Source organism: Macaca mulatta, chromosome 17 (assembly GCF_049350105.2).
Source record: "Macaca mulatta isolate MMU2019108-1 chromosome 17, T2T-MMU8v2.0, whole genome shotgun sequence".
Classification (NCBI taxonomy): domain Eukaryota; kingdom Metazoa; phylum Chordata; class Mammalia; order Primates; family Cercopithecidae; genus Macaca; species Macaca mulatta.
In genome coordinates, this window is record NC_133422.1 from 74,945,691 (window position 1) to 75,017,779 (window position 72,089).

Below are 72,089 nucleotides of genomic sequence, written 5' to 3' on the forward strand. Positions count from 1 at the left end.
CCCGGAGCCGCAGGATGCAGCCTCCCCCTGGCTGTCCATTAATCACGAGGGGCTGTTACCGAGTGTACAGAGTGGGAGTTCTGCCTACGAGTGGCCTCTAACTGTCTCCAGCTCAATGAAATGAACCTGTGTGAAAACTTGTTTTATGAGAGATTGGTTTATTTGTAACTAAACTACTTCCTCTGTTATTTGATAAGCTCAAATATTTGCTACTGATAGTCTGAGAGTGTCACATTTATTATCCTGTTTCAGCCATTGCCTAACTCCTTTGGAACTGACTCCGTTAACTCTTTGAGGGACAGCAGTAGGTTTTAGAGGACCAGTTTCTGTTTTCTTTCAGCAGAGCCAGTGCTGTCTTTCAGGCATTGAGTCAGCATTATTTTAGAACGGCTATGACATGTGAATCAAAAAGAAGCCTTTCTCTTCCAAAACAGAAAGCAGACAACCACAGAAACAGGAGGCTCTGATAAACTCCCTGGAGGTTCTGAAGCCACCATGAAAAAGAAGGAAAGGTATTCGGACTTACTAATATAAACCTAAAATGGTTTTCCATGTGCTAGTATTTCTGAAATCACACATTTTCAATATGTTCAGGATGACTTTCTATAGTTCATTAGACCCTCAAATATCATCTGTGTAGGGCGTGATCTCTCTAAATCCGGCAGCGTTTTGCATCTTGACACTTGGCCTTTTGGAGTCTGAGCTCATTTGCATTTGGCAGGACGTGATTTCCTGCTTTGACAGAACGGAGGTAAGGTGGTGGTGAAAGCCTTTACAGTGCTCCCTCGAAGGGCTCAAAGGACTTTCTGGATATATAAAATTATGTTTCCAAGAATTAAATGGACCAGAATGAGGCAGATTTGGTTTGAAACCAGGCTCTGTTACATGCAACACATTCGAAAAACTTACACTGGGGCATCTCTCTTGACAGACTCACACTGGGACTGTTTTTCAGTTTTCTCACTCTCCAGTCGGCTACACAGAGCTCTCAGTGAATGTAGAAGAGGCTAAGGAAATAACCACTTATGTGTGGCAAAATGTTCCAGCCTTGCAGAGATTTTCCCAAAATCATTAGACCCACCAAAATGCTTTCCATTGGCCAGGTCCACACCTTCTTCATCAGATTTTCCATACTCCTCCAGCCTCCAAGTACTGTCCATTTGTATTTCCTAAGAGAGCCAGTCATTTATAGCTGAAAATGCAACCAAGTTTACTCTCATAAACCAGAGATCTCCTTGACTGTTAACCAGAAAAGAAAAATAGTGCTTGTCCTAATTCATTTCAAGACGATCAGAATACGAAGATCCACACATACCTACTTCCCCCAAAAAAGGAGGTGAATATGGGGTAGCTACATTCTAAGGGCATACAGAGATGAAAATATAGAGAGGAGGAGAGTCAGGCAAATCTGCTGTTCCATCATGCTGAGTGGGGAAGGGGTTAAGGGTTAATTGCATGTATCCCACCTCTGGTCTCTTTTAGACCCTGTTCTCAGCAGGTGGCTTTCCTGCCTCACTGCCCCAATTGCTTATCAGTGGAACAAAGACTGGCCCTGAGTAATGGCCTGAATTGTCATCTGCAGTAGATTTAGATTCAGAAATAGTCAACTAATGGTTTGAATAGATTTTGCTTTTTAGTTCTCTCATTGCTTTCTTCATTTTGGTTTTTCATTTTTTAAAATTATGGAAAAAAATACGTAACATGATCTACACTCTTAACAAATTTTTAAGTGTGCAGTACATTATTGTTAACTCTAAGCACAATGTTATACAGTAAACTTCTAGAACATTTTCATCCCGCATGACTGACGCTTTATACCCATTGAACAGCAACTCCTTATTTACTCTCCCCGCATTTTCTCGCAACCGTCATGATACCTTTTTCTTTAACGACTTTTACTACTTTAGATACTTCATGTAAGTGGAATCATGCAGTATTTGTCCTGTGACTGGCTAATTTCACATCAAGTAATGTCCTCAAGTTTCATCCATGTTGTAGCATATGACAAGGTTTCCCTGTTTTTATGGCTGAATATATTTCATTGTATATATATAGCCAGTTTTCTTTATCCATTCATTCACTGATGGACATTTAGATTATTTCCAATTCTTGAGTATTGTGAATAGTTGCAATGAACATAGGATTGCAAGTATCATATATTTGATAAGGAGTTATATTTAAATTATATAAGGAACTCCTACAACTAGTAGCCATCAAACACATAGCTAAATTAAAAAGTGGGCAAGGCCAGCTGCGGTGGCTCACGCCTGTAATCCTAGCAGTTTGGGAGGCCAAGGAGGGTGGATCCCCTGAGGATAGGAGTTCGAGACCAGCCTGGACAACATGGTGAAACCCCGTCTCTACTAAAAATACAAAAATTAGCCAGGCATGGTGGCAGGCACCTGTAATCTCATCTACTCCAGAGTCTGAGGCAGGAGAATCGCTTGAACCCAGGGGGTGGTGGTTGCAGTGAGCCGAGATCACGCTACTGTATTCCAGCCTGGGTGACAGAGTGAGTCTCCGTCTCAAAAAAAGAAAAAAGTGAGCAAAGGACTTGAATAGACATGCCTTTAAAGAAGACATACAAATGGCCAATAAGTATATGTAAAGATGCTCAATGTCAGTCATTATCAGGGAAATGCAAATCAGAAACCACAAGGAGATATCACCCCACACCTATTAAGATTGCCATTATGAAGGAAGGAAGGAAGGAAGGAAGGAAGGGAGGGAGGGAGGGAGGGAGGGAGGGAGGGAGGGAGAGAGAGAGAGAGAAAGAAAAAAAGAAAGAAAGAAAGAAAGAAAGAAAGAAAGAAAGAAAGAAAGAAAGAAAGAAAGAAAGAAAGAAAGAAAGAAAGAAAGAAAGAAAGAAAAGAAAAGAAAAGAAAAGAAAAGAAAAGAAAAGAAAAGAAAAGAAAAGAAAAGAAAAGAAAAGAAAAGAAAAGAAAAGAAAAGAAAAGAAAAGAAAAGAAAGAGAAAGAGAAAGAAAGAAAGAATTGATGAGGATGCAGGGAAATTGGAACTCACGGGCGCTGTTGGTGTGATTGTAAAATGATGCGGCCACTATGAAGAATAGTGTGGAGGGTCTTCAAAAAATTAAAAATAGAACTACTATATGATCCAGGAAACCCACTTCTGGGTATTTATTCTAAAAACTTGAAATGAGGATCTTGAAGAGAGCTGTACTCCCATGTTCTTTGTAGCATCTTGGGGTTGTTTGTTTAGGAATTCAGTCCATGAAGACCTTACATAGTGTAAAAGTGAAGTGAAGTGATGATGGGATGAAAAAGGAATGGAATTTGATTGAGAGACCTAGGCTTAGTTGAAACTACAACCTTTATGGAAAGTCACGTCCTTCTATTGTAAGAATGAAATGAGATAACTTGGATGAGAGTTTTATAACCTGTAGCGCATTATAAAAATTTCATTATCACTAGAATGAGCAAAACATTAATTCCTTCCCTTTTGCAAAATTAAAAAACAAAACACTCCAGAATTTGAGTTTTCGTATTTTATCAGTTCTGGATTAACTGAGTAGTAACCAATTTTTCATGTTTTTTTTTTAAACCATTTAGACACAAAGGTATTTTATTTTTTTTTAAAGTGTACAACAAAGTATTCATATGTGTTTATGTGCATAATGTATTAATAGATTCTTAGATGAGTCTTTAAAAAATTCTGTGGCATCCTTATGTAATAAATTTATTTTCAAGGTGATTTTAAAAATATGTTTCTGTATTAAAAACCTATTTGATAATCACTATTACTTAACCTCAGCCAGTGAGTCCCAAGTTTCAGGATGGAAAACTAATCAAGGTTGAAATCGCTATAAAATGGAACAGAAAGTTCTGCTAATCAGGTTTCCTGGCATTACCTTTCCACTGTTACCACCTGTGCTGGGGAGAGAACAGGAGAGAGGGGAGCGCAGTAAGTTAGTCTCCCAAGATGGTGCCATTTAGTTCCGACTGTAATTTCTGCAGCTCTCTCATGTCATCCATTTGATCACATTGCTTCTGTAGCTCACCATACCAAGTCAGTTCAGTAGCACAACAACGCTCATGGAATGTCAGGAGCCCTTGGGGGTGTAAACTATGTACAGCTGAAGTTAATTTTCTGCACAAGCTCATATTACTTGTTTGCTTGGTATTTCCTTCCAAGGGCTTCTAGCCATCCCTTGATTCCTTTTACTCACAGTGTCTGATATATATTAGATACTCATAGAGGTTGTTTAGTTGTTGTTAGTTACTCTTATATTTAACCTTATATTCATTTCTTTAAGATAAACCTGGCATGTCTCAATTCTGCTGCTCCCCACCTATGTGTTCTTTCTGGTCCATGATTATGGAGACTCAGGTTAATTGTTAAAATTTGGCAATAAACTTGACCTAGATTTGAATACTGGCTTTTCAATCTATAGCTCTGTGACCCTGAATAAGTTACTTAATCTTACTGAGCTTTGGGTTCTTCATCTATAAAATGGGAATGATACTAACTACTGCAAATGTTTTGTGAAATTTTATGTAATGAGATGTAAGTCTCTATTTTTTCCTTCTTTCTAAAATACATATATTTTAATTAAAAAAAACAGATATTACAAGGAAAGACACAAGATTCTGATTAACTTTAAGATGAAATGGGAGATTTGAAAGAAGTTTTATGCATGCTTCGGACATTCCTGAGCTACATCTTCAGAGTGCTACAGATTCATTTTTATTTTCTGCTGCTATTTCAAGGGAAATATGGGGAAGCACTATATATTTAGTTGGGATTTTTACCAACTGCAAGTGACAGAAACCTCAACTGAAACTTGAATTAAGTAGAAATGTGACTCGATGGTTTGTATTGCCAAAATGTCCAAAGGTAGAATTCAGGCATAGCTGACTCCAGAGTTTAAATGACAGCATACAGTAAGATCTTAATAAATCCTATTATTTTTGCTTAACAATTTTTTCATTTGCTATTTCTCCAATATAGACCAACTTATTCTCTCTCTCTCTCTCTCTCTCTCTCTCCCCCCCCCACCCCAGACTCTGTTTTCACTAAGAAAGTCCTCTAAGTATACTTAGTCCTCTAAGTGTACATGTAATCTTAGCAACTCTGATTCCCAGATGTCATCTTTCTCAAGTTTGGTTTGAATCCAAACTTTCCCCTACATGGTCCTGCTTGTTCCATTCTCACCATACTAGCACTAATTTAAAAGCACACGAAATTGTTGGAGAGAACATTTATTAACCGTATTGTCACTGGACTATTTATCTGCATACCAGGTATAAGTCAAAGGTTTAATCAAGAAATTTAGAAGGAGCCGAGATTCTTGCTTTTCTCTCTTTTCTGTTTTATCCTTATCCTGAGGTGATGAGTAGAGGATAGACTTGAGTGGAAAAGAAAACAAAAGTTAGAATTTTAGGCCAGGCGTGGTGGCTTACACCTGTAATCCCAGCACTTTGGGAGGCAAAGGCAGGCGGATGACCTGAGGTCAGGAGTTCAAGACCAGCCTGACCAACATAGAGAAACCCTATCTCAACAAAAATATAAAAATTAGCCAGGCATGATGATGCATGCCTGTAATCCTGTCTACTCAAGAGACTGAGGTGGGAGAATCACTTGAACCTGGGAAGCGGAGGTTACCGTGAGCCAAGATCGCGCCATTGTACTCCAGCCTGAACGACAGTGAGACTCTGTCTCAAAAAAAGTTAAAATTTTAAGAATGATCACTATCTTAAAACATTATCCCATCTGATCCAAAATATTTCATCTAAAGAAATTTGCATATATTTACTAACATCACCTCTGCATTTCTCTGACTTTAGAATGAGTTTCCCAAGGTCACAGATAGTGTCTTATTTATTTTTATATTTATTCCTAAGAGTCAGCACACTAGCTGGTATTTAATGGAAGATCACGGAATGTCAACACATTTTATTTTACCCCAAATCATAAATAATATTTTTGATTAAGTTTAGTTACAAATTTCCAAAGGTAATTTTCTTTTTTTTTTTTTTTTGTTGAGATGGAGTCTCGCTCTGTCGCCCAGGCTGGAGTGCAGTGGCCAGATCTCAGCTCACTGCAAGCTCCGCCTCCCGGGTTCACGCCATTCTCCTCCCTCAGCCTCCTGAGTAGCTGGGACTACAGGTGCCCGCCACCATGCCCGGCTATTATTTTGTATTTTTTTAGTAGAGACAGGGTTTCACCATGTTAGCCAGGATGGTCTTGATCTCCTGACCTCGTGATCCGCCCATCTCAGCCTCCCAAAGTGCTGGGATTACAGGCTTGAGCCACCGCGCCTGGCCTCCAAAGGTAATTTTCTAAAATGACCTCTTGTAATTGTGTAAAATGTATAACTTAAAATTTGGAATATAAAAATACAGAAACTTTTTTTGTAAAGAACATAGTAGTAAATATTTTGGCCTTATAGGCCATGCAGTCTGTTCTACTACCCAACTCTCTGGTTGTAGTGTGTAAACAGCCATAAGCAATATATAAGTGAATAAATGTTGCTGCATTTTAGCAGAACTTTATTTACAAAAGCAGGCTAGATTTGGCTAAGGTTCATAGTTTGCTGACCACAGTTCTATTTTTTTTTTTTTTTTTTTTTTTGAGACGGAGTCTCGCTCTGTAGCCCGGGCTGGAGTGCAGTGGCCGGATCTCAGCTCACTGCAAGCTCCGCCTCCCAGGTTTACGCCATTCTCCTGCCTCAGCCTCCCGAGTAGCTGGGACTACAGGCGCCCGCCACCTCGCCCGGCTAGTTTTTTGTATTTTTTAGTAGAGACGGGGTTTCACGGTGTTCGCCAGGATGGTCTCGATCTCCTGACCTCGTGATCCGCCCGTCTCGGCCTCCCAAAGTGCTAGGATTACAGGCTTGAGCCACCGCGCCCGGCCGACCACAGTTCTTAAACATAGCAAAAGATTTACAAGGTAAACTCACATTTTCTAGATGACCAATCACCCAGGTTTCCTGGACAAGGAAATGTTAGTTTAAGAAGCAGGGCAATCCTAGGCAAACTGGATTAGTTGGTTACTTTACTTTTTCCTAGATTCTAATATCATTTGTTCATTCAATAATTCATTTAACACTGAGGGTCTATCAACATTCAACCAACACGAAGTTTCAAATTAAAACAAAAGCACTTATATGTTCTGCCATTATCAGACGATTATATGACATGTTATTTTGGAGTCAATTGTAAAAGGCATTTTTTAACTTTATTATTATTTTTAAATTTAGACATACCTTAAAATGAACATACTATAGTAAACATCAGCATAAAACGAGATAATGGAATATTATTCAAAGAAAAAGATACAATATAGCAATATAAACTTTTTTGAATTTATGTCCTATAGAAGTTCTTAATCTAGGGCCAGGTACGGTGGCTCACGCCTATAATCCCAGCACTTTGGGAGGCCGAGGCAGGCAGATCACGAGGTCAGGAGATCAAGACCATCCTGGTTAACAGGGTGAAACCCTGTCTCTACTAAAAATACAAAAATGAGCCGGGCGTGGTGGCAGGCGCCTCTAGTCCCAGCTACTCAGGAGGCTGAGGCAGGAGAATGGCATGAACCCAGGAGGCGGAGCTTGCGGTGAGCCAAGATGGTGCCACTGCACTCCAGCATAGGCAACAGAGCGAGACTCCGTCTCAAAAAAAAAAAAAAAAAAAAAAAAGTTCTTAATCTATTTCACCAACACAGTTTGTTCAGGAAATAAATGATTTCTTCCTATAATAAAAATCCCAAATTAAACTTCTTTAAAAGCCGGTTCCCAGGAAAATCCCAGTGACTTCATGATGCATCATTTGTATTGAAAATTAGAAGGTGAGAAAATTGAGAGGAAAAAAAATTCTCACTAATAAGGATTTTAAAAAATGATTCATTTCTTAAACTTTTTCAGAGAAGCAAATTATAGCCAAATTATAGGTCTGACAAATCACAATTAAGACATAAGAAGAATTATGGGTTATTGAGAGGTAAGGAAGGCCATGTTTCAACTTAAATATCAATTTCATTTATCACCACTAAGATTAGCTCTTTCCTGCTACAAATTCTTTTAGTTTTTTAAATCACTATTTAATGAAAAGGGAAATGGAATATTAGAGCCTGCATATATAAATCAAATGAGATTAAACATGGGAAGAAATTCATATAAAACATTAAGGAATGATCGTACAAAAACATGGGTAATATTTTTACCTGGAACTTAGAAGGCAGGCTTCAAGTCCAACAATGAGGGAATCATATGCATACATTTCACTTTGCAATTTGAGAACTTCCAGAGAGTTTCTGAAACTGTCATTGCCTGAATGATATTTATTTTACAATAGTTTTAACATTTGGAGTAGAATACAACACCAATTTTCAACTTCAGCATTATATAGTGAAAATACAATTTAAAAGGTCTGGTTTGTAGAGTATTTTGACAATGAAATGAATGACCTTAAAAATAAATGTTTAGCTGATGATTAAGACCATATTTTGTCTTACTACTTTCAATTTTGTTGCATATTTTATGAAAATGTCAAAGGAGAGCCATACTTTTTCTCAAATAATTCAGGTATAACCACAAAAGAACCTTTAAACTGAAGAGCATTTTTATTTTATTTTGTTGCATGTATTGAACAGATACTGTGTATGAAACTGGAAACTTTAGGTGTGTACTAAATCAGGGCAAGGAGGGTTTGGATTTTTGCTTTAGAATTTTAATTGCATTCATTTGCAATTCGGTAGAGGAAGTAAACAGCATACTAGTAACATCCATCAATGAGAATAGGGTAAAAAGTGATTTCAATAGAGTCTGGATGCGTGAGCCTAATCAAATGAGGCCTGCAGTGTTAATACTCACTCCCATTCTCTCAGTCATAACAGTTCATTCATGAAAATCTTTCTGATCATTTTATTAGCCATTCTTGTCAGAAGTCTAGTAACTTTAATTTAAGAGTCTTTGACCGTGGAAAAAAATGGAAGAATAAAAATGCAAAGGGGGCACTTAGGTCTGAACGTAGACCATGGAGTTAAGCACATCCCCCTTCTCCTGCTGGAGAACATCCAAAAGCAACAAGGAGAAAGGGAAACAAAAATGCAAACTTCATTTCCAGCAGAAGCAGAAGACAGCTAAACCCCCCTCCCAGAGCCCAAAATAGGTGTAAGGGCTGCCAAAAGCAGTGGAGACTGAGCAGGGGAGAGCAGGAGTCATGTGGGAGGAAGCCCAGAGAACATGCCACAGAGTGAATTCCGTAGCAGCAGGCAGAGGGCCAGCTTCTGAGATAGGAGAGAGAGAGCAAAATTCGGCTCTGCGAAGCGAGGGGCCCAGTCTGTTGTTAGATCTAGATCTTCCTTTGCAAGGCAGGATTGGGGCACTTGTGTTGGTCACAGAAGCAACCCTGGACCTGAGTTGATTTTGAGACAAAGAAGAAGGAAATCTAAATACGGAATCACACACAAGGCAGCATATATACAAGGAAGCACATGGTTCAAGATAGTCTCTGCACTGTCTTGCATCTACCTACACCCAGTTGGCTGGAGAGAAGCAGTAGCTACATAAACCAATGTGCAGAAATCGTGCTAACCTGTAACACAACTCTGGTTCCTCCTTCACATCTGAAACTTCCACAGTAGTTGGTCCAGAAAAACATGCCTTTTTCAATGATGAGTTCAAAAGGAAAAATAAGAATGGGATCTATAAAGAGATACTACCAGGGAAAAAAAAGAGGAAATAATAAATGAACAACAACCAATACCCTGGAGGCCGCATAGCATAATCATTGATACAATAGAGTCTGGAAGCAGACTACCCAGTTACAATTCTCTATAGAAAGTTAGTTAACACCTCTGTGTCTCAGTTTCCTCAGTTTGTAAAATAGAGTTCAAGGGAATATCTACTGCTTGGGGTTGTTAGGATGACTAAATGAAATCATATTTGTAAACTGCTTAGAATAATGCCAAGTGCAGAGTAAGTGCTATATAAATGTTAATTTTAAAAAATGTAAATTGTGACTAAACATTTATCTTTATTGTGAAAAAATATTTGTCTTTATTTTTAAAAATATTTTAGTGGTGAGGTATTAAATGGTGTATGAACAAGATGACAAGCAGAAATACAAAAATTAATGCAAATAATTGAAGAAATGAAAAGCTAGCATTGCTCAGGAAAATGGTGGGGGAAAAAATGTCAAAAATAAAGGCAACACTAAAGCCGGGTACAGTGGCCCATGCCTGTAATGCCAGCACTTTGGGACGCCAGGGTGGGTGGATCACCTGAGGTCAGGAGTTTGACACCAGCCTGGCCAACATGGTGAAACCCCCATCTCTACTAAAAATAGAAAAATTATCCAGGCATGGTGGCACATGCCTGTAGTCCCACTATTCAGGAGGCTGAGGCACAAGAATCATTTGAACCCAGGAGGCGGAGGTTGTGGTGAGCCAAAATTGTGCCACTGCCATTTCAGCCTGGGTGACAGAGCAAGACAGTCTCAAATAAAAGGCAACACTAGACAGATCATAAGGGACAGTGGACACTGTCAAGAATAAAGTAGGTAAACAAAGCATGTAAATGATTAAAGTCACAAAATAAAATTGAAATAAGAGAAAATTTCCAAAAGAATTGTAAATAAAAAGACAATTTTTCAAAAAAATCAAAAAATTCAAAAGAACTACAACCTAGACTTTAGAGTTCTTTACTCAAAGCATAAAATTAAAATAAGGCAACAGAAGAAACGTTTCAAAGTGTAATTAAAGTATAAATTCCTGAAATATGATTTCAAATCATTTGAACCTATTATTTGAAGACAAGCATAATATATCAGGGAAAAATTACTCACTGTTGTCAACAGCGAGATATATCCTCATTAATAACAAATGTTGAAGATAAAGCCTTTCATGGATAGCAAGCCAAAAGATTGGGATACTTATGAGGGGGAAAAATAAGACTAAATATACTTCTTTACAATATTCTTCTATACAATATCATTCAGTATTGTAAGAGCAGCCCCAGAAAAATATTTTGCAAATAAAAAGTACAACCCAAAGATTTTATGCCCAACTAACTTGCTATTTGAATATAAAAGTAACAAACTATATTTCTCATCTAATAACTCAGGCAATATGTAGAATTGAAAGACTAGAGAACCAAAGGGGAACTTTGGAAAAAGACTGATGGTAGTAGTGAGAACTTTATGTCCCCACACAGTGAAGACCAAAGCAAATGTAGACATTAAGGTGACGGAACAAAGGTAAATTGTGGGTGTATGTGTGTGTGGGTGTGGGTGTGGGTGTATGTAGTTTGACTAATAAAAATATGGAAGGTGGCCAAGCACAGTGGCTCATGCTTGTAATATCAGCACTTTGGGAGGCCAAGGCTGGCAGGTCACCTGAGGTCAGGAGTTTGAGACCAATCTGGCCAACATGGTGAAACCCTGTTTCAAGAATCACGTGAATCCGGGATGTGGAGGTTGCAGTGAGCCAAGACTGCACCACCACTGCACTTCAGCCTGGGTGACGGAGCAAGACTTTGTCTAAAAAAAATATATATACACAAACACACACACACACACACGCACACACACACACACATATATATGTCTATATATACATGTGGAAGAAAAAGAGAAAAACAGCAGAAAGTAGAGAATGCTGATTTCTCATCTATATTGATCAGGAATCAAAGAATATTATTTAGATTTAACAAGCCAAGTGATAACATTGTAACGATATTTAATGAACAACGGAAAACACTAAGAAAATGTATGTACTTTATTAAAATTGTATGGTGGAGAAAAAAAGGAAGAGAAGGAAAATAACAAAGTATATTATTTTCATCATTATCCATAGTAGGAAAGTAATAAATACTGCCCATGGAAATTAAGGCCTAAGGGTATAATACAGAGTAATAATTACAAAGGTAACTACTACAAAATAATTATATAAAATTTAAGAAAAAATTATCTTCCCCCTAGAAACCAGAGAAAAGAAAAAACTCTCAAGTTTAGAGATTTTTAAAAGCAAATAAAATAGAAAATATGGCATAAAATTATGCCAAACTGAATCTAAGCCCATTTTTATTGCATTAACCTGACTTATTAAAAATTGTTTAAAAGGCTTTCATGTTGGAACACAAAGCAAAACTCAGGAGATACACCAAAAATAGAAAGGTTTTCAGAAATTTTGAAAGCAAACAAAATATAAATGCGAGTGAAGGAAGGAAATCACTGAGGAATGCCTACAGCACAATCTCCTTCATGAGAAATTCAAGGTAAGTAACACAGTGTTTTGGGAACCTTCACTGGGGACTATAAAGTCTTTGATCAAAAAGGCAGGCTAGTGGCACCTCTGAGGGAAGATGAGGGAATGGACTCTGAAGGAGCTGAGAGAACTCAAAAGGGTTGGTTTGTTCTGACTTTAGTGTAAAAAGATGTCCTCATTCTGGAAGACATTTTTTTTTCTGTAGAAAAGTCTCTTTCCTAAATACAGACTAAGACTACGGTATACCTGAAACTCATTAGTGCTTATTTTGGCAGGGAGTGTGTGTGTGTGTGTGTGTGTGTGTGTGTGTGTGTGTGTGTGTGTGTGTGTGTGTGTGTGTGTGTGTTTTCTTATTAAGCTATTGCCCACAAAAGACTAGGTGTTAAGACCTAAAAGAGTACAAAGTAGGTACGGAGATGGTATCTTCAATTCATGTTTAGGTAGTAGATGCTGAGATTTGTACCTACTGAAAACCAACCTGAACTGGACAATTCATGTCCCTTGTACAACATTATTCAAAACTGAATAAGACAGATTTTAAAAATCATACTCTTAAAATTTTCTCAGATATATATTATGAACTGAAGTTCAGGTGACATTCCTGAGGATAAATTTAGTGCTATATTTAGGATACTGGGCCCTTGGGTAGCTAGCTGGAGCACCAATTTCTAAGGTGGGCTAAACCATCAATAAAACAAATAGAAAAAGATTTCATCGTGTTATACAATTCCTTTCAGGACCAATGAAGGAGATTTTCTTGTTCCTGACAAAACAGATGTCAACCTTGAGTGAAAAAATATTTTAAGTTTCTTGCCTATAATGTCAAATATGTAAGAATATTATTTTATATTTAAACTATATATTAATTTCCTTCTGAACTTAACAAGATACTTAGTCTTTTTATTAATAAAATAAGTCCCCATTAAATAAATGTGGAATACTAAAAATATCAGTTTGAAGCCTAGCCAAAATTTTCACTTGCTGGGAGTCTAGCCAGAATTTTAGCTTGTTGGGAGTACTGTATGGCTACATGGGATTCTGGTAGAGGTGAAGGTTTCCTCCTAAAGAAATTAGCATGCCCTCTGTCAGTCATCCTGGGAAGAGTGAATTCCTGACAGGGAGGGTAACCTCTAATAACAGGTGTTAGCTGAGAGTGAGAGAAAACTACTTCCCCTCTTCTACCAACTGGTAATGAGTTGGCTTCTCTGGTACAGAGCCAGACACAAGTGTCAATCTTGGGGAGTGCTGACTCCTTCCACATAACAGTGGACTGAGAAGAATGCCCAAAAGAGGACCTATCTCTGTGGGGTCTGAGGACTGTGGATTCTAGCAGCAACTGTAGCTAGCATACAGTGTTTTCTGTTTATCTAAGGCCTTTAGTGATTGTGTGAATATTACAACGTCTCAGCTCTTGCTACAGTGAATTACAGAAGGAATCTCTGCCTAAGCTTGGGTACTGTGGTCTAGGGTAGAAGAGAGAAACAGGAGGGAAACTGGGTCTCCAGATGTCAACAAATTACCTTCCAAAGAGGAGCAGAGGTCCCGACCTATGTGAAAAGGAATACAGCAACAATTTAAACCCAAGCAATAAGACGGCAAAGCCCCTTCTCTGAATCTCTGTTCTCTACTGCTTCTGAAATTGGCAAAGGTTGGATTCCCAAGTAAAATGGAATGTCAGATCCACTAAAGAGATCTGATCAGTAGAGCCAAGTGTGACATTACAGGCATGTGAGAAGAAAAACCAAGTCTCAGAGAAATTAAATAACTGGCCCAAACTTGCAAGAATTTGAAGCCAGGCCTGTTGGACTTCAAAGCCCATGCTCTTAATGATTTCAACAAATAATATCTTCACCCATCTCACTCACAGGTGTGTTGTAAAAATCAGAGAAGGGCAATTTAAAATGCACTTAAATAACTATACAATGTGATATAAATATGTGCTATTATATTTAAAGCTACAACCTGCTGGGCTTCACCATAGACAGAAAGAGAAGATATCTAAATCAGAGTAGGTACAAATTGGTCAGAATGCAATTGAAGTTTTCCTCTTCCTGCCTTCTGAGGACAGAGACAATTTCAGTGCCAAATCATTCCCCAAAGATCAGCAAATTCGTTTAAGGTCCTATGTCTTCCCTGCTCCCCTGCCCCAAACCTCCTTGCCTCTCAAAATCATATTCACATGATGAAACCGACTTCAAATCTCATTTCCCCTGGAAAACTTTTCTTTTATCTTGATTTTTTAAACTTATTTTTTTAATTGACAAATAAAAAATTACATACAGTTATGGTGTAAAACAATGTTTTGGTAAATGGATGCATTATGAATGACCAAATCAAGCTATTTAACATATGTATTGCCTTACAAACTTATTTTTTTTTCATTTTATTTTATTTTATTTTATTTTGAGATGGAGTATCACTCTATTGCCCAGGCTGGAGTGCAGTGGCACGATCTTGGCTCACTGCAAGCTCTGCCTCCCTGGTTCACACCACTCTCCTGCCTCAGCCTCCCAAGTAGCTGGCACTACAGGCACCCATCACCATGCCAGGCTAATTTGTTGTATTTTTAGGAGAGACGGGGTTTCACCATGTTAGCCAGGATGGTCTCGATCTCCTGACCTCGTGGTCTGCCCTCCTTGACCTCCCAAAGTGCTGGGATTACAGGCGTGAGCCACCGTACCCAGCCCCTACAAACTTATTTTTTGTGTGTAGTGAGAATGCTGAAAATCTGCTCTCTTAGCAATTTTCAATTATACCATGTATTGTAATTGACTACAGCCACCATGGTATATGTATTAGTCTGTTTTCACACTCTATAAAGAAATATCCGAGACTGGGTAATTTATAAAGAAAAGAGGTTTAATTGACTCACAGTTCCACATAGCTGGAGAGGCCTCAAGAAACTTACAATCATGGCAGAAGGTGAAGAGGAAGCAAGGACCTTCTTCAAATGGTGGCATGAAGGAGCAGGGAAAACTGCCTTATGAAACCATTGGATCTTGTGAGAACTCACTCACTATTACTAGAACAGCATGGGGGAAACCGCCCTCATAATCCAGTCACCTCCTGCCCTTGACACAGGGGGATTATAAGTCCCTCCCTTGACACATGGGGATTACAGTTTGAGATGATGAGATTTGGGTGGGGACAGAGAGCCAAACCATATCAACATATATTCGATCTCTTGAAATTATTCCACCTAACTGAATTTTGTGTCTGTTCACCAACATCCCTCTTCCTCCCAACCCCCAGCCTCTGGTAACTGCCTTCTACTCTCTGTTTCTATAAGTTTGACTTTTGTATATTACAAATATAGCTATAAATGAGATGATGCAGAATTTATCTTTCTGTGACTCCAGAGATTAAACAACTGCCGGGCGCAGTGGCTCAAACCTGTAATCCCAGCACTTTGGGAGGCCGAGACGGGCGGATCACGAGGTCAGGAGATCGAGACTATCCTGGTTAACACGGTGAAACCCCGTCTCCACTAAAATACAAAAAAACTAGCCGGGCGAGGTGGCGGGCGCCTGTAGTCCCAGCTACTCGGGAGACTGAGGCAGGAGAATGTCGTGAACCCGGGAGGCGGAGCTTGCAGTGAGCTGAGATCCCGCCACTGCACTCCAGCCTGGGCGACAGAGCGAGACTCCGTCTCAAAAAAAAAAAAAAAAACAACTGTGCTACCACTCTACTGATTCCTACCTCTAACCTCATGTATTGTGATGTCCCTTTTCTTTTTCCCTCCACTAAACTATACACTCTTTTGAGGACAGAGACCAGGTCTTCTTCTTCATTAAACAGCCAGGCCAGAACGATGCTTCAAAAACCGATTAGACATTTAATAATGGTTGAACAGGCACATGGCTTTGTCTAAACTATCTGAGCATATGTGCAGGCATGCCTGGTTTTATTGCACTTCACAGATATTTTCTTATAAATGAGGATTGGTGGCAGTCCTGGATTGAGCAACTGTCTTCATGCCGTTTTTCCACATGCACGTGCTCACCTTGTGTCTCTGCCTCACATTTTCATAAGTCGCACAATATTTCCAATGTTGTCATTATTTTTATATCTGTTATGGTACTCTGTGATCAGTGATGTTTGGTGTTACTGTTGTAAGTATTTTGGGGTGTCATGACTCACACCCATAGAAGATGGCAAGCTTAATCGATAAATGTGTGCGTGCTGACTATTCCACCAAGCAGGCATTTCCTCATCTCTCTCCCTCTGCCTGGACCTCCCTAATCCCTAAAACAACAACAATATTAAAATCAGGCCAATTAATAACCCCTCAATGACCTCTAAGTGTTCAAGTGAAAAGAAGAGTTGCACATTTCTCAGTTTAAATCAAAAGTTAGAAACGATTAAGCTTAGTGAGGAAAGCATGTCAAAAGCTGAGCGACATTGAAAGTTAGTGCTCTTGCACCAAACAGCCAAGTTGTGAAGGCAAAGGAAAGGTTCTTGAAGGAAATTAAAAGTGCTACTCCTGTGAACACATTAATGATAAGAGAGTGAAATAGACTTATTGCTGACAGAGGTGGAGCATCTCAAATCCAAACATTCAAAATGTGAAATGTTCTAAAATCTGAAAAATGTTGAGTGCCAACATTATGCTCAAAGCAATGCTCACTGGAGCATTTGAGATCTCAGATTTTTAAATTTGGGATGTTCAACAGGTAAGTATGGTGCAAATATTCCAAAATCTGGAAAACTCTGAAATCCAAAATGCTTCTGATCCCATGGATTCCAAATAAGGGATACTCAACTTGTATGGAGAAAATTATAGTGGTCTGGATAGATGAAAGGAACCATGACATCCCTTAAGTCAAAGCCTACTCCCGAGCAAGGCCCTAACTCTCTTCAACTGAAAGTTGACAAAGAAGCTGCAGCAAGTTACCCAACAGATCCAGCTAAGATCATTGATGAAGGGGGCTACACTAAACAACAGATTTTCAATGACGATGAAGCAGCCTTATATTGGTAAAGATACCATCTAGGACTTTGTAGCTAGAGAGGAGAAGACAATGGCTGACTTCAAAGCTTCAAAAGTCAGGCCAATTTTCTTGTTAGGGGCTAATACAGCTAGTGACTTTAAGTTGAAGCCAATGCTCATTTAATATTCTGAAAATCTTAGGACCCTTAAGAACTATGCTGCCTCTACTCTGTGCTTTATAAATGGAACAACAAAACCTGAATGATAGCACATCGATTTACATATAAAACAAAACATTCATTCTATGATATAATTGAAATCCATTTGGAGTTCCTATCTGAAAACATTCTACTAAGCACTACAAGAGACACAGAGAGAAGTAAACACATAGGCAAGCACAGGCTCTACTGAGGTTAGAATTAAAATGACTGTTGTATAAGAAATGAAAATGTTTACTTAAGTCACCATAAGGCCATTAAAACAAAATAATATTTTAAAGGAAGGGATTTGAAAAAAAAAAATCCAAAACTAAACCAAATGCTATGGAGAATAAAAGGAAGAGTGGATTATAAATAATTGAGGGAATGTTGCAAGGCTCCATAGAGGAGGTGGTTTGGGATGGCCTTAAAGGATAGTTAGAATTTTTTTTTCTTGTTTTTTTTGTTTTGTTTTGTTTTGGGTTTTTTTTTTGTTTTTTTTTTTTTTATTGTCCATAGGTTTCTATTCTCACCATCTTTCTTTTTGTTACAGGCAACAGGAATTTTAGAGAACTTTTCTAATCACAAGTTCTCCAGAGTCCACCTACAATGCCATGTATTCACTAGACCTGATCCTGATTCTATTAAAGTTAGCATACTGCCTAGAAAGAAAGTGCTCATCAGTTTGACGCAATTTTCTCAGATTGGGCAGCTACAATTAGAGTAAATACAATTGTATCCTAGAGACCAAGGCCAGCTCCCTATGACTTTCCCTTGGTGTTGCCACAACTGCCAAATAGGAATGACTACAAATCTTGCTCCTTCCCACAAAATGACTCTTATGAACTATAATGATAAAATATTGACAAAACATTTTTGAATTTGTGGTTAAGATATTCCTGGAATATCTCAATGAATGCAGAGTTTTGGGTTTAAAGATCAAAGAATGAGGTCTAATAAATGATGTATTTCAGTTTAAGGCTTAAATTATATCTTTCAGCCTCCACGATTCCTGGAATTATTCTTTATATTCAGTTTTCTGCTAACAACTATTTGTGTGGTAGTTTTTTGAGAAACCATATTACTGGATTCTTAAATATCTTGTAAACCATTCTCTGCCTGCTAGTAAAGTTCTTCAGTGGTGATTGGATTAGATATGTCTGAATATTTAATGTCAGCAATACCCTTCATCGGTGGTAGTGAAATGCAAGGCAGGAGAAAAAATCCCTCTCACTGACTGTACAACTAAGTCTTCTGACTGGTACCAACTGCCCCACTGAAACAGAAACTCAACAGATGCTTGGTAATCTCCATCTTTCTATAATATCAACAAATATATCTTAAAACTTAGATAATTCTTATATGGTTTCTTTCACCCAAATAGCCATCAGAGAACTAGAGGCATATCTTGGAGATATTTAAAGTTCCTTTCCAGTCCACTGGAAGAAAGCAAATATCACAATAAAACATCAGACAAATTTTTATCTAATTCTAACCTCAGTAGAGCCTATGCTTGCCTATGTGTTTGCTTCTCTCTGTGTCTCTTGTAGTGCTTAGTAGAATGTTTTCATATAGGAACTCCAAATGTACTTCAACTATATCATAGAATGAGTGTTAAAGGATTTGGTCTGTCAATCAAAGAACAATTCCCAATTACGTTAATTCATAGTAATTAACTCCTTCTAAGGAGCTGAAAATTTAAAATAGTCTATAAATAATGTTATTAATTTATTTACTTATCCAGCAGATTTTCTTGAACATTTATATAAGCCGGAGAGTGGGAATACAGCAGAGTATAAAAAATAAAAGGTGGCTTTGTTTTGTTTCATTTCGTTTGTTTCCTTGGGTAATTAGAAATCCTAACATAGTCAGTCCAGGGCTCTTCTATGGAGTAAAGCCTTGTCTAATTCAAACTTATAAATCAATGCTGTAGCTCAATGTGTACCATTCATTAGATTGATGATTTGGAATGTCCAAGGTAGAAACAAAATCTGATAGTAGTTTAGCCATTGTGAGGTGTAGATTTTCAATAGGGAAGGCATAACTTAGCAGTGACATCATAAATGGTTCCTAGGCAGAAAAAAAGAAACGAAATGACTTTCACCAGTCTAGTCTATGTTTTTTTATTATGAAAATGGTAGATTTCTTGGAAGGTCCTCCCAAGAATATTCCAGTATATCTCATTGCCAGAAATGGATCCTATGGGAACCTGATGTGGCAAAAAGGGTCTGAGGAGATAATAAATTTTCATTGAGTATGTGATTATTCCGAACAAAATTTATTTTTGTTTTGTTTTGTTTTAAGAAAGAAAGGGAGTGGGTAGGGTACAGGTTAAGGTGCTATAATTGAAAGCCTCAAAGTGCAATGGTATAAAAGTCTAGAGGTAAGTGGATACTCTAAGGCTAGTGGCATGTCTGTCTTCTTTAACTTATGGCCCCTACTTGTAGACCTAAGATGGCATTTCAGTCTAATTCTAAGCATCTGGAAAGAGAGAAGAAATCAGGAAAGTACACAAACAGTTATTTTAAGGACAAATCTCACAAATGACACCCATTAATTTTATTTACAAAGTATTTTCCAGAACTTAGTCATATGGCCATTTCTAGCTGCAAGGGAAGCTGGGAAATATAGTATTTAGCTGGGCATCCATGTGTCCAGCTAAATCACCATTAATTTGGAAGAAAGAGAAACATGAAGATGGGGGTGGGAGGACCAGAAGTTTTACCAAAGACATCTCTTTTCCTTTCATGCACTCAGGGATCCTGCAGTCAGCAACCCCTAGACAAAATCATTCAACAATCCAAAACACGATTGTGTTGGCACCTAGCTTCTGGTTCTCTGTCTTATACAAATAAATAGTCAATGAGGAAAGAATAGGCTCATTTGCTCCTTATAGCTAATCATTAAATACTTACCTAGCCCCAAATTCCCAGCTAAAACCCAAAGAACCAAGATCTAAAGAGGAGAACATTGCAGAAAGATGAGCACAAACAGTACATGAAGGTATGAAAGGTCAAATGAACTCAGAGGAGGATAAAATTGGTTTGAGGTATCCTATGGGGAAAAGACTTAAAGAAAGGTTAGAAACAGCTGTGGGCTGGGTGCAGTGGCTCACACCTGTAATCCCAGCACTTTGGGAGGCCGATGTGGGTGGATCACCTTCGGTCAGGAGTTCAAGACCAGCCTGACCAACATGGTGAAACCCCATCTCTATTAAAAATACAAAAATCAGGCCGGGCACAGTGGCTAATGCCTGTAATCCCAGCACTTTGGGAGGCCAAGGCGGGCAGATCACGAGGTCAGGAGATTGAGACCATCCTGGCGAACATGGCGAAACCTGTCTCTACTAAAAATACAAAAAATTAGCTGGGCGTGGTGGCAGGCGCCTGTAGTCCCAGCTACTCAGGAGGCTGAGGCAGGAGAATGGCATGAACCTGGGAAGTGGAGCTTGCAGTGAGCTGAGATTGTGCCACTGCACTCCAGCCTGGACTCCAGCAAGACTTTGTCGTAAAAAAAAAAAAAAAAAAAAAAAATTAGCCAGGAGTGGTGGTACATGCCTATAATCCCAACTACTTGGGAGGCTGAAGCAGGAGAATTGCTTGAACCCAGGAAGTGGAGGTTGCAGTGAGCCAAGATTGCACCACTGCACTCCAGACTGGGCAACAAGAGTGAAACTCTGTCTCAAACAAAACAAAACAAAAACAAAACAAAACAAACTATGGAGTTGGAATTTATTTCTTTAAGCTATACAAAGCTATAAAAATTTTATAAATATGAGACAGCATTATCTGAACATGTGTTTTTGGAAGATTTCCCTGCCAGTAGTGCAAATACTTGCTGCTGAGTGGAACTGAGGTTGAGCAGGGACTCATAGCATTACAATGATCCATGTGGGAGTTGATGAGGGACTGCAGTTGGGAGGAAGAAGGCAAAAGTGGGAGATGCATACCAGGGACAGAACTTAGCAACTCACTCTATCTGAGGAAACAGAAGATGAAGCTAATCAGACTGGCTAATCTGTGTGACTTGGGGTCTGGTACTGATACTGAGTAGAAGGTAGAAACACAGAAAAAACAGGTGTATGGCGAAAATGGTGAGTTCAGTCTTTAAGTTTGAGATCTCGTGAGGTGTGTGTGCAATAACTACAATATGTAACTAATAAAAATGAGCATTTTATGCTCTTTCACAGTTTGTAGCAACTGTGGGTATTTTCACATGGTTCTGGGCAAGTCTCCCAACTCAACATTTGCCTGCAGTCATTGTAAGCCCTTGAGAGTCATTCAGGAAATTCCGTGTGCTTATGACTCTACTTTAAAGTGCACACCCAGGAAAAGATATGTCATAATTCACTTTGTAAAGTCAGGGCTCTACTATGCTGACAATAGGCCTGAAGAAGCCTGCAGCCCTCCAAGGACTTGCTCTAGGATACACCATACGTAGGCATAGATTCCGTGAGGAATACAAACAAACCTAAGGGCAAATTTGGAACTTGTACCCAACAGTACAGGATATAGTGACATCCAGCTGAAAGAGAAAAAGGAAGGAAGGAAGGGAGGGAGGGAGGGAGGGAGGGAGGGAGGGACAAAGGAAGGAAGGAAGGAAGGAAGGAAGGAAGGAAGGAAGGAAGGAAGGAAGGAAGGAAGGAAGGAAGGTCGGTCAAGAACACACCAAAAACTCAGCAAGCTAGTTGTGTCTCTAGGAACCCAGTGGATAGTTTTATAATAATACTGCATCAAATTTCATTAAGCTCAAGATCTAAAAATCATCAACAATTTCATCATAATATGGAATTTGAGGCTGGGTCCAGTGGCTCATGCCTGTAATCCCAGTACTTTGGGAGGCCGAGGCGGGTGGATCACCTGAGGTCAGGAGTCAGAGACCAACCTGGCCAACATGGTGAAACTCCGTCTCTACTAAAAATATGAAAATTAGCCAGGCATGATTGTGGGCGCCTGTAATCCCAACTACTTGGGAGGCTGAGGCAGGAGAATCGCTTGAACCCTGGAGGCAGAGGTTGCAGTGAGTTGAGATCATACCACTGTACTCCAGCCTAGGCGATAGAGCGAGACTCCACCAAAAAAAAAAAAAAAAAAAAAGATGGAATTTGAGACTCAGCCCCTAAAAGTCAGGAACACTGAACCTATACATAAATGTGTACCATAATAGAAGACCAACATCAAAGAGGATTTATCCTAAATCAACCTTTCTCTTCCTTCATATGTCTTCACATACTGTATCTGACTTAAGTCATGTTCCTTTTGACATTCCCTTGTCTATTCTTCTGTTTTTCCTATCCCTTTCCAACTTAGGCATTTCTGTTTTCCCTTACGGGTGGAGTGGCATTCTAGCTTATCCTGGGTCTTTCTCTGTCTGGTTGGCTGCATTTGGAAGAAGCTTGCTGAACTTGACCTCTGGTTATGCTCTGAAACTGTTCTCTTAAAAAGCTACCATGGAGTGGTCCTGCCAGCCCTGGCAATTTGTCTCCCCACTTGTGCATCAGTGCCAGCCAAGTTGGAAGATAGGATGGATGTCTGCACACTTAAATTTTTAATTGTTGACATCTCTCAGCTTGGAAGTAATTTTGTCAATAATGTATTACAGTTATATAGCTAGATTTTTCTACAGTAAGTCTATGGGATATACTGAGTTTATTTTATTCAACAAATTGTATAATAAACACGGATCCAGAAATGGTGTTGAGCGATGAAATTATATTGATGACAAGACACAGTGATTGCCCTCAAAGAGATCATAACCCAGTATGACAATATTTAAGAATTGCAATACATCGTGTTAAGTTTCATAATAGGAGTTTGCAGTTTTTGTCACCTTCTCACCTTTCTCACTTGCCTCAGATAACAGACAAAACATAGTCTCCAGTAGATTCACTATATTTGTTATAATTGATTAGAAAACTTGATAATGACAGAAGTCCAAACATGCTACTTTTCATGAGCTTTGTTTTTCTAATTAAACATGCGTCATACTATATCAGTGACTAAACCAGCAATTTTTAATATTTGTTCAGAGGCTGGGTGCGGTGGCACATGCCTGTAGGCCCGGCACTTTGGGAAGCTGAGGTGGGCAGATTGCATGAACCCAGGAATTAGAGTCCAGCATGGGCAACATGGCAAGACCCCAACTCTACAAAAATACAAAAATTAGCTGGGTGCGGTGGCTTGGGCCTGTATCCCAGTTACTTGGAAGGCTAACATAGCGGGGTACTCTGAGCCAGGGAGGTCGAGGCTGCAGTGAGCTTGTGCCACTGCACTCCAACCTGGGTGACAGAGTGAGACCTTGTCTAAATAAAATAAAATAAAATAAAGTTTGTTCAGGAACCTCAGTAGGTGCGGGGAAGGGAGTCTTCCAATGTATTTGAGAGGATCTTCAGATCAATACCATTTTCATGATCAGACTTTTTTTTTGACATTTTCTCTCTCCTCCTTAGTGCCATGTTTATTCAACAAATTTTATAATAAATACAGATCCAGGAATGGTATTGGACAATGATATAAACCTGATAATATGTAGCAGTTTTCCAGAGACCATGTGAAGTGTGATATTGTTTAAAAAAAAAAATGCAGAATAGTTTTGAGACATTACCTATTAGCTAGACAGTAAAGGGATTTTTCAAAAATGTTAATAAGCTTGTTTTCACATAAAGGAAGGAGAGAGAATAAAATTATATTTCTTGACAATCTGGAAAAACTTCCAGGAGGGGGTGAGGACCAGATTCTTTGACCTTTGGTATGTCACTAACTAGATATTATAGTTCATATATATCTACTTCCCTGGAATCAACAGTGCAACATAAGAAGTCTCTAAAATGTAAGTAGGAAGCAAATGGAGATTCCTTTAAGTTCAATAGTCAAAGGGCAAATAAGAGGTCAATGCTGACCCCCCAGGCAGAGCCCCAGTGAGATGCTTTTTGATCTGAACAATAACTCTATTGTAATTAACACAATTGCTGCATATATTCTTTTCGCAATTTATGGGCACAAGTCACATGAAGTTAAAGGGACTTCAGTGCATGTGTCAAGGGAATACCATAGTAGCCTGAATTATTAACATATATATTTATCAAAGCCTTCTTACAAAGGGCTCTCTATATTTTTTAAATTTGTATAACTTTGCAATTTTATATTTCAAATAAAAAGTTTTATTTGCACCTATCTATAATAAGAAACATTGCAAATTCTTTTGAAATGAGGTTGTATATTGACAACATTCAGAGTATGCTGAATTTATGCATTAACTCCATAATTGTTCCCAAGAAATCAATAAACAGATATTGCTCTTACATGAAACAGAAATTTCTCATGAAAGCCAGAATGATTTTAACATTCGAATAATGAAAGTTTCTATTTAAATGCCATATTGCAGTTCAAATAGCTCTTTAAGTCTGTAGAAAAACTATGAATATTCATAGCAGCTATATTCACAATAGCCAAAAATAGAAAATGATCCAAATGTCCATCAACAGGTGAATGGGTGAAATATACATCCATATAATGGAACACTACTCAGCAATTTAAAAAGTATCGCCGTTACAACAAATAAACAAATTTCAAAGTCATCATGCTGCATAAAAGGAGCCAGACACAAATAGTACATATGGTATGATTTCATTTATATAAGACTCTAGAAAATGTAAACTAATCTATACTGATAGAAAGAAGATTGGTGATTTCACGGGGGTAAGGGGAGGAGGAGCAGAAGGAAGGATGAACTGCAACGGAGTACAAGGAATCTTTTGGAGTGATGAAAATATCCTATAAATTATGGCAACAGTTTCACAGGTGCAAACCTTGTCAGAACTCATCAAATTATGCTCTTTAAATGGATTCAGTTTATTGGGCATAACTTTGTATCAGGCCATTCTTTCATTGCTATAAAGAAATACCTGGGACAGTAATTTACAAAGAAAAGAAGTGTAATTGGCTCACCCTTCTGCAGGCTTTACAAGAAGCATGGTTGCTGGCACCTGCTTGGCTTCTAGCAGGCTTTCAATCATGGTGGAAGGCAAAAGGGGGAGCAGGCACATAACTCAGAGAAAGCAAGAGAGAGAGAAAGAGAATGGTGGGGGGAAGTGCCACACACGTTTAAATGACCAGAACTCATGAGAACTCACTCTTACGAAGACAGAAGCAGGTCATGAGGGATCTGCCCAGATGACCGAAACACCTCCCAGAGGCCCCACTTCCACCCAGCACTTGGGATTACAATTCAACATGAGATTTGGGTGGGGATAAATATCCAAACTATATCAACTTATGCTTCAATAACGTTGATTTTTTTAATGCACTTTAACACAAATAAACTCATTTGATCATCTAAACAATCCTGTGACATAGGAAAGAAAAACCATAATCTTATTTTGTGAGTAGAGAAACTGGGTCTTGAGAGATGCAATGGCTTGGCCACGGCTAATAACTTTCAGAGTTTCAGAAGATAGTTGTAAGAGATTGTGACTTTTAAATGTTTTCATGTGAATTTTTTCTTTTGGTTATTTTTGTCAAGTGTAATATTCTATAGAAACCCACTGTATAAAACAGGAAAAGCTGGGTTGCTCTAATTGGAGCAGAGATGGCTATGAGTGGGGCTGGAAGTGCTGCCCCTTCCAGGAAAGGCAGGGCAGGGATGGTGCCACAGGGTCCTACACGATTTGAACTCCCTGAGGTGATGGAACAAACATGGATTCTGCTCACAGACTTCTACTCTGTCGCTTTCTAGCTGAAAGTCTATGTTTGCAAATCAGGTAAGTGTATTCACAGGATTAGTCACAGAATTTTTCAGTGCTTATGGTATTTTCTTTTTTCTTTCTTTCTTTTTCCTTTTTCCTTTTCTTTTTTTGAGACAGAATCTCACTCTTGCCCGCCTGGAGTGCAGTGGTGTGATCTTGGCTCACTGCAACCTCTGCCGCCCAGGTTCAAGCGATTCTCCTGCCTCAGTCTCCCAAGTAGCTGGAATTACAGGCGCCTGCTACCATGCCTGGCTAATTTTTGTATTTTCAATAGAGACAGGGTTTCACCATGTTGGCCAGACTGGTCTTGAACTCCTGACCTCATGATTCAGTCACCTCGGCCTCCCAAAGTGCTGGGATTACAGGAGTGACCCAAAGTGCCTGGCCACTTATGCCATTTCCTTAGTTCCTGTTTTATATAGTTTATGTCTTTTATTTTGTCATTCTGTTTTAATTTACTGCTTAACATAATATAATAGTATCTGAGCATTGGATATTTTGAATACTCCCAAGAATGCTGGAGATAAAGAAAATCCCACTCAACAATGTTCCATGAAACTAATTACCTGGGAGAATTCATGAAAGTTGGGCCAGTGGTGTTACATCAGCAACAGTAGGAAAATCACTAAGCAAAATCCTGAACCATATCTTTGACTCCTATGCCTCCCATGTCTAGTCAGTTACTGCAACAAATTCACCCAACTGATTTTCACTTGAGTAGTTCAAATTGTCTTTATCTCCATGGTCATTGCCATCATTTAGACCAACCAATGTCCTTCTTCTCTATGACAGCCAAGGTCCAGCTTCAATCCACATACAGTTTACTCCCTACAGTACAGCGAAAATAATCATTCCAAAAATGCAATCAATTCCTGCTGGTCCTCATTGTAAAATCTTCTCAGGGCTCTCAATTCCCTTCAGGAAAATCTCCAAGCATTTTCTTAGAGTTTGCAAGGTCCTAGTGAATGAGACTTTACTTATCTCTCAGCAACATCCTTTTTGTTTTTTTTTTAGACAGAGTCTCACTCTGTCACCCAGGCTGGAGTGCAGTGGTACCATCTTGGTTCACTGCAACCCTCTGCCTTTTGGGTCCAAGTGATTCTCCTGCCTCAGCCTCCCGACTAGCTGGGACTACAGGTGTCCACCACTACGCATGGCTAATTTTTGTATTTTTAGTAGAGACAGGGTTTCACCATGTTGGCCAGGCTGGTCTCAAACTCCTGACCTTGTGATCCACCCACCTTGGCCTCCCAAAGTGCTGGGATTACAGGTGTGAGCCATCGTGCCCAGCCTCAGCAACATCTTTTATCACATGCAACCTTACACTTTATCCTTCTGGCAAAACGAAACCTTTTTGTTTCCTCAAACATGTGACTTATTGGCTTCCCAACGTGCTACTACTTCCTCCCCAAAACATGCCACCTACCTCCTCTTCATCTGGCCTATCTCCTCTTCATCACCAATTCATGCTTCACCTTAGCTCTCACTTCTTTTGGAGGCCTTCCTTCCTGCCCTTTATCTCAGCCCCAAGCTCCTCCTAAGACTGAATTCTTTTTTGCAGCATAGTATTTATAGCCATATTGTAATTAGCCATTTGTTAATTATAATACTCTTTGTGCCCATGTTATCTCCCTCAGAATTATAAACTCCTCGACAGAAACACATCTTGCTTTTTCATCATTTTCTCCCCAACATCTAGCATAGAACCTGACACAGAGTAAGCACCCAATAACTATTTCTCGAGTGAATTGACTGAATAAGCCATACAAATGGCCAGAGTGGATGACCCTAGACTGCTTGATGGTGCCAGATTTAGCTAACATACGTGCTGTAGATGGGCCACATTGCTTTCTTCCAAAATGAAGGTAACTGAAAATAAGTGTGGGTTCATGATTCAACATCTCTTCTGGCTGAATATTACATGGAATCAGTGAATCTAGTTCAAACCCCAAAGTTTTAATCCTTGTAAGAATATACAGAAACAGTGTCATTTTCCAAGATATTCTTTCCCTGACAAGAAGGATTTTCTGGCACTTTAATCCATAAAGCACCTCTGTGATTAAGTTTCAGATTCACTGTTGGTGAAAAAGGCCCTATCCAAGGAGACTAATGCACCAAGGTTAAAAACGAAAAATACTGGTTAAGTTTTAAGCATGTTAGGGTAATTGGGCTCAACATGCGTAAATTGCTTTCATATGAAAGGCTCTGAGCAATTGTTAAATTATAAACATTGAAAATACATTTTCTGCATCCAATCTAAAAAGAAAAGGTTTCCATTTGTACAGCAAATTAGATTCAGGTATTTCTATAGGTCAGCATTTTCTTTTCTTTTCTTTTCTTTTCTTTTTTTTTTTTTAAGCAGGGGAAGCTCTTCTGGTACTTGCTGTGTCTGATTCAAAGATGGAAAGGATTTGGTGACTGCGGAAGCCTTTGCCTTGCACTTGTCCCACAGCAATTACGTTGGAAGGGGTCCTAGACTTGTGGGGTGTGGGATGTGGGATAAATTTGGAGAAAGACCACAGTATGTAAACAAAACCTGCCGGTTTTCCAAAATACCTAACCACAAGACTTCACATTTTGGCAGCTTAGAAAGAGTCAAATATGCTTTATTCTGAGAACAAATTTTATTCTCAGCAGGGAGAAATATGAATCCCAGTTCAAGCAAGAAACTACCAATAACCAAAATTAAAGGAATTTAGAAATATAGCCTATGTAGAAAAACTTACCAAGCCCACATAGTGAGACAATATTAATCAAGAAACTGACAACATCAGTAGAATCCTTGAAGTGTGTGTAGATGTTAAAAATCCTTTAGGCTAAAATCTATGGAAGAAGAGCTATTTCTGGACAGATTATTAGCATTAAGCTGATTACTTTATGTTAATGAAATCTTCTAACTTGCAACATAAATCGAATGACAATGTTTGAGTCTTTAATAATATGAGTTTTAAGTTTGTAATATTCTTAAAAGATTATATGTCATTGTTATGTGGCTTGGCCCATCAGACACTTTAAAACAATTAGAAAGTCAAAAATAGATCATCTATTTGAAAACATGATTATATTTTCCTAGAATTTCAATATTGTTGCTGGTTAGGGAAAACAACTGGTTCAAATCCCAAATAGCTCTAAAGTTGTAGGATATCCATGCCCATAGGTCTTACTGACAACCCACGTTTCAAGATGGCCAGGGAAAATGTTCATCTCTGCCTTTTGAAAGGAAATGGGCTGCAGGCTCTTCTTCCTGAACTGGAGCTGTCTCCCAGAGTTATCTTACCAAGTCTGGAGATCCAAGGAAAGGTAAAAGTTCAGTTGATTTAGGCATACTGATGGCATTGCTTTGATTCATTTTCAGTCAGAGCAAAGGGGAAGTATGGACTAAGTGGTGTATGGTACCTTTGCTAAAATTTGAGGTTCAGAAGGGGTCCTTTAAAAATCCCATGAAACAATCAGAGGGTAGGAGCATCTCCAGTTACTATCTCAGGAGGGACTTAGGAACTATAGGTTAGGAACTCTATAAATAGTATAGATTTCTTAAAATCCTATAATGATTAGAGATAAAATGCTTTTTTAAAATAGTACATTCATTCGCTGATTCTCCCACTATTCAAGAAATATTTGCTGAATACTTACTATCAGCCCTTGCCTGGTATTAACTCATCTGGCACTGAGGATACAACAGTGAACAAGAATGAGACATTCTCTACCCTCGTGGAACTAGTCACTGGTTTTTTGTTTGTTTGTTTTCTGTTTTGAGACAGAGTCTCACTGTGTCACCCAAGCTGGAGTGCAGTGGCACAATCTCAGCTCACTGCAGCCTCCGCCTCTCAGGTTCAAGGCTCCCACATAGCTGGGATTACAGGCATGCACCACCATGTCCAGCTATTTTTGTATTTTTAGTAGAGATGGGGTTTCTCCATGTTGCCTACACTGCTCTCAAACTCCTGGCCTCCAGCCATCTGCTCACTTTGGCCTCCCAAAGGGCTAGGATTACAGGCGTGAGTCACCGTGCCCAGTCTAGTCACTGTTATTGATGGCAGATGTGTTATATACATGCATGAGTGTATGTAGATAAAGATTTAGAGATAAAGAGACACAAACTCAGAATTTAAATACCCTCCCCTTATTGGCAGAAAACCTCAAAGTGTTGATGAGGAAGAGAGCCATGCTTCCCACCTTCCCACTATGGAAATTAAGGGGAAATAGTCATTCTTTTCCCATCTCCCAGCACCCAAGACCAGACATGCTCTACTCCAGGAATTTGAGCTTTGAGAGTGCATGACAATAGCTCAGAAGCAATAGAAACTCTTCAAGAATTTTGGTACTAAAAGGGTTCTGAATTCAGCAGTCTCAATGGGGAGGTTCTGAACAGACACGAACCCGGGTGTGGTCTGGCTTATCTCGCAGCTGCCTAGACTTGGGCTTTCTGCCAATTTCCCTTCCTTGATTTCTCAGCAATTTCATCCATCTCTCTCCTATACCTTTTAATGATCCAGTTTAACAAAGTTGCTGTTTGCCGCCAATAATAGTGACTAGTAGAAGGAGACATTAAACAAACAGTGATGGCAATATTAATTAATTCTAATAGTCATAAGTGCTATGAAGGAAAGGTGTTTTTGTTTGGTTTTGGTTTGGTGTTGGTAGCAAGCAAGAAGATATCTGAGAAGCCTGAGACCCATGCCACAGAGTGACTGGAGGAAAAGTTCCCCCAAAGGAGGAAGGGAATGCTGGAAGTTACTGAAGGAGAGCAAAGCATGTAGAATCCCTGGATCCAAGGCAAAGGAAGAAAGAACAGCACTAGAATTCAATTTGAGTCTGCAAAAATGGACCACAGGAAGACCTAGATAGGGTTTGGCATCCCTATCATGGTAACCTTTGCTACTCATGAACAGCAATTCACAAGAACCTCAGGAAATATTTGTATTGCTCCCTTAACTTCTACACCAAATGCTGATAGCTTATGACTCCTCCATTCACATGATCATAGCCCAGTGCAGGTCCCATCGCTTCTCCTCTGGAATCCCATCCCAGGTCCTGGCCTTCCACCTTTCAAATCTCTCCTTCTTTTTGCTAACCAAGAGATCACTCTAAAATACCTAGTATGTTCATGTATGTGATCATGTCAATTCTCTTTCTTAAGTCCTTCAGGGCCACTCAATCACCTAAAGAAGTTCATGCTCCCTAAAAGACATAAAAGCACTCCCTAATGTGGTCCTGACTGCCTCCCCAGTCTTGCTTCTACCTCTCACCACCTGCAACTTTGCATTCTAGCAACATTGCACTGCTTGAAATTCTTCAACAAGACCAGGTGGTTCCATGCCTCTGTGCCTTTGCTCACGTACTAGATCCTCTGGACCTGAAACACCCTTTCTCCTACCCCTCTCCCTTCTCCCAACTAATTCATCTTTAACAGGTGAGCTCAGATTTCATCTTTTCATTCAAGAACTTTCTTGGAGCCCCTGGGTTGAATAAAGAGCTCCTTTAATAACATGTATATACTTCTATCATAACACCACATTTTATTGACAGAATCTTTTTATGTCTTGGACTTACCCATTAAACTATTAGTTCCTGAGGTGGGTGGGAGAAGGTTGTGCCTAATTTATTTTGATATTTCCAGCACCTAGCAAAGTTCCAGCTGAAAATTAGGCTCTTATAAAACATGCTAAACTAAATTATGTGTATAATGTTCTCATTAACCTCAGCTACCAAATTATAACTTCTGGCTTCACTGAGGGACTTGGCTTACATAATATGGATTCTTAGTGTTTCTTCAAGAATTGTCTCTTTCCCCCTTATTCTTTGACAATTTTAATGATCAATAGGATCTTCCTAGAAAAGTTAGGAGACAGAATTGATGGAGAAAATAGCAAGACAAGAAAAAGAAATATGAGGGAGTGATGCTGCTGTAAAAAAAGATGAGTCACAGATGGAGACATTTGCAAAATGCAGAAGGAAAGAGTAGGAAATGAGGAGGCTTAATTATGGTGCATGATTCAACCACAGATTAGACTGCTGTATCTTCCTTCCAGTTTTCTTCACTTCTATTTAAGCTATATAAATCTGGCTTCCTGATGTAATCTATTTCTAGTAATGTATATTTGGCCCTGACGTGTAATTCCTGTCATGGGCCACATCAACCTGTGAAAGACAAAAACCAGATTCCTGACAAGGTTTGGCATGGGAGCCCCTGCCTGAATTCCCTGGGCCACCAGCAAGTAAGCATCACAAAGGCCCTGGAAGAGGAGTAGGTCCCCAGCCAGCCACAAATGCTCAAGACTCAACTCCTTTCTGCACAAACTCTGCCAATAGTCCTCTATCTTTAACAGAGGAAGAAGGATTGAAAAGCCAATAGCAGAGGGTTTTGATACTAGATGTCCCAGAGTTAACCCCATTTGATCACTTCCCACTTTGCTTGACCTTGAGTATGTTGTTTTACTTCTCCAAGCCCAGTTTCCCCATCTCAGAAATAGGGAAGTAACAATGCTTTTTTTTAGTGACAAGTGAACATTGATGTATTTGTGCTGCTCTTAGCACTGTGCCAGGAACCTAATGAGTGCATTCAATAAATGATACACACTCATTAGTTCTTTCCAGCTGAAATAAATTCATTTTGGCCCATGATGACCCACTAGGTCTTGTAACATGAGGCCTGACCCCAATACCCTCCTTTTGTGTACCTTGTACTGTGTCTTTCAAGTAACCAAGGATGCAGCAAGCTCCTCTGCCCTGCCCTGCTCATCTTCCCAGAGATCATGACTCTCTCACTGTCTGGCCCACAGTATCACTGCCCCTCTGGAGCACTGGAATGATACTGCTAACACCTAGGAATATCCTTCTCCAAAGTATGCTAGACTTACTGCACTTGCACTTTCAACCTTTGAGAGTTTGTATGCAGCTATGTGTGCTGCTACATGGCTATGTGTAGAAGCAAGTACTTAACCAGTGAGTAAGCCTGACTGACTGTTCAATCTCTACATCTTAATTAGTATTTGTGAACTTACAGATTCTGGAATGTCTCAAAATGTTTCCTTTGCAAATGACAAGGGTACCATGTATGTAGAGCCCAGCCTTCCAAAAAAGCTCCATATGTCAACTATAAACAAATGTATCTTAACTGAATGAAGCTTGGAGGTTCCTGCATGAGGTTTCCACAAATGGGTTGTAGAAGGTCTTGGATTCTACAAGGTCTTGGTTTCTCTTAGGAGACCTTGGTCTCCTAAGGTCTAGTCATGACCCCTTTATGCTTCCTGCTGTTGGCAGATGTCATAGAAACCTAGCAAACAGTCAAATAGCACACTACCAAGACTGCCAGAGTAGGATTTATTTTTAAAATCCAACATTTCTGGGCACATTGCAAATGTCATCTCCTCTGTGACTGTGAAGTCCCCTCGGACTTTTCCCTTTTCTTTTTTTCTTTTCCTTCCTTCCTTCCTTCCTTCCTTCCTTCCTTCCTTCCTTCCTTCCTTCCTTCCTTCCTTCCTTCCTTCCTTCCTCTCTCTCTCTCTCTCTCTTTCTTTCTTTCTTTCTTTCTTTCTTTCTTTCTTTTTGAAACAGAGCTTTGCTCTTGTCACCCAGTCTGGAGTACGATGGCATGATCTCAGCTCTCTGCAACCTCCACCTCCCAGGTTCAAGCAATTCTCCTGCCTCAGCCTCCTAAGTGGCTGGGATCACAGGTGCCCACCACCACGCCAGGCTAATTTTTTTGCATTTTTAGTAGACACAGGGTTTCACCAGGTTGGCCAGGCTGGTCTCGAACTCCTGACCTCAGATGATCCGCCCACCTCAGCCTCCCAAAGTGCTGGGATTACAGGCGTAAGCCACTGCGCCCAGCCAAACTTTTCTCAAATGGTGTTTGCTATTTCATCTCTGTGCTTCCAGAGCACTCCACACACAACCCATTCCAGCATTATGGCATTTTAGCTCTGAGTCTTTTAGTCAGGGTCATCCCAATAAAGACCACAGTGAGTGGATTATTAACAACAGAAATTTGTTTCTCACAGTTCTGGAAGCTGGAAGTCTGAGATCAAGGTGCCAGCATGGTTGGGCTCTGGTGAGGGCCCTCTTTCAGATCTCAGCCTGCCATCTTCTCATTTATCCTCATGCTGGGGAAAGAGAACAAGAGAGGTCTCTGGGGTTCCTTTTACTAGAGCTCTAATCCCCTTCCTGAAGGCTCCACCTTCATGACTAATTACTTCCCAAAGGCCCCATCGCCTAATCACATCACATTGGGAGTTAGGATTTCAGCATACGAATTTGGGGGGAACACAAACGTTTAGTCTATAGCAGTCTCCTTCACCAGCCTTAGTTACTTGATAACAGAGACTCTATTTTAATCTTCATATCCCTAGTGCTTATCTTCTACAGTTTTTGGCATGTGGTTATTTCTTAATAATTTTTTGTCCCATAAGAATGAGCCAGGGAAGGGAGTACTCGCACTGTGCTAGCAATTCTCCAAGTCATACTTCTATGGAGTTGGGTAATACCTGCTAATTCCATAGAACAGAAAGTGGATAGATTACACAGCCCTAATTTTAGCTGCAGAGAGTTTTCCTAGACTCCTCTGCTATCATATAAGGGGATTCCCCCTAACCTTTCCTAGTGCCCCCTAGATTGACATCTCCTAATGTCTTCGTTTCTCTGGCAAAGTTAGTCCACAAGTCATGCTCTCATTATACTTCCTGCTGTGGGTAGACGTCATAAAAACCTAGCAAATGGCCAGGTAACACACTGCCAAGACTGTCAGAATAAGATTTATATTTTTTAAAAATTCTCAAAGATAGGAGCAAAAGCAGGTGTGCCATCCTCTCGTGGCCTGTCACATCCGAGGGCAGCACACAAAGACTCCCAAAAGTCTAGTCTCCAGAGGAAGAGCCTCAGACCTTTAAACTGAGTGACTGGGAAATATCAACCCCACCTCTGGCACAACCAGGGGCTGAGATCTCATAGCCACATGATGGACGAAACCTTCGATCCAACCCCGGTCCATCAACCAAGCACTTACCATTAGGGAAGCAAGTATTCTGGGGTCCAAACTGTATGGCTGCAGATATACAATATGGCAGGTCAGTGGCATGGTTTGTACTGCAGCATTCATGGCTGAAATAGCACCAGCCCCTCCTCTGGCATAATCAGGGAGCTTGAGATCACAGCTTACATGCTGTGGTAGGCAGGTGACCTTTTTGGCCACTTCAAGGTTCATGACCTGAATCACTCAACTGTGGCTGCTTTCACGTAGCTTTGCAGGAGGAAAGCCCAGGGGCGATTAGTACTGGACAAGTTAAACCCTGGTCGTTCAATGGACTTAGTCAATCCTTGTACGGTCTTGACTCATTAGCATCTGCTAATCCCTCCGAGTTTCAGTAAAATTAATCGGTCAAATTCAGATTGAATTACTTCTTAAAAACAAAGTTATTAACACTCCTGTCTCTAAAATTAAAAGTGATCGTTAAGCCTGCAAGGGCAGCAGCACTGTCTAACAGCCCAATGCATCCCGAGTGCCTATGCTATTGCTTTTGTTGAGTGAATGAAAGAATATTTTTAATTATGGGAATTAGACATCATTTTGGTTTGTCTTTAAATAAAATGGGATTCAGATGTGTTTGTTATTTAAATGATCCTGACAACTATAATAGGGAGTAGTATTTAAAAGGTCATCATTTTTATATCCTACCTCTCTATTCACCCCAGCTATCAAATAGTACCCTAATATCTACTACCTCCTGTGTGTTCAGTTTATCTAGAATAAAGGGCCATGTATTTAGTGAGAATCTAAGAAATGACAGGAGCACACAGGTCCTGCTTCACTAAAGAAAATTCATCTCCAGGCTGGGCGCGGTGGCTCACGCCTGTAATCCCAGCACTTTGCGAGGGCAAGGCGGGCAGATCACTTGAGGTCAGGAGTTTGAGACCAGCCTGGCCAACATGGTGAAACCCTGCCTCTACTAAAAACACAAAACTTAGTCAAGAGTGGTGGTGGGTGCCTGTAATCCCAGCTACTCTGCAGGCTGAGGCCCAAGAATTTCTTGAACCTGGGAGGCAGAGGTTGCCGTGAGCCGAGATCACGCCACCGTACTCCAGCCTGGGTGAAAGAGAGAGACACTCAGTCTTAAAAAACTCTGAAATTCATCTCCAATCATTGGAGGCACCACTGGAGGGCTTACTTAGGGTAGGAGCCTGCAAGGGGCATTTTCCAGACCTCCTGTCCTGACAGCATATCCTTATAAGGTGGCACATTAGAATCAGTTGGAGATTTGATAAAAACAGACAAACCAACAAACAACAACCAGATTTAGACCCCATTCCTAAAGACTCTAATTTAATTAGTTTGGGGTGGGGTGGGGGTAAGACTGTAATCTGAAGGCAAACCATGTGTAACGGTGAATATGGTTTGTGCTGCTGCTGAGAATGACACAACACAAAGCATTGCCTCCGTCTTGATGCCAACGTGGGAACTGATTTTCACTGTTTATACAGAAATAAGGGAAATACAGAAACCCAGAGCCTTTGGAAATTTTTATAGCAAACTTACAGTAATTTATGTCTTTTAAATCTAATAAGATATCAAATATTATATTTTCTAGTCTCTTATTTTTCATATTATTTCATTTTTCTAGCAACAAAATTCCTTTGTGTTGTATTTAAAACAATACGAATTCATAATGGATTAAATATTAAAAAACAAAAAACCTAGCCCTTCACCTCAATTTGCTCTATCTCTGTCTCTGTTTCTCTCTCACTCTCTCTCTGTCTCACACACACACACACACACCCTTACAGCAGAAATAGCAGGGGAGAGCAATAGTTGCCAGTCTTCCTTGAGAATTTAGTCTGCTCTTTATTGTTTTGTCCCTGACTCCCAGCAAAAACTAAAAAGGGAGAAAGAAGAAAAATAAAAGAGGAACGAAAGATAAAAAAAAGAAATAAAAGGAAGAAAGGAGAGGAACAAAAGAAAAAGGAAGGAAAAAAGAAGGAAGGCAGAAGACAGGAAGTAAGGAAGGGAGGGAGGGCAGGGGAGGGAGGAAGGGAGTCATCGCACATTGATTGTGGCAATGCTGTGTAAATTGATGTTACAGGCATTTCTTCTCGCAGCCAGGAGAAGTTGCAGTCAATCTACATGCAGCATTTTTAGGGTTCTTATCTTACCCTCGCTCTGCACTTGTATTCTGATAGTTTCAAGTTATACTCCAATATGGTATTGACTCAAAACATTGACTCAGAGAACAGGATTAGAGGAAGTACATTGAACTGGGAACTGAAAGCCTTAAGTTCCAGTCTCACTTCTGCCATTAACCAGCAGTGTGATGTGAGAAAGCTGCCAGACTGGTGAACTCCAGCTTTTTCATCAGAAGATGAAAGAGTAGGGCTTGACCCTTTTTAAGCATTGTGCCACAGCTGTATTTTGTTCCAAGCTTTTACCTACCTTTTGTTTCTTAAATATAACTAATTATAAAAAAAGAGCAAGATTAAAATCTAATATTGGCCTTCTGCTTTTAATTTATTTAGAATGAGACAAAGGTGAAGTTTTCGTTTTTGTTTTGGTTTTGGTTTTTGCACATAGCCTTGGCTTCTTGGAATATAAATATAGTACATATCAAATCCTATCTCTTGAGCATTATTAAATGAGAGAATAAGTATGTAGTCAGCAGAGTGAGTAGTTCTCAATAAGTGGAAGCTATAATTATTATTCCAAAATTTAAAATATTGATTAATTGAATAAAGATTATTTATAAATGAAAAGCATCTAATAGATACCTGTTTTCCACATTTGCATGGTTCTTTATTCCATTAAAAAATTCTGAAGAGGCCGGGCATGGTGGTTCACACCTGTAATCCTGGCACTTTGGGAGGCTGAGGCAGGCAGATCACCTGAGGTCAGGAGTTTGAGACCAGCCTGACCAACACCGAGAAACCCCGTCTCTACTAAAAATACAAAATTAGCCAGACATGGTGGCACATGCCTGTAACCCCAGCTACTTGGGAGGCTGAGGCAGGAGAATCTCTTGGACCCAGGAGGCAGAGGTTGTGGTGAGCCGAGATCGTGACATTGCACTGTAGCCTGGGCAACAAGAGTGAAACTCTACCTCAAAAAAAAAAAAAAAGATTTAGAAGCTCAATGATGGTTGAGGTTGTAGTAATCTGGGAGAAACAGCTTTGGTTTGAGTTTTCAAGAGTTGCTTTGTTGATAAGAATATTTTAATAATGATTTTCCCATTAATCTTTCTAAATTGTTCAGATAATAAACATTGTTCCCATTGAATGTCTAATCAAAAGCCCGTTAGTTCTCTGACTACTCTTTAAAAAAGTCCTTTAGCTGTCTTAAGAGAATTTTATGGTAGAAAAATATATTCCTTTCTGTGCAAGACAGTTTGCTCCTTGGGGGAAGAATTCTTTCAAAGGCAAAACCAGAAACTTTACAATGTTATAGTGAAGACTAATTAACTCAATTTTTTTGTCTTTGTTGTTTTTGAGAAGGAGTTTTCTTCTTGTTGCCCAGGCTGGAGTGCAATGGTGCGATCCTGGCTCACCGCAACCTCTGCCTCCTGGGTTCAAGCAATTCTCCCTGCCTCAGCCTCCTAAATTGCTGGGATTACAGGAGCCCACCACCACACCTGGCTAGTTTTTTTTTATTTTTAGTAGAGAAGGGGTTTTGGCATGTTGGCCAGACTGGTCTCGAACTCCTGACCTCAAGCGATCCACCCACCTCAGCCTCCCAAAGTGCTGGGATTATAGGCATGAGCCACCTCACCCAGCCAATTCACTCAATTTCTAATACAATTGTCCAATACAGTGAACCAGGGCTCATTGGAAAAGTAATTTATTATAGGGCTATGGTAGGAAATAAACACGGTAAGCCTCGGGCATTGTGTGGTACCCAAAAGTAAGGAACTGCTCAAAAAATAAGAAGATGAGGACATGTCAAAGAACACAGGAGCCAACTTAGAAGAGCCCCCAGTCTCCAAAGCTGTAACAGTTGGAGTGACAATTACATAATAATGGATGTCTAGCCCAAAATATAAATAAACATATATCAATTCTACAAAAAACTGATTAAATCAATAAATGGAAGAGACCCATCTTCCTTACAGAAGAATTCCAAATAATATATATGTAGATATGCCCTCCTCCCAGAGATGGAGCTTCATTACTCCTTATCCCCCTCCCTTGAGTATGTGTTGGACTCATGAATCATTCAGTAAATAGAATATGGAAAGGGAAAAATAGTGACTGTACAGTGGAGAACACTGACAAACATTACCTTAACCAACTAATCAAGATTAACATCACCAGTGATTCAGCAGTTTGATACCATATCCTCTGTCTTAGTTTGGGCTGCTATAACAAATCACCATAGACTAGGCGGCTTAAAACACAAACATTTATTTCTCACAATTCTGGAGGCTGGAAATCTGAAATCATGGTGCCAGCACAGTCAGGTTCTGCTGAGGCTTCTCTTCCAGACTGCAGACTGCACAATGGCAGAAAAGGGGGTAAAGAGCTCTCTGGAACCTCTTTTATAAGGGCACTAATCCCATTCATGAGGGCTCCACCCTCATGAGCTAATCCCCTCCCAAAGGTCCCACCTCCTAATTCTGTCACATTGGGTGTTAGGATTTCAACATGAATTTTGAGGGGACACAAACATCTAGCTCATAACACCCTGTGATATACCATTGTAAGAAGGGCACATTACTTCCATGACATTATCTTCAGAACTCAATAACCTCAGTTTATGATAAAACACTGGACAAATACGCATTGAAGGATACTCTACAAACACCTCCCCAATACTCCTAAAAAATGCCAGGTGCGTTGGCTCACTCCTGTAATCCTGGCACTTTGAGAGGCTGAGGCAGGCCGATCACTTGAGTTCAAGATCAGTCTGGCCAACATGGTTAAACCTTGTTTCTACTAAAAATACAAAAATTAGCTGAGCACGGTGGGGTGCGCCTGTAGTCTCAGCTACTCAGACGGCTGAGGCAGGAGAATCACTTGATCCCAGGAGGCGGAGGTTGCAGTGAGCTGAGATTGCATGACTGCACTCCAGCATGGGCGACAGGAGCAAGATTCCGTTTCAAAAAATAAAAAAAAAAAAAGTCAAAAGTCATTACAAATAAAGAAAGTCTGAGAAACTATCAGAGCCAAGAGGAACCTGAGGAGACACGATTAAATGTAATGTGGTATCCTGAAGCAGAAAAACAGACATTAGGAAAAAACTCATGAAATGCAATGAAGTATGGAGTTTAGTTAACAGTAATGAACACATATCTGATTCCTTAGTAGTAATAAATGTATTATAGTAACATAAAAGGTTAACAATAGGGGAAACTGAATGAAGGGTATACAGGAACTCTTTGTCCAGGTACTATGTTTTCAACTTTTCTGTAGGTCTGAAACTATTTGTAAAATAGTTTACTTACTTTTTTTTACAGTGCTACTTGATAGTTTGTGTAAAGGTGTTTATTAGCCACTTGACTGAGAGCAGGCAGGAACACAGCACTGAAAACAAGGCTCATATACAGTAAGCAGTCAACAATCTCCATTGAATAAATTTAATAACCATCAAATATTTATACACAATATAAGCTATAAGCTATTTATTTGCAATGAAAAGGAGTTTTAAAAATTCTTAAATTTTAAGGTTATAGAAGAAATTAACAAAAAGGAGGAAAAAAAATGTTTTCATTAACTGAAAGTTTCCAAAAGATACTCAAACCAGGGATAATTTAAGGAAAGTTACAGAGGAGGTGGCATATGCAATCAGTTAGGGAGCTGCCCAGCCAAATGGAACATTACTGAAAGGGAAAATGGAGAGGATCTGATTAAAAGTAGGTATGTTTTCTTCTGCGAACTTTAAAAATTGTTACCATTTCCTCTTCTGCCTCTTGTTTGTTGTGGTGAGCTCTAGGATTCTTCCTTCCTCTTGTTTCTTTTGTTTTTTTTTCTTTTCTTTATATGTATACGCATATTTTATAAATACATATTTATATATTTAAACATATAAAAATGTGTAAATGTAAATATATTATAAATATATAACTATAAACTATTTTAAAATATAAATATATTTATATATGTATTTATATATAATATATATAATACTGATTGACTTATATTTGATAACACTTGTCAATTGATTGACAGGTAGAACTTAATTTAGATACTGTCTGTGTCATATAATGGCTATGTAACCTTGGACCAATTTATATACACATTTTTTTTTTCCTTGTGGTCTGTCTCACATTTCATTTTTTTCATTTCATTTCTTACTTCTCTGATTTTCTTTTGTCTCTCCTTTCCCCTCCTTATGACCTGGTAGCCCCAGGCTGAAGCTTGCTTCTCTTTCATGTGAATTACTTAGCCCCTGTGTTCTGTTCTCAGGCGCCTGGCTTGGGCCGTCCTTTGCTTACCAGCATTTTCTTTAAGGACACTTGCATGCATTTATGAAGTATTTTGCGATTCGCTCTTCATATGTTGTCTACATCTGAAAACAGATGCAGCTCATCGGTCTTGTTAATTCACAAATCTGGGAAACATTGTAGACTTCAGTGACAGAACTTATTTTCTAGGCATAAAGTGATGTAACTTGTCCTTATTTAAAATATGTGAGAGCAGAATTATTAGGAAAAAAAAATTACTCTGCCAAATATTTTTATCCTTTTCTTTAGAATGTATTTTTTAAAGCTTCATCAGTTTTTACTTCATTTTTTCACCCCCAAAATCAGAAAACTTGACTTCTGGTCTCCTACCAGGGAGATTCTAGATAAGTCATATAGTTTTTCAAGTCTCCATGTACCTAGTTATAAAATGGAAATCATCTATAACACCCTACATGGCAGGAGAGACAGTCAATCCCAATTGACTAGATGGCCCTTCCAGATAGATATAAAATCTATTATTCTAAGTTGGAATTAGAATTTGACGGGCAACTCTATGTACATTTCCATTTATAGGATATGAAGCAAAATAAAATGCAAGATATAATCTCTGCCTTTCAGGAATTTTCCATTTGGTTTGGTATATAAGGCATTCACATAATATAGCAAAATACATTGTGATGAGTTATATACTTGAATGTATGAGTTCCACAGATAGTAAGTGCTATAAAATTTGGAGAAGTTAGAGATCACTGAGGACTGAAATGGTTCCTGGGGATCTTTCGGAAGTTGAGAAGCCATCATGTTGCAAAACAATGTAAGCTTTACTCTCAAGTAGAATTAGATTCAGCTACTGGCTCTGTCATATAATGGTTATATGACCTTGGATAAATTACACTTTTCTTACCTTCATGGAAATACAGATAAAGTCTTAGTGTGTAGAATTGTCATAGGATTAATTAAGAAATACTGTGATAGAACACAAGATTGTTTAGCAGAAGGACTAATAAACATGTTCTCTAGTTGGAAGTGGAGGATGATAGGAGGAATCAAAGATAAAGCAGAGTAGTGTAGATCCTTTTAATGAAAATGGGGAATCTTAAGCATTCAATTAAAAGAAAAGGAGATGAGTTTGATTTTGTCCGTGGTGAATTTTAGGAAATAATAGGCATCCCAGTATGAGTTTGTCTGAAAAGAGCCAGAGAGATAATTCTGGGCTTAGAAAGAGGAACTCAAATTTTCACTTCATCTAAATTAATTTGAAATGAAACAAATATACTGGCCAGGCGCAGTGGTTCACACCTGTAATCGCAGCACTTTGGGAGGCTGAGGCAGGTGGATCACCTGAGGTCAGGAGTTCAAGACCAGCTTGGCCAACATGGTGAAACTCCGTATCTACTAAACAGTACAAAAATTAACCAGGCATGGCGGCAAGCACCTGTAATCCCAGCTACTCAGCAGGCTGAAGCCGAGAGAATTGCTTCAACCCGGGAGATGGAGATTACAGTGAGTCAAGATCACGCCACTGCACTCCAGGCTGGGTGACAGAGTAGTCTCAAAAAGACTCCGTCTCAAGAATAAATAAATTAATTAATTAAATAATATATATATACTTAATAGAAGTATTCTCATTTGTAAACTAAAAACTACATCCATCATGCATTTACTAAAAATTAAATCTATTAGGTATTTCTGAGTCTGAGCATTTTCTGACCATTTATAAATTGTTTCTGTTTTCATGGTACTTTCTGTCTTTCACCTCTCTCTCTCTCTCTCTCTCTCTCTCTCTCTTTCAGTCTCTTTCTCGCTGTCTGTCTCTCTCTCTCTCCTCTGTCTTCATTCCTTTCTTCTGATAGTGTTCAAGACATGCTACTTCCAGATATGGGATGTTGGCATCTGAAAAAAGCACAGAAGCAGGAAGGTTACCTTCCTCCACCCTTCTCACCTGAAGTGGGTCTTAAGAACCTCGTTTGAGAAGTATCCTTCCTAGCCCGAGTAAAGAATATCCTTTTTTCTGAAGGCACAAGAATGCAGGGAAGATTCTGAACAAAAGGGGCTTGCTAAATTTTCCCCCAGTTTATTTATATTAGCTCATATTTTATTATCCAATCATTTTTCTACATGACTACCTACTTTTAAAAAATCAAAGCTAGCATTAAAAATAGAGGGTTTACCCATTTCTTCAGGACTTCATTCCCTTATGAAGGTAGTGCCTGTGTTACATAAAACTTACACTAAATAAGCCGGGCGCGGTGGCTTACGCCTGTAATCCAGCACTTTGGGAGACCGAGGTGGGTGGATCACGAGGTCAGGAGATCGAGATCACCCTGGCTAACATGGTGAAACCCTGTCTCTACTAAAAATACAAAAATTAGCCGTGTGTGGTGGTGGGCGCCTGTCATCCCAGCTACTCGGGAGGCTGAGGCAGGAGAATGGAGTGAACCCGGGGGGCGGAGCTTGCAGTGAGCCGAGATCGCCCCACTGCACTCCGGCCTGGGAGACAGAGGGAGACTCCATCTCAAAAACAAAAAACAAAAACAAACAAATGAAAAAATTAGCCAGGTGTGGTGGTGGGCCCTGTAATCCCAGATACTCCGGAGGCTGAGACAGGAGAATCACTTGAATCCGGGAGGCAGAGTTTGCAAGATCGCCCCAGTGCCCTCTAGCCTGAGCAACAAGAGCGAAATTCCATCTCAAAAATAAATTAATTAATTTAATTAAACATATGAAATAAATTTGTATTCTTTTCTCCTATTACTCTGTCTTTTTTAATAAAGGCCTCAGCCATCAGCCATGAAACTAGGATGCGTGAGAAAAAAGACATTTCTAAACCATTACACTTCTTTCCTTTTGTCTTAAAGAAATATAATTCAGGAGAGTAGAGACACCTATCTTATTCCATTAAGCCCCCTAGTACATAGCATATTACCTTACACATCGTAAGCACTCAATAAATTTCTGTGCATAAAGGAATAAATAAATGAATTGTTTATTTTTTGACAAGCTGTTCTTTGACAGGTAGGCGTACTAAATGTTGGAAATTTCAGCAGGCAAGAAATACGAGAGAGAAGGTCCCAGCCTTCCTGACGCTTGTATACGGCACAGGCAAGAAAATAAGCATGGTTCAGGCAAGTGTGAAGTCGACAGCTGCTTTGAAAGAGCAGCGCGAGTTCTGGGGAGATAACAGGAAGCCCTGCTCTGGGAGATGAGGTGGAAGGACTGAGCACGCTTCAGGCAGAGAGGTGACAGGAGGAAAGGCCCTGCCCTACGACACAGAATGGCACATTCCAGCATCTGAAACAAAGTCAGTGAAACTGGAAATGAGAGAATGGGAAGAGTGTCACTTGAAAAGGCTGAACACTCCAGCCTGGGCAACAGAGCGAGACTCCATCTCAAAAAAAAAAAAAAAAAAAAAAGGCTGAAGAACTAACTAATCAGGGGACAGATGAAGTGCTTCAGGACACATGTTGCTAATTTTCTTAGGGACAAAGAAAAGCCACTAAATTGTTTTTAAAGGAAGAACAGACTCTGGAGTCAGACTGCCCAGGTTCATGTATCTGTCACTACATATTAACAGTGGAACATGGAGCAAATCACTTCCCTCATCTTTTCCTCAGTGTCATTATATGTAAAATGGGGATAATATTAGTACTCGCAGCAAAAGGTTCTAAGAATTAAATCAGTGAGAACACACAAAAACCTGAGTTCCTGGGTATCATGAGCTCTATATGAAAGTTGATGTATACACACACACACACACACACACACACACACTCATACATATACTCATACATATTTGTATAATTTCTTTTTCTTGTTTTTTTTTCTTTTTGAGACGAGTTTCGCTCTGTCGCCCAGGCTGGTGTGCAGTGGCGCAATCTCAGCTCACTGCAAGCTCCGCCTCCCGGGTTCACGCCATTCTCCTGCCTCACTGGCTGGGACTACAGGTGCCCGCCACCACACCCGGCTAATCTTTTGTGTGTTTTTAGTAGAGACGGGGTTTCACCGTGTTAGCCAGGATGGTCTCGATCTCCTGACCTTGTGATCCGCCCCCCTCGGCCTCTCAAAATGCTGGGATTACAGGCGTGAGCCACCGCGCCCTGCCGTGATTTTTTAACAAAGAGAGGTATGATCACATTTTTATTTTTAAAGACACCACTCTGCTACTGTGGGGGGATCATATTGGAGGCAGGCCTGAGTGGATGCAAAGCTAGGCAAGCATCTAATGGATTGGTCTAGGGAAAGGAGGCTGCTCACTGCTCGACTGGGGTGGGTACTGGAGATGGAGAGAAATAGACTGATTGAAGACTTATATACTGGTAAAACACAAAGAGCATGTGATTGAATTGATATGGTGCAAGGGAAGGGGGAAATCATAGGGAAACAATCAAAACAAAGGTGACTTGCAAATTTCAAGTGATGCCATTGTGATGCCATTTCTGTTGGGAATGAGAGGGGAAAAGCAGAGTTTATGAGGAAAGTCAAGTTCAGTGGACAATGGAGATATAGATATAATATAGATATAGATAGATGGATATTTGGAGCTTAGAAGAAATTATCAGGCTAGAGATATAATTTGAGGGCCATTAACCATATTAAATATACGAGGAACTGAATCTACAAAAGCAGATGATGTCATGTAAGTAAAAAATGAAGAATGAGAAGAAAAAAGGGCCTTCCCCTTCTGGGACTCCAACTACAAATGGTCCAAGAGAGGAAAAAGGGTCAGACCTGGCAACTGATGTCAGTGTCTGGATCTTGACCTCACTAATACAGGTTTACCTAAAGAAGGCAGTGGTCACCCACCATGCACAAAATTATTGGGCTGTCTCTGTTATTACAAGAAGCATATGACTTTATCAAGGCACCCAAAGGCAAACTGCTGATGAAACCTTCAAATCAAAGGAAGAATCTTGCCCCAATTGTATTAGCTACACACCATGTGCGTTCCTTGACAACAGGCATTTGTACTCTCAGTTCCATGCAGAAAATCCAGGATTCAAGTAAAAACCTGTTGTTGCTCGTTGAAATCTGGCTGACACCCAGCCCTAATCATAATTTTCAACTCAGTTCCTAGATTTATTTTTGCCTCCTATAAGAACAAATCTTTAATTTCAAGATTTCTGTCAATGGAAAACAATGTGATTTGAAAGGTAAAATCATTTTCTCTAACATAACATCAGGCAGTCAGAAATAAATGTAAAGTGTAATTCAAGATCCACGATTATACAGGTAGCTCCATCTAATATGGCATCTAATTGATAATGCCATTTTTAGCATTTTGGAAACCAAATGATAACTGAATTCTTTATGCATTCTTTCTTTCATTCAGCCAATGTTTATAACGTTATGTGGAGGCTAGGAAGAGAACTAATACAAAGGCCTCCAGGAGTTTATAAAATCAAGGTAAGGAGTAGGTAGGTAAATGAGCCATAATAACATAAAATGCTAATAGAGATAGGAAAAGGGAACTTTGCCTAAGGCCTGGGAGAAACTGATACTGCCTGAAGCTGTCTGAAAAGAGTTCCTAGAGCAAGATCTTTACATCTCAGTACGCAAATAGGTAGGAAAGAACATTCCAGAGATAAAGAATAGTAATGCAAAGTCACTAAGAATAAAGGGTGCAGCATATTCAAGGAACAAGAGAAAGTTTGTTGTAGTTAGAATTTAAAGTGAGAGGAAAAGACAGCAAAGGCCTGGGGATATGGGCCAATTTGTAAAAGACCTCATAGACTAGGTTTAAAAAGTCGTGGCTTTTCCTTTTTAGAATGGTTGGCAGCCAGAGTGATGTGATCCAATTTTTCTTCAGGATGACAACCTGAACAGCGTTTGGGAGAGTAGTTTGCAAGAGGAAGAGAATATCGGTAGAGGAACTATTTAGGAAACGTGTAATAATCCAGTTAAAAGCTGATGTGATGCCCATCATGGTGGCTCCCACCTGTAATCCCAGCACTTTGGGAGGCCAAGGAGGGCGGATCGCATGAGGTCAGGAGTTTGTGACCAGCCTGGCCAACATGGTAAAACCCCATCTCTACTAAAAACTATTAGACAGATGTGGTGGCGGGCACCTGTAATCCCAGCTACTCAGGAGACTGAGGCAGGAGAATTGCTTGATCCTGGGAGGCAGAGGTTGCAGTGAATTGCTGTCGATCCACTGCACTCCAGCCTAGGCAACAAGAGCAAAACTCCATTGCAGAAAAAAAAAAAAAACTGATGTGGCCTTTTCCAAAGCAATGCCACTGTGGGTAGAGAAGAAGCATTTTTCCAGAAAAAGTAGGATTTTATGTTCAATTAGATAAAGAGGAGTAAATAATAATTGGGAGATTCAGGGAGCTTCAGGGCTCCACGCAAATTTGATACACTTAAAGTGATGATACAGGTGTTAGGTCATATCATCCTTGGCCTAATGCTTTGTGCATTTCCTGAGACCAGGTTTCCATCTTAGTGAACGTATTAAACTTTGTACAGTCATGCATCACTTAATGACAAGAATACAGTCTGAGAAACGCATCCTTAGGTGATTCTGTCATTGTGCAAACATCGGAGTGTACCTACACAAACCTAGATGGGATAGCCTGCTACACACACACCTAGGCTACAAACCTGTATAGTGCGTGACTGTACTGAATACTGTGGGCAACTGTAACACAATGGTGTTTGTGTATCTAAACATATCCAAACGTGGAAAAGGTTTAAATACAATATTATAATCTTACGTGACCACTGTCATATATGCAGTCCATTGCTGACTGAAATGCTATGTGGTGCATTACTGTACATGATTATGTCAACTCACTGCTGATCCAGCTTGCTCTTTACCACTGCCTAACCTCTGCACAGGACAAAGCACTTCTATCTTTGGAGAGGGAAATGTCATTAAGAGTAATAGTGAGTAAGAGAGAAGGATTTGAGAGGCAAGGTGTGGTGAGAAGAAGGGAGAGAGATGCTCTTTTTTTTTTTTTTTTTTTTTTTTTTTTTAGCTATGCCCTCTCTCTAAAGTCAAGCACCAGTTCAATTGGAGACAGGGCTGACTTGTCAGTGACTATAGACAATGTGATTGTATGTCTCTGAGTCTCACCTCCAATCTGAGTCTAACCTTTGTGCTGATTAGCAATTGATATATTGGAGTCTCAGATTTTGAAAGACCAAAATGTATGCTCAAATAGCAAGTGCAAATTCAGTTTTGGTCATTTCATGTAATTTACGTTACTATAATGACATCAATCTAAACAGAATATTCAAGAACCATTTATTTGTTTTGTTTTGTTGCTTTTTTGTTTTTGTTTTGTTTTGTTGAGACGGAGTCTCACTCTGTAGCCCAGGCTAGAGTGCAGTGGTGCGATCTCGGCTGACTGCAACCTCCACCTCCTGCCTCAAGTCTCCCGAGTAGCTGGGAGTTCAAACGATTCTCGTACCTCAGTCTCCCAAGTAGCTGGGATTACAGGCATGCACCACCACACCCAGCTCATTTTTATGTTTTTAATAGAGACGCGCTTTCACCATGTTTGCCAGACTGGTCTCGAAGTCCTGACCTCAAGTGAGCCACCGCCTGTAATCTGTAAACTGACCTGAACCATTTATTTGTTACATTGATATTTGTATAATAAAGTGACAAGTCTTCTCTTTTATTTTCAGTCTCCCTCCCAAGCAGCCCTGAGGGTACATGGATAACACTTATAATCTCACAATCTGTGTTTAAGTCAATAAATAGTGTTTTTAGCAGTCTTTCTCATTTTTAAACAAAATGGTAATTTCTTACACATATTTATTTTGGATAGTAAAGTATATAACTAACAATTGATGCAGTAGAAAGTGGAGAAAGGTCTCAATGTTATTATTTCTTCTGTATGCACAAAATGACTTTTATTTTCGTCCTGCTGAGGCATACTTCTTCCTTCCCCAAAGGAGAAATGATCATAATATATTACTTTCCCTCATTGGACTTACTCTTAAGTGTTATTTGATTCAGTTCCCATGCTAATCCTGTGATAGATGGAACAATGCTATTATTCCCATTTAAAATAAGAGGGAGTAAGAATTTTATCTAGAAGCAAGTGATGGGAAAAATTGGAACCAACACAAATACTTAAACTTAAAGTAGTAGTCCACAAATGATGATGATCCATTTATTGGAATACTACACAGCCATTAAAGAGTAGTTCATAGAAACGTATTTGCGACTAATATATATTTGATATTGAGAGACAGGACTAGCTGCATTTCCTAGGCCGACTAAGAATCCCTAAGCCCAGCTGGAAGACGACCACATCCACCTTTAAACACCGGGCTCGCAGCTTAGGTCACACCTGAGCAATCAGGTAGTAAAGAGAGCTCACTAAAATGCTAATTAGGCAACAACAGGAGGTAAAAAATAGCCAATCATCTATCGCCTGAGAGCACAGGGAGAGGGACAATGATCAGGATATAAACCCAGGCATTCGAGCTGGCAAGGGCTACCCTCTTTGGGTCCCCTCCCTTTGTATGGGAGCTCTGTTTTCACTCTATTAAATCTTGCAACTGCACTCTCTTCTGGTCCGTGTTTGTTATGGCTTGAGCTGAGCTTCCGCTTGCTGTCCACCGCTGTTTGCCACAGTGGCAGACTCCTCGCTGACTTCCATCCCTCTGGATCCCGCAGGGTGTCCGCTGTGCTCCTGATCCAGGAGCCGCGCATTGCCTCTAGGGATGGGGCTAAAGAATTGCCATTGTTCCTGCACAGCTAAGTGCCCGGGTTGGTCCTAATTGAGCTGAACACTAGTCGTTGGGTTCCATGGTTCTCTTCTGTGACCCAGGGCTTCTAATAGAGCTATAACACTCAAGGCATGGTCCAAGATTCCATTCATCGGAATTCGTGAGGCCAAGAACCCCAGGTCAGAGAACACGAGGCTTGCAAGCGGCCTGCCACCATCTAGGGAGCTCTGGGAGCAAGGACCCCCGGTAACAATATGGAAAGATGTTTTCAATATATTGCTTAGTAAAAGCACAGATAATAAAATTATATGTCCAGAATACCCTATCTTGAAAATATTCACTTATGTATAGGTATATATGCCTAGAAATAAATACCTGGAAAGGTGTATTGGGAAATGAAACAATACAGCAAATAGATTAAGAGCATAAGTTTGCCATAAAACAGATTAAACTATAATATCCAACTTCACTACATAATAATTTACTACATAATTTTAAATTAGTTACTTGTTCACCCTAAGCCTATGTTCTACCTTGTAAAATATAGATAAAAGTGTGATACCCTCACAACAAAGTAATACAGTGAGGATCTAGTGAGATAATGCATGTAAAACCTTAAGACTAGTTTTCAGCACGTAGCAATCTTTCGATAAACTTTGCAATGTTAACATATATCCCTGGGTCACTGATTATGAATTATTTTAACATTGCTTTCCTTCTATGCATTTTCTTATTCCTTAATGTGGCTTTGAAACTTTTATCTTGTTTTGACATTGAAGAACACAATCAGAATGAGAACTGTGCATCTTGGCTCTGAGTGTAGTTTTATTTCCATATCATCCTGTATTGTTCAAGTGCAAATATGACTAGGGGCCTGGGCAGTGATTAAGAGCTTGGGCTGGGGACACACCTTGCCTGGGTTTTAATGATCACTGCACCATTCTATCTGTGCAACATTAGGCATGTTACCTTACTCCTATAAGCCTCAGTTTGCTTATCTTTAAAATGGAGATAGTAGTAATCCTATCATACAATTATTAAGAGAATGGAATGGGATAAGACATGTATAGTGCTTAGTTGAGTGTTTGGCATATGGTAAATATTCAATCAAGGTTACTATTATAGTATTTATCTGGGTTCGTAGATGAACCATGGGAATCTGTGCATCTTCTGAAAGTCTAGGCGGAATGTAGTATGCATATGATTGCAGTTTTATATTTACATATTCAGAAGTCAAGGGTGAATAGTCAATGATTTTTCTTTTCTTTTCTTTTGTTTTTTTAAGACAGAGTCTTACTTTCTCGCTCAGGCTGCAATGCAATGGCCTGATCTCGGTTCACTGCAACCTCCGCCTCCTGGGTTCAAGCCATTCTTCTGCCTCAGCCTCCCGAGTAAATGGGACTACAGGCGTGCGCCACCATGCCTGACTAGTTTTTGTATTTTTAGCAGAGACGGGGTTTCACCATATTGACCAGGCTGGTCTCCAACTCCTGACCTCGTGATCCGTCTGCCTCGGCCTCCCAAAGGGCTGGGATTACAGGTGTGAGCCACTGCGCCCGGTCAATTATTTCTGAAAATCAATGATTTTTCAAAATGTTTCGTACACCCAGAAAAAGCTAAAAACCGTCGCTCTTAACCGTGGTATCTACAGGTGAATGGACATAACTTTCTCTTCATTTTGGGAGAGTCAAGTGTCACTACATTAGGTTGCTCTTAAAAACACAGAGTCCTGGCCGGGCGCAGCGGCTTATGCCTGTAATCCCAGCACTTTGGGAGGCCCAGGCAGGCAGATCACGAGGTCAGGAGATTGAGACCATCCTGGCTAACACGGTGAAACCCCATTTCTACTAAAAATACATAAAAATTAGCCGGGCGTGGTGGCTGGTGCCTGTAGTCCCAGCTAATCGGGAGGCTGAGCCAGGAGAATGGCATGAACCTGGGAGGTGGAACTTGCAGTGAGCCGAGATTGCAGCACTGCACTCCAGCCTGGGTGACAGAGCAAGACTCTGTCTCGACAAAAAAAACAAAAAACAAACAAACAAAAAAAAACAGAGTCCTGTGAAAATTTAATAAAAAGCAAAAAGTAAAATGTATTATTTAATCTTTGCATCATTCCTGTTACTCGTAGGCCCTGGGCAGATGTGTCTGTGCAAACTTGCACGTCTCCTTCCAGGGCTCCTCATTTCCTGTACCTTGTGGCCTGGTTCCCTTTAATCAGAGAGTTTCTTTTGGCAGAAATGGCTGAAGCATGCACAGAGGTCTTAAGGGTTTCCAGAACCCCTGCCTGGGGAAGTTTTATGTAATTTCAAATATTATATAATTCAGGGTTTAAATAGCGTACATTTTGATTCCAAAAGATGTCTAAAGTCTGTTGAGTCTGAATTTGAGTATTGTAACATTATTTTACCCACTGGTAGAAAAAACAAATTTTAAAAATTGGCTTATATAGCTTTTTGTCTATGAGCTGGATGCTTCCTCATGTCCTGCGGCTAAGTTAGTCTTAGTTTTCATAAGGATGCACTTAAACAGAGGGTAAGCAGCATCCTGGATATTTAGGTAACCTGGACATAATTAAATATATGTATTCATGAGCTTCTCTATTTTCACTTTTCTTAGGATAAAGCCCAAACCCCATAGCATTTATTAGAAAACCTTTCTACCTTATCCCCCGCCACTATGCCACATGCAGATCACCACTCCTCCAAAGCTCCAACTATGAGATTCTTCAATATTCTCCAGGCTCCTTCTTGCTTCTGGGTTTCTATACATATTCCCTCTGCCGTGAACACCTTTTATTCATTTGTCTCACCCCACATTCCAACACAAAGCAGTGACTCCTGTTTATGCACAGGTCTCCACTTAAATATCACTTCCTCAGCAAAGTCTGCCTAACCCCAAGTATGACCTCTCTACTTGTCTGGATCTACACTAACCTATAAATAATGATGGCAGGGTCTGTGTCTATGCCACAGTTGCACATGCTGCTATTACAGCACTTCATGTCATTTTAGGAATCCAGGGAATGAATAGTTATTGGATGAGTTATTTTTAGCTACTTATTTTCCATTGGTTCTTTGCTGGATAACAACATTTCTGGTGGGAAAGAAAGAAAAGAAGAGAAGAGAAAAAAGAAAAGAAAAAGAGACATCAAGGAGGAAGGGAAAGAGGGAGGGAGGATGGGAGGGAGGGCAGAAGGAAGGAAAGAGGGGGAAAGAAAGAGAAGTAAAGAAAAAGAAAAGAGGAAGGAAGGAAAGGAGGGAGGAAGGGAGAAAAGAGGAGAAACAGAAGGTGGGATGGAGAAAGGTCAGTTATGTACGAGATTGTTTTGTAAGCAGGACAATTCGTTTTTGAAATATTAGGCATGAACTCCATCAAATTGTACTAAATTCTTTCAATGAAAGAATCAAGTACCGTTAATTCATCTTTGCTTCTCATATATAGAATCACAATTCTATAACTAGCTAAAATACTGGTTATATTGAATGTAACAGACTCTCAAAGTAAAAATGATCAAATAAATACATTTTATATTTTATTTATGTACCTCAGAACTGTTGTATAAAGTCTTTGAAGAATAGATTGATATTTCTTCTCCATTGAGGACTATTTTGAAGAGTCTGTACTGTACATAAATGTGTTCATATATATAATTTTTTACAGCTGTCTCATATTTGAAAGTGAACCATTTCCTTTCAAAATTAGACATCTATTCAAGACAGACAACTATTTTTAGTGGTAACAGATTTTGGAGCTATTCTAAAGCACTATTAATGCATTATTGATGCATGACTTGTGAGAAACTATACAAGATTGTTGAAAACACCAAATATCCATTTCCAAGTATAGGCTTTCACAGAACACAGCCTTGCTTTTATTACTAATGACACTTACATTCATCACTGAGACTTTTAAGAAGGTGTGTTTTGAGGAGATCTATGGGGCTTGGGAGTGTACTTCTTTATTGGGAGTTTAATAATGGAGGATTTAACAAGTCCATTAATATAGTTCTATAACTAGGGACATATTTTAGGTAAAATTGTGAAAAATTGTAAATTGACTTTGGTGCTCTTGCACTTCTCTTGCAGATTTAGTGTCTCTCCTAAGTGCTCAGGGCTTCTAGATTCTACTGCAACCCTGCCCCTGGGACCACCTCCCCCAGTCATGATCATATACTTCCCCTCTCCACGGCTAGTCCCTCAGCGTCAAAGCTGATGCTCAAAAAAGAGCTACCGCTCCTTATCTCCCACCCCTGTAAAGACAGTAAAATTGTACCAGTGACACTAGTAATGCCCAAGTGAGGTGTACTCTCATCAGTTCCTGCCACCACAGCAAGCACAAAGACTATGAGAATGAGACAGAAACTGGCCTCAGTTACAGGGATCTTTCTGGGTTCTGGCACCTCAAATTTGTTCTCTGAAGATCTTTTTCCTACTTCAGTCCTATGTTTTTCTCTAGGTTCCTTACTGCTCCCTTGGACTTCAAGCCACCAATGTTTGGCCCTATTTCTTGTCTATCTGCTTCCCTTGACTCTGAAGATACTAGATATTGTAATTTGCCCCTTCTGTGCATGTCTCTCTCTTCCAGTCCCATGACCTTAATCAAACATCTGGACTTTATTTCTCAACCCTTGAGTTACACCTTGGCTATGAGTACTTCCGTTTTTATCCTATTTTCCTTATTAGTAACAGGATTAAGGTTGATTCCTTGCCCTGTAAGCCACAGATTACATTAGGCCAGCTAATTTGATGACCTGAGTTTTCTTTTTCTTTCTTTCTTTCTTTCTTTTTTTTTTTTTTTTTTTTTTTAAAGAGATGGGGTCTTGTTTTGTTACCCAGGCTGAAGTGTGGTGGGGCAATCATGGCTCACTGCAGCCTCAAACTTCTGGGCTCAAGTGACTGTCCCACCTCAACCTCCCAAGTAGTTGAGACTACAGGCACATGTTACAGCATCAGCTAATTTTTTTTTTTTTTTTTTTTTAATTTTGCAGGCCAGCTGTAGTGGCTCACTCCTGTAATCCCAGCACTTTGGGAGGCTGAGGCAGGTGGATCAGTTGAGGTCAGAAGTTTCACCAGCCTGGACATCATGGTGAAACCCCGTCTCTACTAAAAATAGAAGAATTTGCTGGGTGTAGTGGCACATGCCTGTGGTCCCAGCTACTAGGGAGGCTGAGGCAAGAGAATCACTTGAACCCAGGAGGTGGAGGTGGCTGTGAGTTGAGATTGTACCACTGCACTCCAACCTGGGCGACAGAGCAGGTTGTTTGTTAAAAACAAAACAAACAAACAAAAAATTTGTAAACATGAGGTCTTGCCATCTTGCCCAGGCTGGTCTCAAACTCCTGGGCTCAAGCAGTCCTCCCACCTTGGCTTCCCAATGTGTTGAAATTACAGGAGTGAACCACAGCACCCCACTAGCCTGACTTTAATATTTTCATGAGGCAATGCTTCAATGCTAACCTCCAATATAATTTCATGCATATTTTCAGGAAACACATGATGTTTTGCTATAAATAAGTTATTGGTGTTATCTGTTTCTGCATTGCATATAGGGATGAAGAGCCAGCCATTGTTAGAAAGGCAACATGACTCAGAGGCAGGACAAAGATAAGATCCTTAGTCTCTGGTATTCAGAGCAGTTCCTCAATTTATGGAAAGAGTGACATTGTTCCATCTTTCCCACATCCCAGTGAAAGTATTCAAGTGACTGTTTACACACAACTGGTGATGTTCACAACTGTAGCACTTTTGCCCTCAATGTGTTATATCTGTAAGAATTCGTATGTTGAAAGTTAGTAAGTGGAGATGATTTTGTATTGAAATCCGATTTCTATCAACCAAGCGAAGAGGAAACTGAAGGTCTATTTATTCTAGTTTTAGACACACTCCTAAAATGTTTGGCTATCTGTTGTGCTCACAACACTAAAAACTAACAAATAAGTAGAAATAGTGCCTTAGAGGGAAATAGTGCCTTAGGGGGAAAGATCCAGAAAAAAAAGGAATAGAAGTTTAGGGTCATTTTGTATAAAGACAAAAAGTCTACTACGTCTCTCAAAAGACAATTATAACTTTCAAGTATAATTCCAGGGCATGGAAGCATTGCAAGACAATTCAATAACTGAGAGTAAATTAGGTTCATACTCTGAGGAGACAGGCAAGTTTGCAGTATATTTGAGACTCTTTGCAGCCTTTCTTCTTCCAAGTCCCTCCTCCACCCTGAAACCAGAGTCCTATTTCTAAGACACAAATGTCACCCTGTCATTCCCCTGATTAAAACCCTTCAATGATTCCTTCTCTTTTGTGTACAGGATAAAAATCTCAACTTCTTGGCTTGATGTACAAAGCTCTTCAAAGCCAGACTGTAATTTATATTATTTGTTCGCTGAACTCCTACCACCTCTCCACATGGCTTAGCCTACTATGCATCATGTTGAAGACCTAGAGAAAGCCTTAGAATAATAATCATACTTACATCCACTGACTGTTTGCTGTGTTCCAAGTATGAGGCTAAGAATTTCTTGAACACCGTCTCATTTGTAGAATATTTAAGTGATAAATACTTATTGATTGTTTTACAGATAAGGAAACTGCTGCTCAAGTTAAGGTCAAAGTTAACTGACACGTGTCCTATTTTACAGCCAGTAAGCAGCTAAGTTCAGTGTTACAGCCAGCCAGTCTGATTCCTAGTAGGTAGACCTCAGGCTTTTGCCTGAGAGCCCCACGGACACCAGCAGTCATTCTCTTATAAAAGAATGGCTCCCACCTTGCCATGTGTACATCAGGATTTCAAAAAACAAAATTCAGTAGGAGAGATTAAGATGATTTCTGCATACTTCTCAGTAAAATTTAAATTTCATAGAGGCATTAGATAAATGTGTAACAATGTGTGATATCTTTTTGATGGAATAGACAGAAAACAGAGGTCTTGATCCACTTGGGGTAATTAAAGAGTCTGTGACACATCTTAAAAGTGAAGAGGTATGAATTCCGGGGCCCTGGCCAAATTCCAAACCACATAATTATATCTTCCTCTTATACCTAAAATTTTTCTCAGAGTTTCAGCTGAAAAAATAAATTCTTTACTTCCCCTAGTAAATGTTACCACTCAAGCAGAAGCTTGTAAGATATCCTTAGGCCCCTTTAAGCAGGCCCTTCCTGTATTTCATTGAGGAGTCAAATTTCCTGGGCAAGATGGCCCAGAATAAAAGACACTGTTTTACATAACTTTCCATATTTTGTTGGATAAATATGGTAAGCATAAGCAACATATTTCAGGAGGGAAGTATAGGTTCACGGACAGATATAGACATTAGAAATATACTAAAATCAAAGTAACAGAATAATAAATATTGAACTTATTTGAATGACTGTTTGAATGCTTTATTTAAACTACAACTCACCTCTTGCAAAAATGGTGTTTCTGACTCCAGGGATGTTTGTAGACATGATGAAATAAAAGCAATGTTTTAACTTTAACTTAACAAAATAAAGCTCAAGGGTCACTTCCATGTGTCTCTCTGAACTGGATTATGCTTTGGATTTCAAGTATAATTGCAATTTGTCACAAGTAATGATACTGGAAGTGTTGTAACACATAGTAATTGAAGTGGGTGTCTCTTTATTAAAACTGATGGCACCCTTTTTTATTACCACAAACATTCAGTAGAAATCCTCGCTAAATATTCATAGAGATGAAGTACAGAAACAGAAAGAAAGGAATCAGTGTTGATCAAACTTTCATTTCAAATGAACCACTAATCAAGTTTGTTATAATTACATACTTTATTGAATTAGTGAACTGCTAACATTTATTGAATAATCTCCTCATCACTATGCTAAGTATTTTACATTCATCATTCCAGGAGGAACACTGTGAGCTACCACGAACTACCAAAGTGAAGAAACCACCTAGAGCACCCATATATCATATATTTTGCTCTTGAGGAGAAAGACTCAAGTTATTCCAACATTATTTTTTGAACTAACTGTTAAACATATTGTATAAAGGAATGACTTCAAGTTTTAAATTAATTTTTGGATAAAACACAACATTTCAGAGGAATTTTGCACCCGTAATGAGACTTAGTAGATTAAGAAGAGAAACTGATGGTCAAAATAACCACAAGTTGAATGACTGGTCTGTGTTTAATAATTGCATGAATAGTATAAAGCCATATCTCATTTCAGGTCAAAAAATCTCTAGGCTTTCAATTTTTAAAATCTGAAATATTGAACTGTTCTAATCCATATTTAATAGAGTAATCCTGTTAACCAAAGTAAGACTCCTACTTGGTAAAAATAGCTTACTCTCTATAAAGCAAAGTAAATGGATATATTGGGAATTAAACTTATAATCTAATAATTATGTAATTATGAGTTCGAAGCCAGCCTGAGCCACAGAGCAAGACCTTCTCTCTAACAAAATAAGTAAAACAAATACAAATTTTTTATAAAAGGTCTACTCAATTCCAGTTCATTATAAACATATGGCAATGCCAAATCAGACTTTTTTTTTTTTTGTATTTTTTAGTAGAGATAGGTTTTGCCAAGTTGGCCAGGTTGATCTTGAACTCCTGACCTCAGGTGATCCACCCGCCTCGGCCTCCCAAAGTGCTGGGATTACAGGCTTGAGCCACCGTGCCTGGCCGCCAGATCTGCCTTTTTAAAGAGAAGCCAGGATTTGTATTTTTTCTTAAAGTAACCAGGTTGGCAACGTTTTCTGATATTATAAATCTACTTTAGGCCAACAGAATATGCCTACCACCCATTTTTGGTGCATAAATTGCAAATTTGCAATCTCTCATTTATGTCTTCTGTTCTTCCCTCATTTATAAATTTGTAAAGAAATGTTTCCTGATAATTACTACTTCCATTGGCTAAGACAGCAAGTGTTCATATTAAAATCAAGGTTATAACCAACTGTTTTTGCCATATTCCTTTCCCGTTTTTTGGTTCAATTTTCACTTCTATCTCCTCTCATCTCCTCCACTCATGGGGTTCATTTGGCAAGAAATGGTTGCTATCATTTAGCCCCAAATGGGCTCATACTTTAAACGTCTTCACCTGATTTGAGATCATCCTGAAACAGCTACTTCCTGTCACCCTGGGTCACACTAAAGGTGATCAAATGCAGGCACCAACCTGATAGAATACCTTCCTCTCCAAGGTTAAGATATTCTCTCTCATCCTATGAGTCATATCAGTAAGATAATGTTTAATTTTCACAAAAGCCACATCATGCTCTCATTTCACCCCCATCACTCAGTTTCAAGGCAATTCATGTGGACTTAGAATGATCTCTATTTTACCTTTTGAACCTTCCTTCTCTTCCTTTGGAGGGAAAAATCTGTGACTAATTCTAATCAACTTTGCCCTAACTCATGTTTGCATTCAAAAACAACATTTTTCTTCCTTTCACAGATCCTTCACAATTGGCATTGGCTATGAACTCAAAGTTCTAAGCCTAATTTCTATTAGGTATCACTCTAAAATAATGACTACATCTCTGCCTGAGCGGTATCCCCTGCTAACCCCACAAAGCATGTCTCTGTTCTTTAGTCCTGGCCCTGAAGACAAAAATGGCCTCTTCAGTGAGTCATTTGCCCCTACTGACCGCAGGTAAAGCAGTTACTGTCAGCATTGTTCATTCACTAGTCCCCTCAAACATTGGCTGAGTTTATATCTTTTTTTCCCCAGCCCTTTATTTCTTCTCCGAGACAAGTCATATGATACATTTTTTTGTCACTTATATCCCAGGCTTCCTTTATTCCATTGTAAATCGGTTAGCTTTACTGTTGATTGCCTGAGAAATATTTGTGGATTTTGATTATCTAGTCCCTGATACCCAAAGCTGTTTGTGATGATAATGTTGTTTCCTGCACAGGACTTTCAATGATAAAACTGGATAGTCCCAGGCAGTTGGGGAGAGTTGGTCACCTCACTGTCAGGGAGTTTATTGAGAGAACAGACTAGCAGAGAATGCTGAGAAAGCTTAATAAGGCCTCAGAAAACAAAATCACCAAGTGAGTCTTATGGCCCAGCTTCCTGATCCTCTCTGTGTCTTTCTTTCATGGTGTTCTTTTTCTTTTCCCTTCCCTTCCCTTCCCTTCCCTTCCCTCCCCTCCCCTTCCCTTCCCTTCCCTTCCCTCCCCTCCCCTCCCCTCCCTTCCCCTCCCCTCCCCTTCCCTCCCCTCCCCTCCCCTCCGCTCCCCTCCCCTTCTTTCTTTTCTTTTCTTTCTTTTATTTTTTTGAGACAGAGTCTCACTTTGTCACCCAAGCTAGAGAGTGCAGTGGTGCAATCTTGACTCACTGCAACATCCACCTCCCGGGTTCAAGCGATTCTTCTGCCTCAGCCTCCCAAGTAACTAGGACTACAGGTGAACACCGCCATGCCCAGATAATTTTTGTATTTTTAGTAGAGACAGAGTTTCACCATATTGGCCAAGTTGGTCTCGAACTCCTTACCTCGTGATCCACCCGCCTCGGCCTCCCAAAGTACTGGGATTATAGGCGTGAGCCACCGCACCCCGGCCTTTGGTGTTTTTCTTCGTCTATCAACTCCATTCCCCTCTGCCCACCAACCAGTTTTCCTTGTTTAATCTTTGTTTCTCTTCCTGTACAACTTCATGCTAAAAGCCTGTCTTTAGAGGGAGGATACAGATTTGAACTCCAGGTGAGCCATGTACAAGCTATTCTTAGATCTGAATTAGCCATAGCCAGAGGTGGACAGAGAAGTAAGGTCATGTGTGACCAAATACTGGAATTTTGGAGAGCACAGCCTGTTAGTTTGGATGTATTCCTCAGATGAAGGTGTGAGTAGCACAAGTTTTTTCAATCTGTATCTGACATACCATTCTCACTACTACTCACCCTTTCCTCCATCAGTTCAAGTTTAGTCTCAGACGCAAGTTCACATACAAGTGTGAAACGCAAGTATAGAAATTCTCACTTTGTAGCCAAATGCCCTTGATAGACCTTAACTTAACACAACATAGCATATTCCTCCAGTAGACACGTTCAAAGCATCTGCAGCCTTCCTCGTGTCTCCTGCCATCTTGGTTCCAAACTTCATAATCTTCTCTTAGAGGCTTTCAAACTGCCCTTTTAAAGAAGAAACGTAACATCAGAGTCTGTCCCAAGTTTCGTAATTCATTTATAAGACTTACTCCTTTACCAATAGAGTGACATCATCTGACTTGTTTGTACATCTTAAACTTCTGATTTTATCAAGTAGAAGGGAATCATTTCCAAAAACTTTGAAGAAAGAAAAAGCAACATAGCTTTCAACAGTTAAGCTTAAAACCTTGCATTACTCAAATTATCTCTGTAAAATGTATGATTCATCACTTAAATACTTAAAGGTAAGTGGGACGGGGGGGAAAACACAACTAGAACACCACAATAGAAACTTCTGACTTGGTAGTTCTTTCTGTATTTGAACTATGTAATTAAACCATACAACAATTTCTCTTTTAGCTGGAGAAGGCTCTTTGTTACTTCCGTCTTTGAATAACGGGATTACCTATCTTTTTCTGCCTCTCATCCTAGGGTTTTCATTTGCTTTTATTATTACATGGATTGATATAGTAGAATTAAATTTAGAAAATATTGTTTTAATAGAAGTTTATTTCCTTTACATATATATAAGAGACTGTCTGTAAAAAGAAAAGCATTCTCTGGGTTGGGCACAGTGGCTCATGCCTGTAATTCCCTGACTTTGGGAGGCAGAGGCAGGTGGATCACTTGAGCTCAGGGGTTCGAGACCAGCCTGGGCAACATGGCAAAACCCCGTCTCTACTAAAAATACAAGAAAAATTAGCTGGGCATGGAGGCACGTGCCTGTAATCCCAGCTACTAGGGAGGCTGAGGCAGGAGAATCACTTGAACCCGGGAGGTGGAGGTTGCAGTGAGCTGAGATCGAGCCACTGCACTCCATCCTGGATAACAGAATGACACTCTGTCTCCAGGAAAAAAAAAGAGAAAAGTGTTCTCTGTAATTATATAATCGACAGATTTTATCTTTCATAAATATAAAAATGAATGACACCTTTCTTCCAAAGGGAATCCTTTAAATACATTTAAATTTCCATTTATCAAGAAAATCGGTGCAGTACAGCAACATGGCACAAGTATACATATGTAACAAACCTGCACGTTATGCACATGTACCCTAGAACTTAAAGTATAATAATAATAAAAAAAATAGAATTAAAAAAAAAAGAAAGAAAATCCACCGCTATAGAATAAGCTGGATCCTTGTGCACTTGGTGTAAATTATAATTTCCTGGATTTCTACTGCTTTTCTTAAATAGCCATTGAAACTTTAATAAACGTATGACTTATATTCTGGCCTCCACTTAGAACGTATTAAACTAAGAGAGCTGATGTGACTCATTGATTCACAGAAGACACCCTCGGAAATATTCATTTTATAATCAGCTTGATACATTCAACCTTTGCATGTACTCATCATTAATCACTCAAAAGGGGATATAATTTTAAAAAGAACTTTTATTTATGATAAATATGAACATTCAACCATGTGTTTGTGATGCAGTTTTGTAAGCTTAAATTCACAATTTAAAATAAAAAATCTTCCTGAGCTGATAAATGAAAGTCTCCTGTCATGTTAACCTTGTTATACATCCATCTTGTCCTGTTGAAATTTGGTTTCGCTTTATAATTAATATGTGTATGTTTCTCATATTTTTCTCTTCTTCACAGTTCTTACAGCGTTCCTGGTATAGACCTTCATCACTCTCAATTAGATTATTTCCCTCCTAAGTAGCAAAATTCTTTACCATTCCTTGCTTCTATAATTCGCATAGTATATTCTGCCATGTCGTTCTTCTTAAAACTGTGTTTTTAATCTGTAATTCCTCCACCAATGGTCTCTAATTTTATGTTCAAAAAAGTCATCTTGAAATAGCAAAATTATGAAATCATAAACATCTTGGATTAGAAAATATCTTAGCAATATTTAGTCCAGCCTCTCAAATGATTCATAGTATGTGATCTGTTCATCTATTCCACAAATATTTATTGTATACCTACTGTATTTCAGACATGAGAACAGGCTGTAAAAATAATGACAGTGAAGATAAAAATACTACAGTTGCTCTCTTAAATTCTAAGTGACAGAATGTTTTACATTCTAAGTGAGAAAGAAGAAAATAAACAAGAGAATAGACAAAAGAATCAAGTAGCGATGTGTCATGAAGAAAATAAAATGGTGATGGTAACTGCATGACTACTTTAGATTGGATGGTCAGGGAAGGTGTGTTAGTTTCCTAGGACTGCCACAAAAAAAATTTCACATACATGGTAACCTAAAACAACATAAAAATATCCTTTCACTGTCCTGGAGGCCAGACATCCACAATCAAGATGTAAGCAGACTTGTGCTCCCTCCAAAGGCTCTGAGGGAGACCCGTTTCTTGTCTCTTCCAGTTTCTGGTTGCTTAATGCATTTCTCAATTTGTGGCTGCCTGACTTCAATCTCTGCCTCTATCTTCACATGGCCTTCTCCTCAATCTGTGTCTCTTCTCTGTGTGTCTCATAAAGACACTTGTTATTGGATTTGAAGCCCACCTGTGTAATCTAGGGTCATCTTAATATTCTTAATTACATTAGCAAAGACTCCTTTTGAAAATAAGGTCATATTCACAGGTTCCAGGCATTAGGATGTGGACGTATCTTTTTGAGGACCACCATTTCAAACCACTACAGAAGGATTCTCTAAAGAGGTGACATTTCAGTTAAGACCTAATTTTGAGGGTTTCAGGTGACATGTGAAAAAGACCACAGGAAGGCCAGGTATGGTGGCTCATGCCTGTAATCCCAACACTTTGGGAGGCCGAGGTGGGCGGATCACAAGGTTAGGAGTTCGAGACCAGCCTGGCCAACATGGTGAAACCCCATCCCTACTAAAAATACAAAAATTAGTCGAGTGTGGTGGCGGGCCCTGTAATCCCAGCTACTCAGGAGGCTGAGGCAGGAGAAGAGCTTGAACCCAGCAGGCAGAGATTGCGGTGAGCCAAGATCACGCCACTGCACTCCAGCCTGGGTGACAGACCAAGACTCCGTCTCAAACAAAACAAAACAAAACAAAACAAACAAAAAAGCTGTTCATGTAAAAAATTCAGGCAAGAGTCACAAGTGGCCACAGGTGGCTTTAATTAGGGAGAATAGTGTACTAATTCAGAATATATGTTACAGACATAGTTGATAGGATTTGCTGGTTGATTTCAACTAGAAAGATGAAAGCCGGACGCGGTGGCTCAGGCCTGTAATTCCAGCACTTTAGGAGGCTGAGGCGGGCGGATCACTTGAGGTCAGGAATTCATGACCAGCCTGGCCAACATGGGGAAACCCCATCTCTACTAAAAATACAAAAAATAGCTGGGCGTGGTGGTGGGTGCCTGTAATCCCAGCTAGTCGGGAAGCAAGGCAGGAGAATCACTTGAACCCAGGAGGTGGAGGTTGCAGTGAGCCGAGATTGCGCTACTCCACTGCAGCCTGGGCAACAAGAGCGAGACTTCGTCTCAAAAAAACAAAAAGGATGAGGAAAAGAGATGAATCATGATGGACCTCTGCGTCTTTGGTAGAAAGTGCTACAGTTTCCTGAGATCAGAAAGATGGTGAGAGAAATCTGAGGTGGAAAAATCAAGAGTTTGGTTTTGGCCATCTTCCATGTGGAGATGTCAAATAATTGGATATAGGAGCCCAGCAATGGAGCAAAATGTAACAATTGCAGACATAACTCTGGCAGTTCTCTTACCTCTACTTGGATAGTATTGATGACGATTTAATCTTTAGGAAGTCAATTGTATTGTTAAACTTGTAATTTAGAGCCAGTTTATAAGGCATGAACACTCATTGCTCTCCTTAATGACTGCACACCCCCTGTGCCATGCTGTTCCCAATCAACAAGCCCCACCAAAAGAGTATTATGCTAATTTGCCTAATTGATTCACTTTGTATATTACTCTTGTTTTCAATGAAATTACAAGGGTTCTGAAAGAAATTCTAAAAGAGGAATTCTAAATAGTGGGAATTATAGTGTTATAGTCATAATGGCTTATGTGGCTTCCCAAGACATCAAACTCCTCTGTAGAGAGCGGCACTCATTTGAATATTTTGTAAGTTTTAGAGTATTTTTAAAAATATTCTTGTGTGTGTGTGTGTGTGTGTGTGTGTGTGTTTGCGCGCGCGCGCCAGGTTCTCACTCTGTCACTGAGACTGGAGTGCAATGTTGCGATCTCAGCTCACTGCGACCTCTGCCTCCAAGGTTCAGGTGATTCTCCTGCCTCAGCCTCCCGAGTAGCTGGGATTAAAGGATTGTGCCACCTTGCCCAGCAATTTTTCTGAAAATTTTTGGTAGATATGGGGTTTCATCACATTGGCTGGGCTGATCTTAAACTCCTGACCTCAAGTGATTCTCCCGCCTCGGCCTCCCAAAATATTGGGATTACAGGCATGAGTCACTGTGTCCAGCATAAAATATTCTTTACATTTGTATCTTACATAGATTTATATCTATGTATACTATGTATATGTGGTATGTATACATATGTAAACACAAATATACATGTATATGTAAGGCATGATCTAAATGTGCATGGAACAGATAATAGATATAGGTGGAACAGAAAAAACACATCACTGCTTTGAATGAGAACAACGTAGTCAGCAATGTGAAGAGCTTATAGCCTTGCTGCAAGAGTAACAAATGGCTCTGAAGGTTTTCTAATGACTAGAAAGTATGCACATAAACAAACACAAAAAACTCACAGTGCAAATTATGTGCTCTGTTACATGCTCCTGTAACTGCTACTCATTTTTGCCCAGCTTAACCATCCAGAAAACAGCTAAAAGTTCTATTCTAGGCTGGGCGCGGTGGCTCATGCCTGTAATCCCAGCACTTTGGGAGACTGAGGCAGGTGGATCGCCTGAGGTTGGGAGTTCGAGACTAGCACCGCCAACATGGTGAAACCCCGTCTCTACTAAAAATACAAAAAGTAGCCAGGCATGGCAGGGGGTGCCTGTAATCCCAGCTACTCTGGAGACTGAGGCAGGAGAATCGCTTGAACCTGGGAGGTGAAGATTGTAGTGAGCTGAGATCACACTATTGCACTCCAGCCTAGGCAACAAGAGTGAAACTCCATTTCAAAACAAACAAACAAACAAAAAAATTCTATTCTGTGTAGCAATATATTATAGCTCTTGGTGCTAGAGTGCTAAACCTCCCCTCCCGACCACCCCCCACCACCAACACACACACACCTTTTATTTTTCACTCTCCCCACATGAAAAGCAGTTAGTTTCAGGGCAAAGCCATGACTTGGAGTTGAGGATAAAATTAAGTTTAGTGATTAAGCAGTCTCTGTTATCTGATTTTGTCTGAGACCCTTCAGTTCCTATTTCTCAGAAACCATGGGATGCGTTGTTTCTAGGATGGGCAAACTGATAATCTAAAATTGCACAAAAGACTCTGAAGTACTAGGGCCTGGCGCGGTGGCTCACGCCTGTAATCCCAACACTTTGGAAGGCCGAGGCGGGCAGATCACGAGGTCAGGAGATCGAGACCATCCTAGCTAACACAGTGAAACCTCGTCTCTACTAAAAATACAAAAAACTAGCCAGGCGTGGTGGCGGGCGCCTGTAGTCCCAGCTACTGGGAGGCTGAGGCAGGAGAATGGCGTGAACCCGGGAGGCGGAGCTTGCAGTGAGCCGAGATTGCGCCACTGCACTCCAGCCTGGGTGACAGAGCGAGATTCTGTCTCAAAAAAAAAAAAAAAAAAAAAAAAAGACTCTGAAATACCGAAGTAGAGAATACTCTGTTATAGAAACAAATAGCCCTGTGTAATTTTGCTGTCCCAGAATGATGACTGGGGTTGGGGGAGAGGCAGTTGCAACCTTCAGACCTACTTTGTCTCTCTGAGACACCCTGTGGTATTTGGACTTTCAACCAAAACACCTGGGTCTGAATCTGACTGTACTACTTAGTCATGTGTGACCTTATGGAATTTGTTTACATCTCTGAATCTTAATTTGTTTTCATCTGTAAAATTTTAACAATGCCACCCCATGGGGGGTTGGCAAAAGTGATTTAAAGTATATTTGTATTGAATTTTTCTTAATTACCTTCAATATTAAAACCAACTTTTTTATGTTCTTAGAGGATTTGAATACACTGACATCGGTTTTAGGAATATGGGTCAAAAATAACTCTGGGAAGTTTCAGGTGTGTTGACATCACCCAGTCCTTGCTCTCAGCCTGGGGTTTCCTGCAGCATAAAAGTCAGTACACCCCAGAACCACCTCAGCTGCTCCAACTCTTGCTGATTTTTTTTTTAAGTTGAAAATTATATACATTTTCTTTCAGCTAGCATTTTTAGTGAAATAATTCCAGTTTATATTTAAGCTTTTTGATTTGCCATGCAAAATATATCATTACAACCATTAAAAACTATTTCATGTAAAACAATAAATAAGTGGAATGACTGAGAAGCATGATGTAGGGAAAGGTGTTGGATCACAAAGGAAGATTAAAAGTCCTCCATGGGGGAGGAAGAGATGAGAAGAACTGTTTGGGACCTTCAGAAGAGAAAAAATGTGGACCTTGAGAAAAGAGAGAGAAAATAAAGAGTTTTAGTGTTAGTGTTAACTACCCTTATTGAGGGTAGTAGCCCTAGAGTGAAGTGGACCACTAGAAAAACAATATATTGAGAAGTCTGTAAATGAAAAGTAAAGTAGCACAAAAAATAGTAATATCAAAGGTGAGTTAGGAAAATGAGAAGATGTGGACTTCTCTAAATTGATCAATGTTTTCGACATCATCAATTTATTTGCATAAGTTGAGATGTGTGCTTTACACTTACTTCAAGTATTTCTGATATTTACCACAAGAATTTTTCTCCACTAGATAGACTAGTTGTGAGTTTTTCACTGGCTAATTGTGTATTCTGTAAGATAAGAACACCGTGGGCCAAAGGTACTGCTGAAAAAAAGAAACAGAAAAATGGTGCAAATTAAAGATTATTATGGAGACGACATTGTCCTGATTCTTCATAGCAAGGGATCAACCAAACAACCACGGAAGCTAACTTAACTGTCTTCTGTTTGAAAGACTACCGAAAGGAAGAGTGAGGAAGGCAACTATTCACAGGAAGGAAAATAAAGAAGTTGCTTGAATAGGGTAACACATTTTTGGCTCCCAAATCTTTCATTGATCTATTGCTTTGCTATCCTTGTCTCAGAGGGGAAATCATGATTGCCATCAGCTAAATTCAGTGTGAATGGGGAAGTAGTATTGTGTGTGTTTAAAATTTTAGTGTGCCAGTGCTCCACATCCACTCAATTGAAGTGGAGCCAGTCCTGTCTCAGAAACAGTTCAGCAATTTGAGAAAGGCCAGATGAAGTTTCAAGTGAAATGATGCTCACGGAGGAACAAGGTTGAAACAGATTGTGGCCCACAGACATGCAGATGGGGGTTATTTTTAAAATACCATCAATGAATTCTGGATGCTTATACATCTGAATTGTGCGTCAGCTACTTACCTCCAGTTAATGCTCTGCAAATCATTAAAGAAGGAAAGAAAGTAATCAAATTAATTGTGCATTCATTAGCCCAAGAGCTTTTAAATTGTACAAAATGGCTATAGACTATCAGCCTGATTGTATCAGCAGTGGGTTATACCTTTGGTACCAGGGACTGCAGTCTTCATACTCTCAAGGCTAGATAGAGCATGCCTTCCCTAGAATGGCTTCTGGGAACCTAACTTTTCTTCTTTCTTACCTGAGTTGCTCTCCTCTTGAGGGAAAGCATCCATCTCTTCCTGGGGTGTTGTTCAGTATCCTGATTCATGCTTTCACCTGGTGCCACATCCCAAAGTAACTTGAATGTTACTGTTTTTGTCACCTCTTTTAATTATCATTTAACTTCGATTACATAGAAGAACATGGCTATAGAGTACTTTCTAACTGGACTAGAATCCTGCTTCTGTGCCTTACTACCTATGTGGCTTAGATTAAATCACTTCTCCTTCTCTAGGTCTAAATGGACCTTTTATAGGTGGACTCTGCTGCTTTTATCCCATAGGTGCTCTGTTAGTGATTGTTTCTTTGCTGTGCGGCAAGAACATTGCTACCAGTGGAGAAATTAGAAATAAGATGAACATTGTCTCTGAGGGGAAATCATGAGTTAAGGTTTGGATATGCTGGGATTGAATCAATATGAATTCAACCCATTGGTGTCTTCACTCATGGCTGATGCTTAAGGATCTAAAGCTAAATACCCCTGGGATGGTGTGTACATAACCTAAGCTTGTTCAATTTGTTCAATGCAGAGTGCTTTAAAATCTTCCATGACTCCCCGCTTTCTTCAGGCTAACATCCAAATATGACACAATTTTGTTTTTTTTTTTCTTTGCGATGGAATCTTGCTCTGTCACTAGGCTGGACCACAGTGGCACGATCTCGCCTCACTGCAACCTCCGACTTCCGGGTTTGAGCAATTCTCCTGTCTCAGCCTCCTGAGTAGCTGGGACTATAGGTGTGTGACCCCATGCCCAGCTAAATTTTGTTCCCTTAGATTGTGTTAGTAATGTAAGATTTTAACAACTTTTTAGTGGAGGTATTTCTTTTTATCTGAATCTTCCATCAAATGCCAAGTGCTTTATGAGGAATCTAAAAAAGTCAAACTCATAGAAACAGAGAATAGAAGGGTGGTTACCAGGGGTTGAGGGATTCAGAAAATGGGGAGATGTTGGTCAAAGTGTGAGAAATTGCAGTTATAAAATAAATAAGTTTGGGAGACTTAATATACAGCATGGTGACTCTATTTAATAATAATGTACACAAGGCTGGGCGCAGTGGGTCATGTCTGTAATCCCAGCACTTTGGGAGGTGGAAGCAGAAGGATTGCTTGAGCCCAGGTGTTCCAGACATGCCAGGGCAATATAGTGAGAACCCATCTCTACAAAAAATCAAAAATATAGCCAGATTTGATGGTGCATGCCTGTGGTTCCAGCTACTTGGAAGGCTGAGGTGGGACAGTCACTTGAGCCTGGGAGGAGGAGGCTGCAGTGAGCCATGATAACACCACTGCACTCCAGCCTGGTGACAGACAAAGACCCTGTCGCAAATAAATGAATAAATAAAATTATAATAATATATACAGAATACTTGAAATTCCTTAAGTGAGTAAATCTTAACCATTCTTACTACACACACACAAAAAGGCAACCCTGTGAGGTGATGGATGTGTTAATTAACTTGATAATGGAAATCATTTCACAATGTATACACATATCAAAACATCACATTGCACACCTTGAATATATATAATTTTTGTCAATTATACTTTAATAAAGCTGGAGGAGAAAAGTCAAGTTCTATTTTATCACGAAGAGATATTACCTATTACAGGGGAAACAAAAGATGTGAAAACATGTCTTTGTTTAAATAACAGAACGGCCACATCCTGTTAAACAAAATAATATTCTACAGGATATTTATGATCTATGTAGAGTTAGTATTTCTATTCCATGTAGAATCCTGTTGCAATTCTACATCTATTTCAATCCTGCCTTTCAATAAAATGTTAAACTGCCATATTTGTCTTTTTTAACCTAATCTTCATACATTTTAAGAAAGCATCAGCTAACTTTATCTTAAAATCTTGATCTTTGCAGCATTCAAATATTGGTACAGATGACATATGGGTTCTACAGTAATCTTATTGTGGTTATCTTTATTATTTAAAACCAAATTACATTTAAATGAATTCTGAAATCTTTGAGTACAGGCTGAGAAATAAAAAATAATCTTGTCTGGGAGACCATTGTGATTTCCCCCACAAATGATAGGAACCTCAAATATGTGTTCAGGTCATTTAGGTAGGCTGTGTGTGTGTGTGTGTGTGTGTGTGTGTGTGTGTTTCATAATTCCACTTGACATTGCAGGAGTCTTTATTTTCTCTTTTAAAATATTGACCCTAAATTTGTTTTGAATTGCCTTATACTTACAACACTCCCATTAATATTTTTGACCTGGTCTAGCATTTCAGATAAATTCTTTACCCTGACACAAATCAATAATGAAGTGCAGTTTAGTTAAGGCTTCCATTAGGCCTGATTTTCTTAGGGATAATATGTGATATAGTAAACATCTTGCTTTTGCTTATGTGGTACTTCTGGGAGCGGAACAGTCTGCCCTCGGGCAAATGAATCCCAAGCCAAGGAGGGATGCACCCTTCATATTCTGTTAATTGATTGAAAGGGCAAATGATCTATAGGAAAAGTTGCATCATTAACTTAATTGAGGGCAAAGCCTAATTAGAGGGGAAATGGAGTAGACAGAGCCAGAGACACAGCAGGCCTTCATCTGTGATGTCAACAAACAGACCTTGTAACTAGAACCAGACAGAGACTGCAGGCCTTCATTTACATCTTCAGTTTCAATGTGAAAACATTCACTGTGTGAGTGTATGTGTGACAGTGTGTGTGTGTGTGTGTGTGTGTGTGTGTGTTTGGCCAGGGGAAAAGCAAAAGTTTACATACTTAGATAGAAATCAGTTCCTCCCAGGTGGAACTGCCTAGTGGGAATCAATATGTTTTAAACAAGTTAACTGAATTGTATATATTTGAGAGGTTAATCTGAAACACATTTAAGCTCTAAATCTGGAGGGAAGTGGGGGAGTTCCTATTCTTACTTATAGAGTGAATGTAGAAGTAAATCAACCAAACATAAAGATTTTTTTTCCAACTTGAGTATGGACAAATTACAATGGGGATTTATTTTGAACATGATTATATTACTGTAGGAACACATACCAAGTATTTGAACAATTTAAGTCAACACCAATTTATCCTATAATAAGTAGCCATTCCAAAATAGGTATAAAATTATACAGAATTACAAAAGACA